The sequence below is a fragment of the Anopheles nili genome, chromosome 3, assembly GCF_943737925.1.
Source record: "Anopheles nili chromosome 3, idAnoNiliSN_F5_01, whole genome shotgun sequence".
NCBI classification, from domain to species: Eukaryota; Metazoa; Arthropoda; class Insecta; order Diptera; family Culicidae; genus Anopheles; species Anopheles nili.
Window position 1 is genome coordinate 11,531,395 of NC_071292.1, and position 72,089 is coordinate 11,603,483.

The following is a 72,089-nucleotide window of genomic DNA, read 5'->3' on the forward strand; positions in this document are numbered from 1 at the left end:
AGAAGGCGTTAATGATAATTGCCACGATTAAAAGATATTCTACTTTATAAACGCTTAAAGGGCTGGTGAAAAAGGGGTTGCCTGTGCCAAAGGAGAAAATGAGACGGTTTGTGTGTGAAGAAAGTGGTGTCGAAACCTCGGAACATTCTTTTTGCCCGTTGGCGTGGTCACCCGATGGAGGCGCCTGGTCGTTTTCGGTTGCGGTGACGGGAAGTTTGTTATTTAGTGTCCAGCTGTCCAAAAGGCCAACGCAGAGGCAGAGAACGCAATGAAGTGAACCCGACGAAACGTGGAGAGCGAAAAGAAAGGACAGATTTACGAATGGCACGGTGCCGTTGCTTTTCCGATGGGTTATCTGGTAACCGGTTGTCCACGCGGCTTCACTCTTGACCGTCATCGTCCTCGTCGTCGGTGTCGGTTCTGGTTCTGGTGTGTTGTCAACACCGCCGGACTTGAGTGAAGCTCAAACCGGCAACCTTCAGTCCGACATTTGCCACTCGCCATTAGCGACGATAGCGTCTTTATCAGACCGTCACCATCGTGGTGGGGCGATATCCTTGGGGCGCTCGTGCAGCCAAGCGCACGTACAACGTGGTGCACGTGGGCTAAAAGAGGAATGAGATATTAAAAACGTTCCTAAACAACGCTGTGTTATCGGGTGGGTATAAATCTTATCTCTTGCGGCTAGCGTAACACTGCCGGTAGCGCTTGTGTTGCCCGTGGCAGTCATCGTGCCGTGGCGAAGGACCAAATTACAGCGCAAACAAGCGACGACAGGGCAAAAGGTTTTGCATCACCACTACCACGAGTCGTTGGACAAGATTTCCATTCGTGTTTTGTGCAAGCCGGACTTTACGAAAGCAGATGGTCACGCGATTTGCGTCCACTTCCGGTGGGTTTCGGTGTAATAAGTACTGCGTAACGAATGGGACGAAAATTAAGCCATGGACAGTAAAATATTTTTAAATTTATTCCATCGCCGTTACGACCGCCGAAGATCATGAAATGTTATTGTGCAGGCCTTAGATGATGGCGTTTTGAGTATCATTTGAGGGTGGAAAATTGCCTAATTTAAATTTGACCGTTGATTTAGACGATTTTTTGTTCTCACAATCCTAAGCTTTATGCTCTGTTTCTACCAAGAAGAAGTTTGTGAATGTGCTCTTCTAAATCTAAGAAACCTGTTCGTGCTCATAAGAAGAAATAGTTCCACATATGCGAGCGAGGTTTATGAAGAGATGAGTAGAGAACGAACCAACCGTTTAAATCGTCACGTCTCGGGAGGTTTCGAATGATGCAACGGTGCGAAGTCAATGGAAACTCTCCAGGACGACTGCAACGACCTTCCTCGTTCAGTTGCCATTCGCCCCAAAGGGACCCGATCGAGGTCGCTTGAAACCACCGGAAAATCAATACGCATCGCCACATCGTTACCACCAATCCAGGAAGGATGGCCAGCCATGGGGTGGCAGCCTCGACACTGTTAATGCCTTCATTCCAATGTCTAGCCACCCACCATGCCCAGCTGCTGCAGTTGACGAGGTGCTCATAAACGAAACACCCCATTCACTCCCACGTTGGCCCTCGGGATTCCCTCAACAGTTACCTTCCGGTTGGCGTTTCCAGTTCCTGCAGTTGGCTTTGTTTTGGAGCGTGGCGAGTTTGCTAACCGGGGGTGTTGCCAAAGTTTATTTATGTTATTTATTCCGCTGCTGTAAGCGAATAATGGTCACATAAATTGGTGGAAAAGAGACCGAGAGACCGAGCGAGGGAGAGCGAAAGAAAACTCACTGAACAGCTCCCTTTGAGGAAATGGTTTGAGTTTGGGAAAAGGGCGATACCAAATGCAAAAATAAACAGCTTCCTGGTGTGGGTGGGAAGTGGCACAAATCTCCACTTCCGGTGTGTGCATGTGCAGTAGGATTAAACGCGCGAAACAACCAACGCGGAAGCACAAAACCATGGTTGCCATGAGGAAATGCTAGCCGTACCATCAGCACCACCCCACAAGAGGGCACCATGTCACCGAAATCCCGACTCCAAGTAGGGGAAAAACCGATACTCCAGCTAGTTCAAGTTCACTCGGTCACAAGTCGGTGGTGGCAAACGAAATCGCCCGCCGGGGGCATATTGGGTTCCCTAGGGCAAGTGAAAAATTGTTGACTGTGCTATGGGCGAATGAATTGCAGATGAATGCACCGCGGGCGCATGCGCACCGGAACTTCCGGAATGCGAGTATCCACGAATGGGGGAGTCCAACATCATCATTATCGTCAGCCGTGGGTTTTGTGGGAGGCTTTCGGTATCACCACCGCAATAGAACTAGGGCGGGAATGGACCGCATGCAGACGGAGCTGCTGTGACGGAATGATAATGCAATGTAACACCGGCTTTTGGTGCCGGTGTTGGTCACGTTAAGTCGCTCTTTCCCCGGGTGCAGTAAGACACGCGTGAAGAAACACCCATGGTTGTGACACCCGATGGAGGCGCCTGGTCGCTGGTGTGCGACACGCATTAAGCAATGCGTACGTGCGGTCATCGCGTCCCAGACCGATGTTGGGCATTGTTTCACAGCTTCACAAGACAACCGAACGGTGTATCCTTGCTGGTGAAAGCCCCGGCTAACGTGGTGTTGACGCAGGAAATAGTTCATCGCCGCACACGCGACCTAGCGCACTGTGAATAGTTGGAAATTCTTGGGCGTAACTTGTGAATAATTAAATTCCCCGAAAAGTTAGACCCGACCGGTTTTGGGTGGAGGCGAGAGAGACCGTAACCACTGCTTCGGGAAGGTGCCAACGGTGATGTTGTACCCGGGTCGGCGAAAAGGGAATATTTTCGAACCGCAACATGCAGCGAGTGTGATTGTTACCACCGTTTGTGGCTCCAGGCCACCGTTCGAGGCCGCGACATGTGAAGCTATTCCCAGGCACCGGTGGCCCTTGGTCGATGGTTTTGTGCAGCTTCCTTGGGCGGTTGGCCACGCTGTACCGGTCGTGTGTGGTTTATACGGCGAGTGCACCTTTTGCGGGTGAATCGAAACGTGGCGCACGCTACGAGCGTCGAAAGCCTGGAAAGGCACGGATTACACGCGGTTGTTTCCGACGTTGCTCACATTCGCGGGACTAGTTTGGGTGGACCCGTTTGGGTGGTACCGTTTTTGGTGGAATAAATTTATCAAGTCGCTGGTTTCGTTTTTTTTACCCCACCGTTCTAGTTTGCATGTGGAAGCGAATGTTTCGGAAAGGGTGCCACACTTCGCAGGTTACTGAGGGTTGACCCGACGGTGTGTTTGCGCCCGTACCGGCCACAGGTACTCGCGTGAATCCTTAAGAAGCACGCTTCGGTGAAGGTACGCGGGTTGTTACCGAGGGAGAGTCGAAATGCACGACCATATCGAGGACAAATCCTGTTTGTTCGTGCACTGGCCATGGTTGGTTTCTCTCCTTTTTCTTTCTCTCTCTCTCTCTCTCTCTCTCTCTCTCTCTCTCGCTCGTACACAAGGACGAAGTTTAACGGGTAGTGAAAGTCCGTAAAGGACACTGGTGGGTGAGTTAGGAAGCCACCGGCAGCCAAAGACATGCATTCCCATGACGCTAGCCACGGATCGGGTGCTTCGTATGGCGGCGGTTAGCATACCTAGCACTTTTTTTTCCTCGTCATATTCTTCTTCTTCTTCTTCTTTTTTGGTTAATGCCCGTTGGATAAAACTTTTCCGTTGCATTTGCAAGCGTTCATACACACAGGGGGGGGTGTGAGAATAGTACGCGAACTTTCGGCAGCGAGTTATGGCACGTGAATGCGGTTGGAACAGGCCCTAAAAAGAGGCATAAATTGCCGTTTTGGAACATGAACGCCCGCTTGCCGAAATTAATTGTTGCCAAGCGTTGCAGACATTGCACCAGGTTGGGTACCTGCGAAACGGCTAGACTACTTGGATCTCGAATTTTAATCCATTTTATTTAACATTTTCAAGGGTGAAAGTCCTTTAGCAAAATAATACCTACAAGAAACGATGGAACGTTCAATTGTGCGTCATTTGCAACGCGACAGAAAAGAAGAACCTACTGCAGGCCCCTTGGTATGTAAATCATGCCCGCTTTTTGTCCGATTCTAATCGGTGATTTACGGCACTTGTTCCGTCCAATTAACCCAGATTTCCCGCGCAAAAGTGCCGGTGTTGCAAAATTTCATCTCGCATGATGAATGTCGACCAGCGTACCGTTGACCGGCAGGATAGGGTGGTGGCGTTTCCCGAACCGTTGTCCAGATTAGTTCCCTAAATCATCTCGAAATTGAGTGATCCTCGTGCCATGGGGTTTTGGGTTGGCTTTGGCCATTTGTCCGTGCAGCCAGGCAGAACGCTACCACAGCGTCTTGAGCACCAGGGATCGTAAAATGTTGCATACTCCATAAAATCGGCCATATCCTGACCGGCCGGTCCCGGTGCAGCATCCTTCGTCCGGGATCGCCTTGGGAGATTGGCCAAGAAAGGCATCCTTTTTGTCTCTTTCTCTCTCTCTCTCGCATGTTCTGGTTAATTTCACACGGAAAGACCCCACTGAAGGGGCATAAATAAAGTTTCATAAATCAAAACACCGTCAGCATAGTTAATGAAACGGTAGTCAACGGTTTTTTGGGACGCAGGTCGGCAAAGATTGCAGCCGTTGTGTTTTTTTTCTTTTGACCGATTCTTAAGTTCAAAGCAGCAGCGCAGGACCCTCGAGAGATGGTGGACTAGTCATTTGTTTTCTCCGTTGAACTCGCCTTTTCAGCGTCGGAACACGGGTCGATGGTTCTTGGAAAGTGATACTAAATTTTATTAGACCCTTCCCTGTCGGCGACTCCTCGGCAAATGTCTCACCGTTCGAGCGGTTGGAAACTCCCGGTTCGTATCCCGTTGCAGATCGGGAAAACTTCCAAGGGGGTGGCGCTTTTGTTTAGTTGATGCTTGCTTTACGAACTAACTAACCTGTTTCCAGTAAGGGCAGGTTGAGGCGTCGTGTTATCGACTTGACCTGACCTAACCGGATCAAATAATTATGGCTTTAGCGTCTTTTGCATCACGAACATCGGGCCATTGACGTCGTTTACAACACGTTTCTGGGTTTTGTAAGGCAAGCGAATCTACGTAAAGGAGCTCGCTTTTTCCTCGTTCACCGCTGGAAGACCTATAAAGCATCTTCTGCAGGTCTCTGACTCGATATTGCGTCTTAAAGCGCGGATGGTTGGTTTTACGAGTGATTGAGCCTTTTTTTTGCAATGTAAATATTCTTTTCATCTCCACCATTCTCGATCGAGTCTTGATTTTTTCTTCTGGCATCCCGTTCAAGGCTGCCGTAGAAAACGTGCTGACCGGTGGTGTAACTTTACGATTTCGATTCATCCCGAAACCGTCCCAACCGATTCATCCGATCTTGCGATCGAAGCGCTCACGAGCGCAAACTTTGCGCTCTTTCATGTCCTTCGACCAGAAACACCCAAGCTGCATGAATAATTTTTCTGACCAACGACCCACCCACACCTCGAAGTTCAAACGGCTGTGTCAATGCCGTTGATTTAAGGGTCTGCGGATGCCGGCTCCAAACATCTCGGTGGTGTTTTTCTTAACACACCGCAACCGTTCGCCACCCATCCGGTGCAACAGGAAAGGATGAAAGGGCTCAAGGATAACCCGGTAAAAGTTGTTAAAGCGTTATAAATCGCTTTCGATAGCAAGCGCAACAAAGCAAAAGAAGCAAGCGCTTAAGTTTGTGTGGCATTCGCTGCGATTGCTTGGAGGATCTTTTTTTCTCTGTTTGGCTGAATGGCCAGCAAAAAGCCACGAGGCGAGCCAGCCGCGGTCCGGGAAACTGGTGGGCGTTGGTTGTATGGATTTTGTAAATTGAAATTGACTGTGGAACTGACCGAACCGACCGACCGACCGACCGACTGGTACGGCACCATCTGCCCACGAGGTTTTGCGCGTGACAGTTGCTCCAAAGTGGCTTGGCAAATCGTTCGTACCGTTCGGATGCGGTGGCACTGAATTGGAATTTCAGTTTGGTTTGCTTTTGGCGCAATGCCCGGACTTGTAAATGTGCTTTGTAGTTACTCATTTTCAAATCGACATTTAGAAAGTCGACTCATTCTTGGATGGGAGTAAATATTTAAAAAAATTGTCGGGTTCAATTTGAAACAGTAAACCACTGTAATGGATGTAATTGATGTGCTTGTTTGAAAATCATCCCCATTTTTGGGCAAACTTCGCTTGAATAAGCTCACCTTTCAGCTGTCACATTCTTCTACCGAAAGGTTATCATTCTGCGACTTGCATCACCATCACGATAAGATGAACGACTTTAATGCATGCATTCAAGGTGTTGCCTTTATTTTTCCACATCCGTGTGGCTTTCACCATATCGAGATGGTATCGAGAATCACGTGACACGAATGGGTCATATGCTTCCCTAGCCGGCAAATATGACCTTCTCCAGTAGGCACACTCAACAACCGACACCAGGTGTTGCGAAACCGCGCGCCTCAAAAAACCTGGGGGACAGTAAAAATTAAATTAAAATATCTAAACGGTACGTTGTTGCACGGTACCGGAGTAACTCCACCGTCACCGAGTGACCACGCGCCTACCGGATGTTGGAGGGAAGCAACATTTTAGGCATTTGTGGCCTCAAGCAGCGTGCCGATAATGTCGCCACGTAACGACCAACTTGCACGCGATTCCCACGTGGTCCGATAAGGCGCAAGTCCTGCCGCTTGCCCGAACGTTGACAGGCGGTCCTCCAGACGGCAGCACTCAACTTGTGGCGCGTGGAGGCACAAAAAGTTTCCCTAATCTTAGCACCGGCTTCAGGCCACGACCGCACGCGCGACAAGATTGGTAAAGAACGCAATCTTAATGGGCGCGTCACATGAGATTATTTACGGTCCGTTTTGTATGACGAGGTCACACGGGGCGACGACCAAGCAGGCTGTGGAACGTGTGCAAATGCGCGGTTCAGCATGCAATTAAATTACGGCGTCGCTTTGCGTTACGACGAAGCGGAAGCACATTGGTAGCGCATGCCACGGGACTTTACAAGACATTGCAAATCCCGACACACGGGCTTCGTAACGAGTTTTAATCCGCTGTAATTGCGTGCTGATGGCATCCGTTTTAATGGAATACCTAAATGCGCTCGAGTGTGGCTTCGAGTGGTGCGGTTCGGCTCATTTACATACCCCAGGTCGTGTAATAGAGACTTGGCAAACGCACGTAACGATATGTTTAATATACTCCCTCGTACCCGAGCGATTTGTGCAGCGTTCTGGTGAAATTTCCGTTGGCTTCGATATTGCCTAAAAAACCGTTAAAAACCGTTACAACCACGGGCAGGATAACGTGGCCAACGTCTAATCGACGGGTATGTTTACGCGCAGGGTAACTTTAACTAAACTTGGTGCATCAAATTATGCTGGACACGCTAAAACACGTTACACGATATTTGTTCTGGGATTGCACCCACTTTCACCATCGTTATCGGAGTTGTTGGTCGGGTCTGGGAATTTTAATGGGGCGTCAACGTTTGGAAGCGTCAATACTGGTCGGTTTGAGGTGTACCTATTACCACGAGGCGTTGTTCACTACCTGGTCAAGGTAGATGGGTGAGTCTCAACGTTCGATCGTACACTCGAGGTACAGTGACAGGTATGATCACGAGGATGGTATATAATGCCCTCCCGAAGATCGAAAGGACATCAGTTGAGATCGAAGCATCGTGAAGTGAAGTCATCTAGCGTTTGCAACAATATCGTGGGTCGCAATTTGGGGCGAATGTCGGACTAGTCGCTGTCGCAGAATATCTCAACTCACCTAGTGACTAGACCGAACACTCGCGTCCTAAATGAACGATCAAATCGCCGGTTGAGACCAAGAGTTTCTTTGTTTGTTGTGAAATTGTGTTATAACGTGCTTAGTGCCCTTGTCTCTCCGTACTCACGGCTAGCTACTTTGGTGTTCTTTCTTATGATTCCTATACAACGTCATAAAGCTAGACCATCACTGCAGATAGTGTGCAGCAGAACTCCTCCCGGATGTGTGCAGCTAAAACGTGACAGTGGCGATCGAAGGAACTCCCGGTGTGATATGTTGGTTATACCGTACCATATCACAGCGGTAGTTACCTGATATTGCTGCTGTTCCAACCAACGATCAACCTGTGAACGATCAAGTGTGAAGTGACTGCAGTGCAGTGTGAATGAAAGCTTATTCAAAAGCACTACGACTCACTGCAAGCACTGCAAGGGGGTCTACATTGAAGGAACTTCTGCTGTGATCTGAGTTATGGTCATATCACAGTAGTTGTACTTTAATGTCGGCCATTCCACAATCATCGAGTGGCAGATTATTATTGATTATTCAAGTGGTGACTTCCGATAACCGAGTGTGTGCCCCGATTGTGCGACCAACTCCGTCCAGTGGGTGTGTATTTAAAGAATCATCACTGGGCAAAGTTTGTCGCATAACAAAGCCGATTCATCTTGTGTGATATTGTTTTAGAGAATTTTATTTTGTTGACTATTAAGTATTTGTTTTGAACACCCATTAATTTATAGAAACATGTTTATCTACACTCAGTTTGTTTCTTTGGCAGATTGAACTTCATCGCCTCCTGAGGTGTGTAAAAGAAGCTGGGTGTGTAATTTATTTTAGCGGTACACAGGACGCACTTACTCAGCTTAAAGTGAGAATTTTCGGGTATTACGGGCACGTCTGCTGTTGATTGCTTTCTCCCAAGGCCATTTTCGGGGCGTGTACAAATATATAATTTACAGGTAAATTTTCACAAGCCGTTTGCCCTTGCGCCGCCCGGGAAAACCCTCACGGGTATGCGTTTCTCGCAGTATTACACTTTTATAGCTGCGTTTGTCAAACATTATTCCTCCACCATTAGCAGGTACTTTCTTCCGCAGGCAGACCAGACAACATCACCCACGTGGTTCGGCTTTCCCGCCAGACATTTATGATGCCCGTCAGACAAGGGTCGCGATGATGACGGGTTTTGACAGAAAATGTTGCCTGTCGCTAGGGGCAACGCATTAGCAACCGGGTGCACGATTGGTTGAGACGGTTTTATTGCCAACGCCAGTACGACTGCCTAAATGGTTCGTCGATCAGCGCCCGATGTGGCCATCGTTCGGGGTCCCTGTTCCGGACACGGTTGACGACGTTAGCGTGTTCAATCTTAAAATTGGAAAATGTGGCAGATCACATTTGCATGCGCTTTTTCGTCAAATCACGTGTGGAATGCTGCCTCAAACACAAAAAAGCTCAAGAGCCACTCTTTTTTTTTGTTTTTCTTTCCTGCGCCCGTTCGACAGAAAGCTAGCTTTCCCGTTCAGAACACAGCGATCACAGCGCACCGGTACGTGGATTCCGGTTATTGATTCTCACGTGACAGCCCGACGATGGTGATGACTTAGAGTTATTATCCTTCATCCTCGTCATCGGCAGGGCTGGATTGTGTGGTCTCAAACCTTTGACAGCAGGTTGAGCCGCGCTCAGCTCAGTTATGCTGGGGATGGGAAAACATTTTTTCAACCAGCCACCACCGCAACCAACCGACGGTGGCAACGGAGCACCAATGTGGGGTCATGTTGTGCAAACACCGTGCGGATCCGTTCCGTTCAGGCGGACATTTGTTCAGCAGCCTGGCTTTTTTTTGTTCGTTCTCGCGTGCTCGACGGAACGGCAGAAAGGAATGCGAAAACATAGGCAATCTATTCTGACCTACCCATCTCCCACACGTTGGTGGCTGCATATAGGAGAGGAAACATTTCACAATGTCATTCCAGTCGGATGCGATTCATCATTCGCTTGTCAGAGCGCGTGTACGGCAGCACCGGACCAACCGGGTAGGTTAGGCTTCCAAGTGACGAAACAACGATTGAATGACAGCTTTGTGTGCGTGCGTGTGGTTGGGGTCGCAAGTAAGGTATATTTTGTAGCCACAATAGGCTCCTGTCTAGCTGCCCCCGGTCAGGCGGCTCGTTTGGACGGCTGTGGATTGATTTTCCATTTTTCATTTGCATAGCACACCGGTCACGATGCGGTGGGCGAAAATCTCGGTATCTCGGCACACAATCTGACTTTGACGAGCTTTCGATGTTTGTGGACTTTTCACCGCAGTTGTTTCCATTCCTGGCAGCGAACGAAGAAAAGCGCGTTGTTGTTAAAGGACAAAAACCGATCACTGAATGCGGGTTGCAGAGCGCCTTCTATGGGTTGTTAGCTTAACGCACTTCGACTTCTCGAAAATTGGTTTGAGTCTATCGTTTATTAAGATATTTGCGTGCTAATGCTGAAAGTTTGTAACCGCCTTTGTGGTGCGATAATTACACCACGATAAAAGCCACCGTCTTATCCCCGTAAAGGACGGCGACCTGATGATGATGACCTGCTGCTTTTATTCGGCATTATCTTGGATAATTGACCAGTCCAACGAGCCTTTCCGCTTCATTTCGTTTTCCCCTTTCGGAGTTAATCCTTTTCCCTTTGATGGATCGGGTGATTGGACGTCCTTCCACGAATTTCATCACGATTATGATCGACGATGCGAGACGAATTTAAATCGCTTTTCCCCGAAGCCCGCTGCCTAACCAGCCGAGGAGCCTGTATAATGTAAAAGGGCGCTTATTTTGGTCGTGCAATCACATTTGATGGTGGTGGTTGTCCTTAGTTGAGAAAAAAGGCACGTGGCTCACGGACTTCGGTGTAGCCGCCTTGTAACGGCGTACAATTCGCTCGAAAACGCTCGAACCTCTGTAGCCGTTGGTCAGTTCCAGAGGTCACGATTCCCGGCACGAGAAACGTGTTTCTCGGAACTGCAGCTGAGCAAAGCGTCGTGGAATGCCGTGGAGCAGCTGTAGGAAATTGATTTCCATCGGATTATCATCGAGCTTCCGTGCTGGCTGCCAGTGTTAACTTAACCAATAACGAGTTTGTTTAAGTCCCAGCGCGTGGGTTGGCCGTTTGGCTATTGATTATAAGGTTCTTTTTTTTTGCTCGTTCTCCCCATTTCCAGGAAATGAGTTACGCTCGAGTGTCCTGCTCGAGAAGGACGATGTTCACCAAAAGCTGGCTGGCTTCGAATTTTTTTCTTCCAAGCACCAGAATAACCCCGGAGTTCTATAATGTATTGATGAAACGTGTTAATTATTGCCGATGGACGGGCAGCTGTTCCCGTGTGGCGTGTGATGTCCAACTGATCGAAATGGCCGGTGGCTTTGCAAAGCGCTAACAGGACGCCTGAATCGTTGTCGCTCGCATACTGATTACGTGTCTCAGGAGCTGTTGACAGTTGACAGCGTGTGGCGATGGCGTGTGGGTGGCGCTGGGATGGGGGAGGATTCAGGATAAAAATAGGAGCATTCTCTCCGGTGCGTGCAAATAGATTCCAATGATGATGTGCGGTTCAAAGGAACACTTGCTTTCGCTGCACGACTCGTGTCTGCTCGTTCGCGCCCCTCGAGCACGTCCTTAGAATGTGGGAGAAAGCAACGAAAAAAAAAGTAGAGCAAAAAAATGTAGTACAAAATTGCTATGCACACGAGCGTGTCACAAGGAGACAATAATGGCGCTCGCAGTAGGCGGGCTACGATTTGACCGTCTGTCGTTGAGTTGAAGTATCCTTTTGTCGTGTCACTCGAGCTGTTGTCCGTCGTCCCACACCCACGCCCCGATGTGAAGATGCACGTCAATTTGCAACTAAAGAATCGCTGCGCCGTGGACTCTTGAAGGGACATGCTTGCGATGTCCTTTCGTCTTCTGTTAGTGCCTGATAGGATGTGGGTAGCTTTTTTGCGATAATAACTCCATGGGCGTGCAGTGCGAAACATCGTAAACCTGGCTTTTGAACCATATCACGTAGCTTTGATGAGAGTTTGATAGTTTTGCGTTGTTCACTTTTTTAATTCTTTATATTCAATAAGCTTCGAATGAGCACACGTCTTTGTATGTTGAGGTTTTACGAAATAAATAAAAAAAAACAGCCGTTTAATGTCCGTTGCTCGACAATGTGAGAGCTTCATGGTATCAGTCGATATTTTAAACTAGTTTGATTCAAATCGCGATGTTCAGCATACAAACGTAGGAACTTTATAAGGTTTAGACAGCAGTTTTATCGGGTGAGAAAATCAAAAAGTGATGCCAGGATTGATTACTTTTCACACATAGGTACATCAACTATTTCCAGCCGGACGAACGTTGTCTATTTGCACAACCAGCCCACACGACATAAAATCACATCTAATGCACTTTGGAACGTATGTACACGGTACAAAATCAACGATCGCTCGGTGGTGAGAACCAAATCACGTTACCAAGCGGTTTTGATCCTGAATCTGCATTATCTCGGGGTGTACCCAAGTTCAGAACGATACGCGTCTGCCTACTTTCGTGCGTTCCCGGGTGTTTTTCCCTGGCAGTTACGCGACTCCCGCCATTGAAGCCCATCGCCGAGGTTAACGCAATTATGGTAAATGCTTTGCGATCGCGCTGGCAAAATGGCGAGCGGAATCAGCGCGCTATCGGCGTCAAATAGGGCGCTCGGGTTCTAATAGATGGAAATTTTATTTCATTACTGTACAAAGTGCCAGCACCCTCGACGGCGGCTTCGAGCGGTATCAAAGCCATGCTGCATGTGCGCGCTGCAACGGGCGCATAATTGCGATGATGCTCCGCTCATCAAAGCAGGCTCCGACGACCCGTCAAAAGGGTTGGGGGCGTACGCTTTTGAGGAATTGATTCTTGTCAATCGATCGGTTGCTGGAGCTGGAGCACTCGCGTGTAGTGGCGATAAGTGATGCATTAAGCTAGAGGCTCATGTTACACGTCCTTTGAAGTTTATGACGTTCGAGTTCTTGGCAGCATCCCGCTACAATCGGTGGCAGCTGTATTCAACATGCATAAGCTAGGAAAACACAGGTTGTGTAATGTGTGCACGATCGAAAGAAGCTCGCAAAGGGCAACCGTGTGCAACGCAAGCACTTCGGGGAAGAATGTTAATCAAATAGTTAAGCGTCTAAAATTGCACGACGTCTTCAGTACCGTAGATGGAAGGTCCTACAGTTCAACTACTCTCATACTTACGTGCATATCGAAATTCTGGCTGCAAAATTCCTACTTCGGATGCAGTATAATAAACAAGCGCGAGCTTTTTTTTATACAAATACCATCGTATAGTGGTAGGTGGTGGTGATGCTGATGGTGGTGTGTTTATTATTGTAAGTTTTTTTCTGTCGTTTTTTTGATTCGTTTTCGACACATGGCTCCACTCAAACGTACCGCGAGTGTTGAGTTGGAAGTAAGTTCTTCGTTAACTCGGTGTAAACTTTAAGGGACCCGGTTGCATGCCACATGCAACGGTTGGTGATCGGTTGGCAAGCAGTTCCAGCCCTTATGGTGCTCGACGTACAAAAACTAACCTAATTAGAGCAGCAAATAAATGAATCGGTTGCCCCTGACGCGGGTGCTCCTGTTTTGCAATTCGAGATGCTTTCGGTACGGTACAGACGGATGGAACCGTCCTTGCTGCGGTTGAAATTAATTTTAGCGAAACCTTATCATGCTTGTCGCCTCGACAATATGACGACTGGTTCCTGCTTTACGAACTTCCGGTACCTTGCTTTTGGCTTAGCACATAAGCATATTAGAGATTCACTACGAACGCAAAATGTTTGGCTTAAAATTTAAATGAGTCGAGCTAAAACCTAACTGCGGAGAACCAAAACCAAACCAAAACGCTCGTTAGTCGGTTGGTTCGAAAATGGTTCCCCCTTCTTACACGAAATCAAATACATGTGGAGCATCCTTGATAGTTTGCCTCGTTATAAGTGCTATCGAATCGTCTTGCTCGTGAACAGGATGTTTATACGCTTTATACACCGTAATGCCCCTCTTTACCTACGTTGTCTAGTACACGGTTTTTAAAAAGGACATGGGACCGTTGGGAGTTTGAAGGAGTTGGTGGAAATTGCGAGAAAATCTGAGACCCAAATCCTAACACGCATTATACACATCTGAATGGAGTTATGCACACGGCGCACACACTCTCACACACGCGCAACTTTTAATAAATCGTTTTTATATATATATATCATTTTCCACCGCCAACTGTGACTTATCTACCTACGATCGGAGCCTAGCTGCCTAGGCTGCCGCTGGGGTGTTGGTTGCTTAGATGTACTGCTTCCTGTTGGATGTATGTGTGTTTGTGTGCGTGGGTATGTTTTTCTCTGTATTTAACGGATTCATAAAACCATCTTAGCCGAACTGGGGGCCTTCGAGGGGCCTTTTTTCCGTGGGCCAGAAAAAAGGCTTGGTTCGTCGCAACGTTTTCGTTTTATTCTATTCCCATCCCTGTGCGTCCTTCCGTTCGTTTGCGCACCGTGCTTTTGCGCTTTGTTTGTTTGTTTGTTTTTAATTGGAAAATTTTACCCCCGCCATTCTGCGCCCGTTGCCGACCGGGGCAAAAGGGAAATTCCGTTTTTCCCGACATCAAAAAAGCTTCAAACGCAACAAAAATGTTCCGCTACGGAATCCGGTCTCGGTCTGCGCGCCGTCAGATAAAACTTTCCGGCCTGGGAAAAAGCTCTCGGCCAAATGTCAGCCGGGAATGTTTTCCGAACCGATGGAACTCTAAATCAGCAGGAAGAGGAAAAAGAAGAAGAAGAAGAAGTGCTATCGCTGTACTTGCATTTGGCGGCTCGTTAAGCAGCCCCATGTGATCGCGAGTTTTTGCCCCAAAAAAAGGAGCGACAAAGCTGAAGTGGATGATTTTTGATTAACCTTGCGAGAGGTTAAAGCCCTTTCTACACATCTCCCGGTGGGTGTGTGGTGGGTAGGAGTGGGGGGTGTAGAAGCGAACGTCACACAGCTTACGAATGCAGAACTTTCCATCGAGCTGGCTCGGCACGGTTGGTGGTTGGCAAAGTTTGTCAAAACATTCCGGCCACTCATGTGGCGTGGCACGCGGTGTCGCGTGAGGGTGAAATTCTTCCAGGCACAAGGATTCTTTCAACCCTCTCCCCCCCCTCCTTTCTGTTCCGTCCCTGCTCACCCGGTGGTGGCTTCATTAGACCTCCATTCCTCATACTCCTCGACCGGCCACGAAGAAAAGCCATCGCGGAACGGACTAGAAGTCGACCCCCGTGTGCCATGGCGGTAATGTTTATCATTAATTTACCCTCTCGTTTACACGTCGCAATCCTTTGCAGGAGCTCGGTGTGCCGCGTGGGTGGTCGATTTCATGGGTTGGTGAAAATAAAATGGGGGGAAAAAAAGAAATAAAACCACCCCAGCAAAACCCGGCTTCGCTAAACCCCAGTACATCGCGGAAAGCCGGCGTATATTTATCATGATAATTAATTATACTCGGCATTCGACGGTACCTCGGCATTCGGGCTAGGTATACTTTTTCTAATTTTTCTCCACCCATGATGAGAAATTGGTTGGCAGCTTTTTGCAAGCACCGGGCTAACCTTGGCGGGGCCATGGAACTTGAAACCTGCCGCCAAAAAAGCGACCCCGGGAGTGAATTAATATTTTGATAAATTTAATTCCTCAACCGTCCGGGAAGCGGCAACGCGAACGCATTCCTTGCGCACACACCACGCCACGTTCGGAATTCATTACCGGCAAACAACAAATCGGCGAATTTCTGGCCCCCCCGCGGGCGCTCTGGTGGGCCCCGAAACTTTTCCGAGTGGGTGTTCCGGGAAGTACGCCACTCTGCCACCTTCGCTTACACGCGGCTTTTATTGCCTTCTCTTCAGTAGCTCCACCTGTTGGGAATTTTGGGGTGGGTGGGTTCGTAGAAGAGCGAAGTACCACGGGAAGGAAGTTTAGCAGCGTCATTCCATTCGATAATCAGCAACGCAAATAAGCCCACCGGAGAAAAATGGCGGAACGGAACGGTGCTAAGCGGATGGGCGGAAGCTGCGCGTTGGGATACGTGGCGCAAGTACTTTCCCCGTTGGAGTGCTTCAGTTTAAGTGTTTTAATTTGAATATTTCCCAGCATTGGGAAAAAAAGTCCTTCCTCGAAAATCGATCGCACATGCTGCAGCGCGCTTCTTCGAGGAATTATGGCAAAAGCAATATTAAAGCCCGTTTGCAAGTCCCGATAATCGTGACGGACGTTTGAACGTGTGCACGAAAATCCCACCGATTCGGACCGTTATCTTCCGCTGGCAGCAAGTTGGTAGCAGCTTTAAGCACCGAAACTCCGACTCAACACGCTGTTTGTCGTTCCTTTCGATTTGCTCCTGTAGTGAACCGAGCTATCGACCAACGGGCCGAAACGGGACGAGCGCATCTTGGACTTGGATTCCCTCATTTAGCGTCAACGACGACACTAATGTTGCTTTATGAGAATGTTTTTCTCGATGGTTATTGCGGCCATAGAGTTGTGGTCCTGCTGCTAGGGTTTGTGGCGTTGGGCATCGAGGAGAAGATGGCTCCCTTTTGTGGCCACACTTCCGGTCGCCGTTTTATCGGGTTGGGGATACGGTCAATTGAATTAAATTCAATGCTTCCAGAAGGGTTTTAAAGCTTTAGCTTGTGAGTGGCTGTGTTTTCTTTGCTCCTTCGCCAAGTTCCTGCACCGCTCTGAACTTTCTACGGTTTATTAAATGTGCTACAACTTTCACCGAAGAATATCTATAGATACACCCAACTCGTTCGCCTCGAATGCCCCCTCCAGCATGTGCATAAACACGCAGTTTCGCGTAATAAAAAATCACTCCCGCCATCGGAAACAATCAACCGACATCGCCTCAATTTGCCGTAAACGCCGCGCACGGCATGACGCCTAATCGAAACGCATTTCCATGTTTTTACGATTACGGCCAGCTAACCAGCCGTAGGCCATGGCCACTCCACGTACGTCAAAAGTGTGGCTCGTCAACGAGGAGGAAGCTAGGCACCTGCGGGTGGGCAACCTGAATGTCCTGTTAGATCAATGATGCCGTGCCGTTGCGCCTTGATTTATGCAACACTCGCGACACATTTGCCACAGGATATTTGTTTGCACACCAGGCGTTCCGTCCTGTTTGCACAGACAAAAAAAAACAGGCTTATGGGCCGTATTTTCGCTCACTGCCGGCCTCCAATGGGGTAGCTGGAAACTGCGCCTAATCCTGAAATATCGGTGCTTGCTCGCGCGGAAAAGAATTTAATATCCCGATGACATTTACTCTAATGGGCATGAGTGAAAGCATGTTCCCTGTTTCCAAGCGTGCCCGCACACACACACACACGCGCGTGCTCCAGCGAATCGTGGTTTTTGTGGTTGGCGGAAGAGGAATAACAAATCTCTCCAACCAAACATGCTGTTCTTCCTTTTTTTTTGGGCGTTCGCTATGATTCACCACCATGGCAACGGAAAGCGTTTGCGGTTACTTTGTTGCTGTCGCTGCATCGAGTTTTCGCAGACATTCGCTCACCGTTCGCGTGGGTGGTGCAATTTCCCAGCGCAAGAAGGATCGTGGAGGAAAAACCGAGCTGGGTCATGTACCGGGGGCACATTTTTATACGCTTCTGTGTCATATATTTTATGAAGCCAAGCTGCCATGTTGTCAAAGGATAGCGTTCCGCCGCGTGTATTCAGTTTCATACAGCTTTATTGCCCTGCTCTAGTGCGTTTGATTGCGTTCCGATCGTTTCGATTACGATGTTGTCTTTTTGTTTTGGTTGGTTTTGTTTTTGTCCGCATGGTTGTGTATTTTTTTTTGGTCACCATTTCGTGCCACTGCCAGTGAAGGAAGTCCTGCCTTCAGTAAGCTTGACTGCGAGTGAGAGGTGGTCACAAATTTTCATTTTATGCCATAGCGCTAGCGAAAATCTGACAAAATATTCGAAAAAGATTACGGCTCTAGCAGCACCGCTTGATTTTGCGTGCGAATTCAAAGCCGCACAACCGAACCCGTTGCAGGATTTGTTCCGCAAGGTAAAATATATAAAAAATAAATAACACCTCGCGGGTATAATCCCGGCACAAAACCGAAACGTCGAACGTGAATGGCGGCAATTCATCCGGCGTCAAAGGCGGGTCCTGTTGCCGCTGCCGTGGCGTGTAAAATTATAAACCCATCACACGATTGTCACCGTGACGGGGATTACCCACAGCGGGTTTGCTGCCCACATGTCAGCATCTGTTGAGCTCGCCGTCCTCTCAACCGAAGCACCATCCTGGATGGCGTCATTCAGCCGCACATCATTAATCTCGCTCGTGTGCGCCTCCCGCGAGGGAACGACACTCGGAAGGACGCCAAGGGTTTATTGGCAGTGGAAAACCGCTTGGATTCGATTCGTGGGGTAAAATCTGCGCGGTCACGGCTCAGGATCACGGCGGTGTGGGAGCGTATTGTCAGCGACAGGCAACCATTTTAATGCCCCAGCACACCCACACGCACACATGCACACATACACCGCCCATGATTATAATTAATAACTAATAACACACTCGCACGCACTCGAACCCAACCCCCGTTGGGAAAGGGGTTACGCAGCATTAAAACACCTCCCACCGGGGGTTTTGCACCCCACCCACAGGAGGTGAGCTGCTTTGGGTGGGCGGTCCTTTTTTTAAAATTATCCTCTCAACCCCTGGTCCGGGTGGTGGCTATTTACACGGGATGCTGCTCTCGCACACACACAGACACACTTACAGCCCATCGGGCCGCTTCCGCAGGATGCTTTTCGGTGTGAAAGGCTTGACGGCCGGTTGCGCCGGGATGATGGCGTCGTCCGCCCGCGCTATGCTGCTGATGGTGACGGTGCGGGGTGCCGGCGGGTTACCGGCGGTGGGTCCGTCGGGTGGGGCGGGCAGCTCGATCAGGGCGACCGTTTCCGCGGCCGGTCCGGGACCTGTGGACGGGAGTAACCCATCCGCCCCGGCCCGGACCGCTGGCTCCGTTCGTTAATCGAACCGCTCGATACCGGCGGGCGCCATCTTGCCGGGTGGGGGTGGTGGGGGCGGGATGCACATCTCGTCGATCGTGCAGACACGCTCGTTGTACGGGAACTTGAAGTTGATCTCGCTGCCCGTCGTGATGATTGGCGTTTCCGCGTTCTTCTCGAGGATCGTATCTGTGAAGGAGAGCGTCGAAGGTGAACGATTATTTGTGAGCTTTTATGCAGCGTGGAGGGGGTGTTAAAGCTTGTGGCGGGAGCTTTCGGGAAAGAATTTGCTGAATTTAAAATACATGCGTCAAAAGGCTTTAATTAGTACAGTATTTTTTGAGAGACGTGGATTGAAATTCAGACAATCTACTTTTATAAAATACAGCATTGGAATAACCTTTCATAGGAAAGGTTTGTGTTTTTAGTGAATGTTATGATCAGTATTTCCAAAGCTTAAAGCGCTGCAAAATGGCTTCTTCCTTGCCAGCATTGTGCTCGTCTAGGATGCAAATTTTGAAATGACTGCTAAAACGCCACAAAAGCAATCGAGACGGCAGAATAAGGCCACTGTTACCTACCTCGTTTGTCCTCATGCGTGTAGTAGCGCGCCCGATGTCGCGATAGACAGAGCGCCGTGGACACGACGATGATGGCAAGCAGAACGAATATGATCAACCCACAGGCGGCCAGTATACTAACGCTGCCGGCTGTCAACGAAAAGGATGAGAGACGAGATGAACGGGCAGCAAAGCCCGGTTCCACAGATCAGCACGTGAAGCGTTAAATTGCCCGAACCCGCAACATGGCCACTTACCCTGCTCGAGGAAGTTGTGTGACGTGCTGGCAGCATCGTGGTCCTCATCCACGATCACCTCCATGCAGTCTTCGACGCCATCCTGGTCGAGCCCGTCGATGCGTACCTCGCGGAGTCGCTCGGGCAGGAAACACCGGGGAGCCTCCTGCCAGGGTAGACCGTCGGTAAGCTGGAATGGGAAATGAACATCCACCACAGGGGTTAGACTCACACACTCGAACCGAACGATCGGAAAGGGTGGAATTGGCCGCTTGTTGTACCTTTCTCGCTTGCATGATGAGCGGTCCCATGTGGCACCAGTCGCAAATCAAAGGGTTGTTCTCGAGCTTGACGTCCGCGATCCGGGCGAGCTGGGTCGCGTATCGTTCGGGGATGCCGTTCAGCTGGTTCCGGGACAGGTCAAGGAACTGTCGGGTGGAACAGAGATACAGAAATAAAGGGGTGACGTTGACACGGTTGGAGTTGATAATAAAAAAAAACCAGACAGACAGGCGGATGATCCGCTGGATCGAGAGATGCTGACAGCGAAAATGACAAGTCAATGAACAAACGAACGAGCTCAGGTTGTTCGCGGAAGACGAATCCCTTGCTTTGATGTTTGTCGGAAGGAATAAGAACACGAAAATACAAGCATCCCTGTCACAAGAGCGAAGTTTTTTCAACAAAGACAAAGGGAACAATGTGCTGTGTGCTTTTTTTTTATTTCTTCCTCAAGCGAGCGTTCTCGTAATGTTTTCTCGAGGTACACCAAACGAACGGTGCAGTTAACGTTGGTTTTAACGAGAAATCGAGCTGTCGGTTGCCACTCCTCCTGGTTTTTCCACACCCTGTATTGGCCTGCAGCGCGAAAATCAATTTTCTGTGAAACGGGTTTTCCCAACCCGATTCCGGGAAAATCACGCCATTTCTTGCGCCGGTCGTGCATGCGAAAGCATGATACACTGCCAAGCTGGCAAATGGCATTACGCTTTATACATTTTATTTTATTTTTCTTCTTACATCTCCCGCCGGCGGCATCCCATTGCCCTCCATCGTCCTCGGAACCGTGGCGTGTGGGTCATAAATCAAATATTCCATTTTACAGTGCACCAAAAGTTGGTTCGCTTCTGCTGTCGGCGCTCGAGGCGTGCGTTCTCTGCGCAAGCCGCAAGCTCTTTGGTTTATTTTCTGGTGTATTACTTGTTTTTACTCGCTCCTTTCACTCGGCCTATTTATCGGGCTTCGGAATTGGCTTTCGGCGCCTCCATTGTGTGGCGGTGAGGGTTTTCTAATTTTCCACATGTGAAACGAAAGCGAACACAAAACACACACACTTCACATACTTCCAATGTACTCCGATACCCGATACAGGTGCAGTGCCCAGCTTTTTCTTGTCCGCGGGACAGAAGCGCGAAAGAATAAATGCAATACGCCGAGCACGAGAGGTAAATCATATCCGCAACACAATGCACCGACTGATTGAGTACCGTTTCAGGCGAAGGGTGTTTGGGTTTGCAACGGAGAAAAGCAACTCGATGGAAGCGGTATAATACGTTTGAACATACACGTACCATTCGAATGCGGGGTTCGGATTTCTTGACGATGCAGTGCGAGCTTTCTTTTCTATCCGTTCCATTCCCACGCCGGGAAAACGTGCTCAAACCAGCGATAAGAGCGATGCATTCGGTTTACTCTGTACCTGAAGACCCGACACACGCTTCCAAGCGCTCGAGGAAAAACCACCCACAGTAGTGGGTGGCTTATTTCCCACCGGCTGCACTTCCGGTGGCGGTGGCGCATCGGGTTCACTTTCGCTGCGGAACAACGGACCATGTGGAACAAATCCCCGATGATTGTACCGTGCTCCGGTTTCGTGCGATACGATCGGGATAGGAAAATTTATCTTTCCTTCACCATCATCAAAGCCTAAGGAGCATGGATCCGTGCTGCGCGCGCGTATGTTGCCATTTATCATCGGGCGAAAGCGAACGAGCGCTAAATTATGCCACCCGCATAACAGCTACAATTGGGGATGGAAATTTCTTTGCTAAAAAAAAACCACTCCCATGGTCGATTTTTTTTACTGTGCACTGAAAAATGGACTCCTTGCGTGGCGATCTTCTCTTCTGTGGCGTATCGTTGCTTAGTGTGCGCATCGGCACTGTTGAAAGCTTACCTCCAAGTGGACCAGCGGGTCGATGATTTGTAGCGTGATGTTGTCGATATGGTTGCCGGACAGATTGAGCGCCCCCAGGCGGCGGAACGGCATGAACAGGTTCAGTGGGAGCGCTCCCATATCGGCCACCATCAGCCCGGAGATGTTCTTTATGGCCTGCGAGAGAGAGAGAGAGAGAGAACGAAATCAACGTTTATAATAAATGCGGACCAACTCGAATGATGAAGTGGTTCGATAGGTGCATATTTTTATTGCGCGAATTGAATGGGAGGCGTTGGGATCCTTCCCGGTTGGGGGGGTTCCACGTTCTCGTTGAACGTTCGGGTGAATCAATCATTTAAATGGATTCCTAACTAATGTGTGGTGTTGGCTTGCGAATGTGCTTCTCGAGAATCAGAAATTGATTCCCAGACCTACCAGTATCGTGTCTTCCATTTCGCTCAGATCCAGCTGCGTGTTTCCGCTGATGTTGAGCGTCTGGAGGTTACGAAGCGGTCGGAAGACAACCGGTGCGATTTGGGATAGCTTGTTGTACGACACGTCCAGGAACGTTAGGTTGGCGAGGTTCTCGAACGCCCGATCGGCAATCATTGCCAGCCGGTTTCGGGATATATCTGTGGATTATCAACGAGAGCAAACAACACGCTTAAGTTACACCGAAAAGAGGTGAGATCCTTTGCGGTTTATCTTACCCAAGAAGCTCATGCTTTTCTGGTGAATGAACAGATTGTCCACGATCGCGGAAAGCTGGTTGCCATCGAGCCGTAACGAGTGCAGGTGGCGAAGATCCATAAACTCCTCCCGGTCGAGAAATTTGATCTGCAAACGCAAACATCGACTGTATTATCAACCCTTCTGCACAACCAGATCACTCGTGAGAGTATTCCTACCTGATTTTGTCCCAAATCGAGCTCCGTCAGGTGCGACAGAATGTTGTAAATTTGTGGGTTGATGTTCGAAAGCTGACATCCCCTTACTTTAAGTACTTTCAAGTCCTGGAACCGCAAGAAAGGAGCTACGTTTAGCTGCTAGAAAGCAAACACGGGCCTTGTAGCCTACCTGTACATCCTTGAACACCTCCGGCGGAAGATCGTCGATCGAGTTGAAGCTAAGATCGAGATACTTCAGCTTGGCCAGATGCAGAAACATCCGTTCGGTCAGCATGTTGATAGAGTTGTCGATCAAATGCAGCGTTTTCAGTTCCTGTGTCGGGGAGAAAATGAAGGCTACTGTAAAAGAAATCTTTGACGAGTGCATCCTCAATATCTCACCTTCAGATGAAAGAACATGCCACTGCCGATATTGTCGAGCCTGTTTCGTGACAGATCCAGCTCGATCAAGTTGTCCTGTCCGCGGAAGCTATTCGGTGCCATCTGGGTGATGTTGTTGCGTGAGAGATCGATCGACTTTAGCAACACCAGCCCCCAGAAGGACTGATCACCGACCGATGGCACATTGGCGTCGTTCACGCGCAATGTCACGAGCTTTTTGAAGTACTGAAACACCGGCCCGACGTTCAGCGGGTGACGGGTGTTCGAAATTACGAGTTCTTCCACGTCGGGTTCGAATTCGCTTGCAGGGGGCACCACCCAGTCCACTGGTGAGCAGAGAGAAAGTCATTAGGTCGGTTGGGAAACGCACATCAAATGAATGAACTGGAAAGCACCTAGAGCACGATCGAGCCTAGACAGAGCTGTGTGAGAATGTTTTACGGCAACGACCGGCAGGCATTCAATTAGAAAGCCAGATAAGACGAGTGTGAGCTTTCAACCTTGTACGGTAATGGCAGACGAGAGTAGCAGAGAATTCCTGCTACCCAGTGGTGACACGCTTTGTTTGGTGCCTTCAACTGCAATCGAACTCATCGGCGCATTGTCGGAAGCGTTGGAACTGGGGACAACCGGCTCCAGCGTTGAGTGTTTTCATTTGATACTTTCTCATCCACGCACCCCGGGGGTGTGTCTTTCTCGGAATCGTCTCAGCGTGCTGTTCGAGTGGCTGTATGAGAGTGTGCTGATTCGATTAACCTACCTTTGCTGCAGACCACCCGGATCCGTTCTCGCACATCACATTGGCAATGCTTGGGACACCTCCGGGCGCCGGTTGGAATTGTGCCGGCGAGCACCGCCAGCAGGACGAGCAGCGTGGTAGATATGTCGAAATTCATTATGCCTGGAATGGACCGGAAGAGGTGTATTTTAATATGCAAGCTGCACCGGTGGCTATACGATATGGAGCATTAAATTAAAACGACTTGTCGCTGGGTCGGAATGAACATGTTGGTCCATTTGGAAAGTCTTTTGCCGTAGAAAACGATAGAGGGATATGCATTTATCGCACCGTGCCGTGGAAGGATAATGTTTTGTTATTCAAAACAAACTCGTTGAATGCTTTTTTCCATGAACAGTGTGATTGTTTCGCATGAAATCTCTTGTAGAAACAAAATCCTCTGTTTACCCGGGGCTCACTTTTTTTATTTCACTTTCCCACTCTCTAATCAATTATTACCGTGCAATTTTCACGCAGGAACTTTTACCAGGAATTTTGCTTCGCTTCTCGCCTCACTCGGCCGCGGCTCGATGTTACGTGAGAATTTCGCAGAAATTTAATATTCTCGTTACGAGCCAGCGAACCACGGGCACGTGGCGGTGTGAAAACAAAATAGCTTCGGCTCATCGGCGGAACGTGTAAATTAATTTATGCACTCTCATTGTGATAACATGGCGTGCGAAAGCGACGCCCGCGCGCCTAAACATGACAGCTGCAAACGAATAAAGTCGTTGCCAATTAATCACGCTTTCATGTGCGCGGAAGGTGTTTCTGAGGGTGATAAATTATTTCACCCCCGCGCTGCTTCCTGTGTGCTGCCACCCACCCGAGGGGGTGTTCGAAGTATCATCTCCCTCCGACCGTTCTTTGGTACGTTTTCATCATCTTTCAATTCACACGAGTACTATCGAGACAGAAGAAGACATTCCGTCCTCAGCTGATCGGGAAGTTAGAAAGAATTCGACTCGGTTTTTTATCTTCTCTTTCTCTCTCTCATCATATCCATTGTCTATCCATAAATCGAGCACAAGTTTATGAACCGACCCTCACTAAATCACCACCACTTTTCCCGTGCAGTGAAACGACATGCAATCGAAATGTAAATACGTGAGCGAACACACGCACGCACGGACGCACAGGGCACCATAAATCGATGACTATTAATGTCACGTTTTATTACTTGCAGGGCATTGTGTGCCTCTGTGGCGGGCTTTGTGTGGTGAGACACGCATCCTAACACCGGATCGAACGGATAGCACGATAAAAAGCGGCTTGATGGAGGCGCCTGGTGGCGTTTGTACCACGCTGTAGCCTGCCAGCAACTATTACCTTTTCCCGGACCCGCATCGGCTGGGCGGTTCGATCGGTACAGCTGTCGGATCGCATCGAACGCGACGAGGCAGAAACGGACGCTAAATAAGCTGGAAATAAAATCGAACGAATTGGATCTGTCATCCCGGGGGTATCGGTCGGGTGTTGGCGCACGTGGCGAGAAGGATTTATTTTGCGAATCGTACCACGCTACCAGGTTGGCCCGCGGTGGATGGAAAACTTTACAGCGTGGAAGAAGCGAAGAATGCGTGGCCTAATGCCGCTTTTTAAAGATTCACAAGCGAGAAAAGTCCTTTCGTTAAACCCATTTCGGCCATATTTCAATCGCGGTCAACCCCCTCGTAATCTGACCGATATCATAATATTGTGGCGTCGCGAATCGAATCGCTGTCCGAAATCGATGAAACGCAATTTTTATTCGCGTATAATCCCTCCACAAACCCACAAACAACCCCTGTCCAAGCACGCAGTCGCTCCGCAGTCAGGGTTTTTCATTCAGTTTCAAGGCCGGACCGGATTTTCCTCAGCTTGTGAAGCCGTTTCTAACCGGCTCAACAAGTCACACCCAGCGTCCTGCGGGGGAGGCTTTTTTTCTCTCTCCCTTTTGGCGAAGGAACACTGGTTTATTTTGTGATATAAAAATCGCTTACGCTGGCGCCGCAAAGCGCTGGCCGTTAGCGGAACCGTTCCGGCTCGGTTGGTTGGAAAACGAAGACAAACGCGGGCAGCTGTAACCATCGGAGCCAGATTTAACCGAAACGGCCCGGTTTCGAGCCGAAAACTTCGGGACCTTTTCTGGTGTGGCTTGATGATGATGCGTCGGACCATAAATTAGCCTAGTTCGAACCGGTGGGGTTTGATTTATTTGTTCGATTTTTATTCCAGCAAAAGCTTCGCTGCCCTGTTGGCAAGGAGCTTTTCTTTTTTCGCGGTTTGGGTAAGCATCGATTTTGGTATTTTTGTTGTTGTTGGAGTTTTTTTTCCGAGCCACAGCATAAGAGAAACCCTAGACCAGCGCGGTGAAATGCTATTTTTGTCCCAAGATGTTTGTTGCGCTGCACGTTACGGTGGGAAAAGTTTGGGTCGGATTTTCTCGCAGTGGATTTGTTCACCGTGATTGATTTATTTCCAGTTCAATGGTTCACCTGCTCGGAGGTGTCTTCATTCGATGCCATTTTCCGATCCGTTAAGGTTGGCTCGTTGCAGGAGGGTGTCCGAAGTATTTCCATACACCGATGGCCCAAAATGATTGATGATGCTCGAAGAATCACAATGTTGGGTAGATATTATATTTGGGAAATTTCAAGATATTGTCGCAATTTTCACATACAATTAATTGAATTATTTAATATGATCTATAATCTGTGATCCTTAGATTAATACTCTAACCTTTCCATTCGGAAAACAGGATCTTCAAAGGAATTCTTGTTTTGAAACCTCCATTGCGTTAGGTGAAATTGAATAAAATTGAGTTACTTTATGATACCGTCCGTAACCGGAGGGGTGCATGATTTGTTTCTTATTACTGCGAAAGCACGGATTCGCTTGTGGAATTGTTATGCCAACGATGAATGTAGATGGTTCACCGTATCGAGATGAAATTCGGCAGGACTTTGTATAGATATAAAAATATATCTCACTTTCGCTCTTTTTCTTCTTTTCCGAAGCTAAAAATATGCATTCTCAATATGATGGAAAAATTATTTGAAGCACTGTTTTGTGCTTCCAGATGACTTTGAATCAAGTCAAGCTACGAAAAAAGAGATATGGGTTCAACAGAAAAAGAAACAAGAATAACAAGAAGAAGTTATCAAGAGCTTTCATTGGATTTTTTATTTCAATGGAAGAAATGTATGAAACGTAACGAAAGATGCTTTCGAAATCCTTCGGTAGAAGTCCTTTTGATATGGCTCCCGATCCTGAGTCTATTACGGCCAATCTGTTGCAAACAATTCAAGCAATGGCTTCAGTTCGTTTGGAAAGCGAGAAAAAAAAATACAGCATCTAGTAGCTCAGTAGCCTAGGACGTCAAATGAGTCCACGGGTACCGAGCGCAAAGGAGCGTCATAATCCGCACCAGCATTGTACCGCGTCTTAGCAGGCCGTAAGCCGAGGGTGTAGACAGTTCTTCTTGTGCAAGGGAGTGAACAGACGTTGAAGGAATTTTGGTGAACAAACCTGCACATACACACACACACCAACCTAGACCAAGCAAGAAGACCACCCGGGGGGTGATATTCGAAACAGAATTAAGTCCGAAGCGAACCGCCGGCGAGCTTTATCAGATGAAAGCGCACTGGTGGAGCAAGAGTGAAGACAAACTTCTAGCTGCCGGCAATGGTCGGCCGAAACAGGGCACTACGGATATGTAAGGGACACTTGTGGCCACGAGAAGAGCGGAAGGGCGTAGGGTTTATGAGATCTGATTTCGTTTGGTTTAGGGTGCGAGTGCGATGCGGACAGACACTGCTGCTTGCGAACCGTAGGACGGACGTCGAAGAAATGGGTCCGATTATTTGCACAAACGCGCTCGGTTTGTCTAGGTGACAGCTGTTGCTGAAACCGAAACGATGCAACAGTTCAGCTGTAAGGACTGACTGTCACCAAACGGATTGAACGTATTTATTAAATACTTGTCGACTTCACGGCTTTGGGTGGGCAAAAAAAATGGCAAACACTCGGTCCGATCGATAGTCAACTCCGGTTACATACCTTCACTACGATGCAGATGGAAATGAAACCAAAACCAAACGATTAAATTGAATTATGAGTTCTAAATAGTGCACTTTTGTTCACACTTCACTACACTTTAAATTTCATTTAATCGTCCCCTATTGTTCGCTCACGCACGGGCCGGTATGAATCACATGTCCATTCGTTTTTTTCCTGTGTTTAACGCGTCGCTTAATTTCCTCACAAAAAACACCACCGTAGGGGCATCACCGTGATGCAATTTTGCCCGTTGCGTGGCCTACTGGGGCGCACACGCACGAACGAACCCGATAATTATGCACCGTACTCGGACGGGACGCGTGCTCGAACGGTTTCATTTGCGGTTTTCACACCGGGCGTCGTTTTTGCACCGACAAATCGCAGCAGGCTATGCGGATGTGGCTGTTGGGAGAGAAGATAAAAATAGAAAACATAATTGAAATAGTTTGTTTTTCTTTCATTTACATCGCTGCTAATTGGCAATAATTAAGGAATGTTGGAATGTTCTTCAATGCAATCCAGCCGTCTCGTTTTGGTATTAAATTCCACAGCATCTCTATACAATGTGCAGAGCTAAAGCTTCGCTCTTGAGCTGGCGATTAAACATAAAATTCCGCCCCATTGAAGGTGGATAGCGCTCTTTAACTTTTAACAGTTCCATCATCCGGCTGATGGGAAACACTCCACGGACGCAACATTTTATAGTGCAGCTGCAGCCGCATTCGATGATTAACTTCATCGAGGGACTGTCCCGGCAGGCAAAGTGCTACGGCTTTGGGACGTTCGCCAGCGGTGGGTGTAATATTTTTACGATTCGAATCGTAAATGAAACGCACCCCACGCGGGAAAAGAACGTAGCTCCGAAATGTTGATGAGAATAATTCCCATTCCCTCCGGTGATACGGCCATCCTATCCCGCTAGATCGTCATCAGTTTGATGAGGTTCATTTTCCAACTGCAACTTTGTCAGGAGGACGGTTCAAAAGGTATTAAAAATGTTGCAAGGTTTCTGGATGTCGGTTTTAGAGCGGTTTCACTATGGTTTGAGAGACAGCAAGCATGCATATTGCATACCGAAACGCATAAAATTGTAGCGCTGAACGTGAGTGAGAGCGATATTTGGCCTGTGCCCGTTCCAAGCATTTCAATTTCATTTTCAAGGATGCATTTATCTAATTACCTGTGGCATCAGTGCGGGGTGAACCAGCACTTGTGACGGTGGACGGTTGGAGTGAAATAACAGAAAATCAAACATTGTTTTTCTCTCCCGCATTCGATGCACCCCCGTACAAGGGGGAGGATTGCCATTTGGGGTGATAAAATTTGAAAGCCACTCTTCGCCGGAGCCAGAAGAGTCTGGAAAAAATGGCCACTCAGCAGTAATGGCCACATTTAGTGTCAGCATCAGCACACCATCAGGACATTCTTGGGGGCTTGCAATTTGACCTCTCGCTGCAACCCACTCAGGTTGTTGGTTCGAAAAAAAGGGCATCCTGCGATCGGACCTGGGACTCACGACGGTGGTGAAAGCATCGGTCACCAAAACCTGCTAATCCAACTCCGATGATTCATCGGTCGGAATGACCTCTGGGGGTGATGCACCGCGGTTTCTCTATTCTTCCCTGCGTTTGCAAACCCGCCAGCGCCGAATAGTTGGTTGGTGGAAATTTATAGACGTTTTATGATAATGCAAAGTGGTAGTAAAGCGATATTTATGTTCCGGCCTGCCGACAGGCCGCGGGGATGCGGTTTTCACCGACATTCATTGCAGTGGTTCCGCTGTTCGGGATGTTCTTGCTTGTGTGTGGAGGTGTGTATGTTTGTTCTAAGTAACGATTGGATTGCTTTTTTTTCCTTGAATAGCTGCAATTTTATTGTTCCACTGAAGTGGTGGGTACATTTTTTTTTTTGGGATGGAAGCACACAGAGGGAGCGCAATTTAATGCCCCCGGAAAGGGAGTAGAACCCTGGCAGCGGTCTTTTGATGCGGTTTGTTGGCTTCCGGTTTGGCGGTGGTGTGAATCACGTTTATGCGACCCTTAACTAGATTTTATTCGTACAGATGGCCAGATCGTTAACGAAAGTGCAAGCAATCGGACGTTTGAAAGAGCAGTGGGAATTATTTCAGTTCTTGGGTTCCGATTAACGCTTCTTGTACGTTTGGGTGGAACATTTTTCGGGCACATTCGTCACAAGCTGAAAATTGTGCGAACAAGTTTTCTTCGGCACGCTAATGTACTTCCACGCGGTTGATCACACGCGCGATAAATCTCGCGCCAAAAACACTGCCCGATAAATTATGCTCATAAACAACCGATTGATTTGCTGGCACGGTGGCCAATGGTGCCCAATTATTATTCCGCCAGCGTTGCACAAATTAGCCTGGCGTGCTTCTTTCGGCAGTGTGGCAGTGCCGGAATTTATGAAGTGCCGTTCAGCGCATGGTGTTTCGCAAGCGAATTAGCCACCGACCGGTCGGACGTGTTTCGAATTCCCGATCACTGATCGGTGACGGTGGGAACGCCGTTTGGAATGCATGGGAAGTGGGCCTCTTTTTCGGGCACGAGATCTCCGAAGGACTCATCGGTCGCTTACGGTCCGTTAGGCTCATAAATCAGAATAACAATCCATTATCGAGGGGCGATCGATGAGAGAGAAATGCGGGAGCGGGATGCATGATTCTCTCATCACGTTTGGCACGACGATGATTTGCGTGCAAACACGCGTGCAATCTGATTGGAACATTAGGTCCGGGTGACAGGGAGTGCGTTTGCAATAATTTAGCATTTTCCGAGTGAAAGACTCCTCCTCGTGCAATCGATTTGCTGTGAATTTAAATTGGCCGCATTGGTTTTTGGTATGAAAATTACCCACATCGTATCACGTGGACCTGTTCGGTTATATTAATTTCCACGAATACCTTCCCCGAGAGGGACACGCTTTAATAACACCGAGCTTTAAGGAGGTTTACGCGTACAAATTGCCGCAAAGTCCAATGTCCACCGCGACGCGGGACATATTGTTTTTGTTGTTCTGCCCCCGTAACAAACGGCTAAAATAGCCACAATCCGACCAGTACCGGGGATGATGATGGTGGCCATTTAATTATCCCACCCCCCCCCCCCCCCCCAACGCTCCTTTTCCACCCCCTTCTAGGGGGTGTTTTCAGGCGCGTGCCGTCGCTCCGTCGCTCCGGTGAAAAATGTAACCGAAACCCCCCGGTTCCGTCGGTGGCGTGGGTAATTAGGATGAATTTTCATTCCGATGGCACTCCCGCCCCCGGTTTTGCTAAAAGCTTACGCCTCTTCTCTCCCACCCCCCCCCACCCTTTTTTTGCACCCCCAACGAGCGCTTGTGGCCTTGTCGACGAGCTTTCCACGGGTGCCAGTAGATGTGGGTGGGCACGGGCTCATCGTGGGTTGGGCTTGTTTGTCGCGGTTTGGATTGCGGTGGAGACCAAAACACGAGTGACATGTTTTGACTAACAACGTAGCTATTATATTTTGCGTGTTTTTTTTGTTTTGTTTTTGCTTTTCGTTTCGTTTCGTCTCGTTTCATTTGTCTGCTTCATTTCGCATAAAGCTGCCTTTCGTGAAACGCGACCTCACACACACACTCACACTCCTGCTTTTGCGTAGGATCAGTACAGCAGTATTAGTATTAGAAGTATAAGTATAGCAATTAGATAAATGGTAATTAGTATTAGTGATAAGAGATAAGAATAAATAAAGAGTGCGGCGTGCCGACGGCCTCTTTCTTATTCAGACGGCGTCCAAGGCATGTGCTTGTTGTCTTCCACCCGAAACACCAGAAATAAAAAAGTAATACACCATATGACCAGTGACATGCAACCGTGACAAGACTAAAGTGAAAAAGTGCAAATTTACGCAAGATATTTGATAGAAACCCGGTACGTCGCGCTCTTTATTTATGCTTTTCTCCTATCTAATTGCTATACTAATAATTCTAATACCAATACTGCTATACTACTATCCTACTAATACTAGCAATACTAATAATGCTACACCGTGTTGATTCGGGATTTGGTCCGGATAACGCCCGCGTACATAATTCGTCAATTAGTTGCGGGGGCGGACGCTGGGACGAGGCGGGCGTGGGTGCACAGGCATCAGCAGATGTTCATAAATTATGCTAACATCGGAGCGTGATGTGTACCGACCGGCCAACGATGGGGGCGGGATCTCCGGCATCGAACATTGCATCAATTAATGTCATTTATTTTGTTTTTTTTTTTTGCATGTATGGGGGGAATGTTTTGAAAACAAAAACTAGATATATATTCTCTTTTTTTTTGCCTGCCAGCGATAAGATACACGAACCTGCTGATGGTTCGTTTTTTTTCTTTGCGCGCGACACGCGCGAATGATATACCAATCGAATTAGTTACGCGAGACGGATGGTAAAGCCTGCGTGTGAAGGTTTAATTGAGCCTATCATAATTAATTAATTAATTGCATGATTGTAGCTGTCCGGTTTGATTATTCGTACGCGTGAAAGCGTGGGAATTTTTTGTTCTCCTTCGCTCCCTTTTTTGCAAAAATCTCTTTCCCTGGAATTTTTATCCTTTTTCCCTTCCATTTGATAATCGAAGCGTGTGAGTAATAACTGCAAATATACAAATATGTTTTCCGGCTCGTTTCATCGCTGGAATAAATCGTTGAAATCAAATAATGCAACATTAATACCGCTTGCTCGAGCGCTTGTAATCGCAATAAATCGCGGACAAGGTTTCGGAGTATTTCAGTTTGTTTATCGTGACAGCGAGACCACAACGGTGGTTAAAGTGAGCGCTACGTGACCGATTCGTTAGCGATTTTCCATGGCAATTTCAATAAATCCCCATCACATGGCCACATTCAACCAAACGGCGCCTTCTATTGATGACGATCGGTGTACGGCACGAGGGGACACTTGCTGTGACTTCCACCTGTGGCAGGATCTTTTTACGAAACCTCAACCCGCTAACGGCCGGGCCACAGTCACGGAAAATAGTTAGATCATCTGTCAGCATAATCACTAATTAAACGGTTACCGGTCTGGAACCGGTGCCGGTCTTAACCCCACGCATAGCCGTATCCTGTTACACGGTAACGGCGGCGAATACGTGCACCGGTTCCTTTGGTTCCCGGTCGCTGCCAAGTGGCAATAAGTTCCCTTTTTCCGGGGCGCCATTTGAGGACAAAAACCCCGGCAGCTTCGGATGAACCTTTTCTTTTCAGTGGGAGTGCTTGGAGAGTGCCGACGTTCTGATGGGTTTCGTTCACCACGTTTCCAGGCGTCCGGGAGCACGATCTATTGTGGCCGGAGCAGCGAATCTTCTAGTGAAGTGTACTCCTGAACGCCAACCGATAGGGCCCAGTTGATTGTTCGGCCAGATTTCGCAACCCGACGATGAGCTTTCGGGGAATTTGTGCCATTCTTTCCCACGCGCGTTTCCGTGGGGAAGAAATTAGTTGAAGTGGCCGCACGTGTTCGAAACGTGTGGTCTGTGGCAATCATTATAGATGTAATTTGAGCGTATAGCTACCGTTGCTATTTCTGGGCAAATTTGATTAAGCTAGCTAGCTGTACGCGTATAGCATAGAATGAAATATGACACCGTGGCAGCAGAGACACGTGAGAGCATTTAAGAAAAACATTTCAATATTAGGGTCGCTTAATTTATAATTAAACTATGATTGCGATTTGAAGGAATAAACATCCTAACGCGTTTGGGTTGGAAATGTTTAACAAACTTTACTAAATATCGTTTTTTCAAATAACTGTCAACGTGGCTATTCTGTGCACAATGAAACATTATAAACCCTTTCATAACCCTTCATAAGTCAAAAACAAAATGCACGACAAAAGCAACATGACATTCGCCAATGCCTTGTCTGAAATCGAGCTGAAAGGATTGCCAAAACGTGCCTTCGTCCCTTCCAATTCACAATATGTTGCGAAAGAAGCGCAAAGTCTGTACCTGTGATTCGGAAGCGTGTAAAACTTTATTGCACCCCTCGCTCGCATATATACGCCGCGAAAATGAAATTGTAATTTTCTTCCCGCGGCACCGGTAGGATTAGCGTTTCATAATGCAGCTCCCGGGCAATCCGGGTGCGGGCTTTCACCGAATCCCGAGAGATTGTATAGGGGAATTAAAATTTCATCCCGCATCGCAATGGTGCTTTCTTTTCGCTCGAGTTCGGCAAACCGTGTGTCGGTCCGGGTTTTGGTATCGTCAAAATTGGGCAGCATCGGCCTTTGGAACGGGTTCACGTACGTAGCATCGCCTGCAGGAGGACGGATATGGACGTAATGATCGCGGTAAGGGCAGCCGGATGGTAGGTGGCAGTATATTAAGCGAAATGGTTCCCGCTCGGTCGTTAGGCGGACCATTTTCATTAGGATTTCAATTAAAACCGATCAGCGGGCCGAGCGCTGGGATGGAATGGTAAACCAGAGAGGCCATTGCCACAGGGGTTTGTAGTTCGGCGGGAGTTGATCAATGCACGGAAGGAAGCAAGAGCCCTAGGCATCCTTTTCCCACCCTTCGGAGAAGGGGAGGGACATGCGGTCTTGTGATAACTGTAGTGTGGAGGGCGCAAATTGATAACGAAACAAACCCACCGATGGGTAAACCCATTACCAAAACCGATCCTCGGCTAAGCTAATGATGGGATGGGTTAGATGGGCTAACTTATTTTAAAAACAACACCACGTACAACAGCAACACAAAAAAAAACGCATTATCAATGCGTCCGTGCTTGCTGTGTGCGTGGGAGTGTTCGGTTTGGTAAATGGGTGGTTCAACCATAAACCATAAGCACACCCCTTGGTGATGGGAGTTATCGAACGCTCGGCGGGTTTTCGTGAAGCCGTGTAATGGAACTGCCGTCTAATTTGCATACTTCGTCCCGACGAAATATTAAATGATGCTCTAATGCATGGCATTTTTGCGTCCATTCCATTAGCATTGGTTTTCCTTTTCCCAGCCTACTCGGTTCTGTCTTTTCTTTGCTGTCGTTAGATGTTTAGGTTTTTGTCCCCTAAATTCAAGAGACAATTGTACCACGAGCCCGATCGTCTTATTTATGGCGGTCACTTAAACCGATTACTGTTTCGCAATCGCACCCAGATTTCGAGCCTTTCAAGGATTTGCAGCTAGGGGGAAAAGTCCTTCCCGCAAGAGCTCAGCAGTATGAATGTGAATCAAGCCACCGAAATAATATGAATTATACGCGAGCGAAACGTGCCTGCCTTTTCCCGGAAAGGATGCGGATGCGGGCTAAATGACGTTCCCGAAAGGAATGGAAATGGCCGCTTTTCTCATCACACACAACGCGCGCATCGAATCACCACCGATGCGCTTCGTTAGCATTTTCATTCCGGTGGTTTTTTCTTGCGAAAGAATTTCCATTTTTGAAACCCAATGAGATGGGCTGATAAATCGCCAAATCCCCGACGTTCGCGTCGTTCCGCGATGGTGGTGCATTTTAATTAACATTCAGGTTTTTTTTGTCCTTTCTTTTGTCCTTGGTGGGTTGCAAGCGAGCTTCATCCGTGCACAAGGATTCAAAGGCTCTCGGTGCAGTCGATTGTGTTAATTTCGCCTGATAATGCTAATGCAATGGCAACGGAGAAGTGGAATTTTAGCTCGAGGTGTACTCTGAGCGCCCGGATTCTGAGCGTGTGCGATTCCTAACGCAATAACTTTTTACGAGGCGCGTTGTAATTGCATTAATGGAGTGCTTAAATGCGGTGGTGACATGCCTTCACGGGGATTGTTATGACTTGGCTAGGTGTTGGAGTTGACGTGACGTAGTTGCAGTTACTGCACTAAAATGAGTGTGCTATCATCCAACGAGCTTAAGCATGATCCCGGCAAACCTATACTCCCCCAGCAACTAGAGCCCGTAATTATCGCGACCTTTTTGCGGTCTATTTCATAATTTATCATCGATGCTGACTGACGATATCAGCAGCTGAGCTTTTTTGCTTCCCTTTAGTATTCTCGCGAGATGAAGGAGAATGCTACCTGAATCTTGATTGTTTTTTTTTTCGCCCTTCAATGAAAAGAAAAACGCACTGAACGTCTCCGTGGTGCTTCCTTCGGGAACCATGCCCGGTGGGTGTGATTGCACAGGAAATGGTGAGAACATGACGAACGCGAAACATTATGACCCGATGGGAAAAAATGTCCATAACTCTGACAGCGGTGTTCGCGGCCTGGAATACGCGAACGACGCCGCCGCCAGTCTTATGCCTGCGATCGTGCAGTCACATTTCAATATTTTATAGGAAACTTTTTTAATTAAATAACATCTTCTCATTTCCGGTGCCGCGTCTTTGGTTCCATTTCATTAGTACCGCCCGGCTAATGGAGAAAGATGGGTACCTTTCTTATTAGCTTCGCAATCTTAAAAAGGGGCTCCAAAAAAGAAGCGACTTGTTAATGGAGTTAATTTAAAAAAAAATGGAGTACATTAAACGTTTTCCATACTTATGAAAAATGTAGTTGCTATGCTTAAAGATTGTGAATTACGATAGGACACAATCCAATAACGTGCGACAGTGTGTCGTGTCGCAGTCAGCATGTGCATGCGGGATAATCAACTGCATTATTATAGTTTTTCGTTCGCCGATCCTGATTTTCCATTGATTGACTTTCATTGCAACCGTGCCTCGTTCGTTTCGTTCGATCCAAATTCCCCGTGTGCTCGGCAACGACAATTTCGAAGTTTCATATCTCATTTTTATTCCCACTGCCCCCGCATTCCGTAAGCATTCCAACCGGATATCCGGCGCTGAGGGGATGTAGTCGTTTTTTTGTGTGCGCTTTTGTTATGCTGTTTTTTTTCTTGGTTTCATCGGCAAGTTGTCGACTGCGCCATCCTTTACAGCGATGTTACAACCGAGCCTAGACGTGGTGAAACAGAAGCACGGAGGCCACCATTGCGCGACAAGACAATCAGATTTAAAATTTGCCATTCGGTGGCTTCCCGTAAAGGAAGTAAAAACCACGCCACTAGGAGTGGAAACTGCCGCATGCCGGGGCTGGCGGATATGGAAATCGATAAAATATAATAAAATATAAATTTAGATTGCTTAGCAGAAAACCCGTCTCACGGAAGCGATGACGATGGCAGCTGTGGCACGGGTTCGATGGGGGAAAAAAAGGAAGAGAATCAAACACGAATGCGGGAAAGGAGCGATTTATTGGTCTTCGACATGGAAAGTGTGTCTGTGTGTGTATGTGGGACCGAAGCCACCGCCATCGGCTTTCGAGGATGGCACGGTTGTACGCTATCTGCGATGAACTTTTGCGCCTTCGACGGTGAGATGAGTTATCGGGTGGCTGGCAGTGCTACGGGGCAACCGGATCAAGCGTCCCATTTCCGGTTGGTTGGAGGATTCGCGCTTTTGCCCCGCGGACCAAACCGAGCAGCTCGATCGAACGGATTTAATTTATTTGCCGTGCTCGGGTTTGCTTTACTTATGCGCGAGTTGAATGTCGAGACCGTTTAATTGGCTCGCGTAATCAGCCGCGTACTATCTTTGTCGGTATGGGAGCTTTTTTCTTGGGAAATTTTTTCCTCGCACGGAATTTTGGCATTATTTTAGTTTGTGCAAGGCATGAACTACACAAACAAACATCAAAGGAGCCGATGCTTGACGGTGAATTTCGCTTTGTTTGTGCCCTTTAAGAAGTGATTTAATATGATCGAGGGCTGATTCGTGAGAAACAGACGACTGTAGTTGCTGGGAATCGTTCAAGCAGTTGTTATCCAACATTCACTACCCTCTAAGAATGATAATCGTTTCAACAAGAGGCAAGGTAACAAGGTTGCTCCGAATTACAAGCCCAGCTTTTTTCAGCCATTTCTCAATAGCTTGCCAACTAAAGCCGCCTCTGGAGCGTGCGGCCAAGGTTATGCCCACGGCTTCGTGTAGTCCTTGCTCGAACGCAACGCTGTAAGCAGACATGCCACAACCACTGCATCCTTGAGAGCGATGACACGGAATGCTGCAGGATTTCCGTAAAGTGGCTCTTAATGGTACTTTATGATTTCCGTCTCGAGAACGAGATCCGCCGCGAGCGCCCCCGCAAGTGACTGCCGGAGTCATCGTGGGTGGATCGGTATGGAGTGAAATTGGCGTAAATTCACCCGGTGCGTCCTTCGAGTGGTAGCATTCGAACTGCAGCCGTTAGCCGGTAGCAACGGAACTGTCGCGCTGAACAAGCATGCTGAAGGACATGTCGATTGTGATGATAGCTATTAAGATCATTTCGATTACTGTGAGTGCTGATGATTCGAGGTTTATTAATGGCCAAACGTGTCGGAATTGAAGTGTGTAGATGGAGGTTTAGTTTAACTTTTGCTCCAAATTGGCGCTGTGCCACTATATGGAATCTCTTGTGGAACACATTGGACACATTTTTAACGAAAGCTGGAGATTTGCCTTCAATAGTGAATTTCATAGACGGGTGGCGAGCCAACTGTACGTTTAAAGCTTATGAAGAAGCGTGCATTGCAGTGCAAGAGCGCTGTGCCTTTTATTCCATACGCTATTATGGTGCTGGTTTAAAATATTCTCATCTGGAGGGGTTTGTTTTTCTTCCATCGTATGTGCGGGCCGGAAATCCGGTGACCAACCACGTAAAAGCACTAGAGGGAAATGCAAAACACACCCGCTCATCAGAAGATAAACTTTGCCGGGCAACTACCGAGGATCCTCCCACGCTACTGCTGTTGCGTGGGGCGTTTGGAGAGTTAAAAAATCAACATGTAATGATAATAATAACTGCGCACAGCTCAGCACCTCCGGGATGGTGTGCCTCTCTCGGGAGGCCGATGGCGATGGCGGTTCGGTGGAAATGGGAAGCGTTTCATGGCGTTCACTCGGTACCGTTCCCGGCATCGGGTGTTTCGCCGAACGTTTGATGTTTGTTGTTAATTTTGAATTTGAATTTTAATTGAAGTTTATTCGCGCTTTTTTTTCTCGCTTTCGTTTTTATTATTTTTACGCAACGATAAGCCAACGCGTTGGGTGCGGCTCGCTGTAATAGTCGGTTCATATTTTTTGGTTTTTTTTTTCAACCGTTTAGTTCGAAAACAGTCGAAGAAGTGTAAAGAGAAAAGATAAAAAAAAAATACTTGCTAAATACAGTCAGAAAAACGAACCGTGTGATCTGTGGGTTTGTTATCGTGGAGAAAACGATGTGGGTTTGTTTTTTTGAAAGCATAAAGCCATAACGAACGCGACCAGATGGACTTCAATATTCAAAAAGTTTGTTTTTTTTTTCAACAAGGCATGGGAAAATTTAGCTTAGCCTGCATCAGAACCTTGCACTGTGTGATTGAAAAAAAAGGGTATGGTACTCATTCGTTTGTTTGGATAAGCAGCATGATTTCCGAATGCTTAACTTCTCTGCACTCCTTTTACATTGCTCCAATTTTTTTTTCTGTATCGCAAAAAGGTAGCTGCATTGCGTTTAAATTATGCATGCGTTATGGAAAATCCGCAACAGTGATCATAAAAACACACAACTGCAAAAGCTGCAGCTTCGTCTCGTCGGTAGCAAATATTCAATTAAAATCCCATTTGTCTCGCCCTCGTTTCGGAGAGGTTTACCACAACACCCGGTGAGATAAGAAACTGTGCAGCAAAAATTCCCACCCCGGGTAATTGTTGTTTCATCCTTGTTCGCTACGGCACGAGCGTAGTTTCTTTGGCGAAGTTGATAACGGACGGCAAGGGTGAACTGAACTGAGACGAAGAAAAAGCGACTTTCGCTCGTGTGTGGTACACAAAGTTAAGCAACCCTTCAGGAGCTGCTCGTGCGAGCGATGACTGGCTTCTGCGGGATGCTGTACGCCTTTAAGTATGCAACAAGACGAGCATGGATGCTTATTTTTGTTTACATATCCCAGCTTTGACGTCCTGTTTTTCCTACATGTGTTCGTCGACACGAAAAAACAGGATACTACTACAAGAGTTCCCTCTTCATGCTGTTCATGTCGACTTTGCCGTGAATACTACCCTCGGATCTACTTCACCTGCTCGCAGCTGTGCATAATGTGGGCTCTCGTAGCAGCAGAAAGAAAAAAAGGGAGCAGTACAGAAAAAAAAGGATACAGGATATACCTGTTTTGCTGGAAGGGTGGTGCCCAGTCACTTGCCTTTGGTGTGACTTTTTGCTCGCATAGAAAGCTCCCTTCTTGAGCGCGTCAACATGCCTGAAGTGGAAGTAATTTATGCACCAACTCCTAATCTCAGCCCACAGCTGTAAGCCGTGTGTCTCCTGCGCTTAATCCGGGAGATTTTTCTCCTCCAGCAACTGCCCGAACCGAGCCATACAGGTGAAAGTTTTTTGCCGGTAGCAAGCTCCGCTTGGATGCCGCTGAGTGGGCGAGAATAGATGAGGTGGGAAATCAATAATCCCCTTTCGGGCCGGAAGGGCAGATGCAAGAGATATCGTATGCCGAAGGGAGGTATTGTCGATGCGGAGCGAGATAGAAAAAAGAGACAGCCGAGCCGAGAAGTGTGGGATGCTTTCATGCAGATCAAGCGAACGGTTTTCGCTTGACGAGGCGCACGTTTTCTTGAGTGGAAAAGAAAAGCCTTCTGCTTTCTCGGCGTCTGTGTCGGCCGGAACCATCGGGGCGTCATTTATCGTTGCCGAGGAATTTAAGTGATCGTTTTTTCGATGGACAGGAAAATGAAGCTCAGGGAGTAATCCTTGGATGCCGTCGATGGGGGTGATTTTGCGTGCGTGCGTGCACGGAGCCCGCTTTCTGTCGGTATGGCTTTGATGATGGGCGAAGGGATTCAATTGCAACAAAGGAAGGATTCCGGACGGTTTCCAGCCACCTGGCTGGCAATAAAACTCTCGGTAAATGGGTCAAACCTACTCTGGTGATGGTTATTCGGTTTGACGTTATTCATGATTTACCGTTGCAAGGACTTTTGCAAGGATAAAAGAAGCCACATGGGCAATTTCCGGGAAAATTGTCGATACGCTTTTATGCAACATATTATTCAATTTAATGGAAGTGGTAGAGAGTTTTCTTTTTCACAAAGTCAATTCACAGTTAATGTGAATACATTTTGAATTGAATAATTTGCAAGTGAAAATTTTATTTGTTTGGATTGAAATTCAAATGTTTCTTAAAACTCATATACCAAGCTCGGTTGTGTGTTCGCAAGCATCGCTGATCCGTAATGTGAGATAAAGATTAATATTGACACTACCGGAACAAGTTTCAATTCGGAAATTCGGTATTCATGATACGATACCGTGTTTCAATGATATCTGTTTGATGTTTATACAGCGTTACCCCACGGAAGGAAGAAACACAAATAATGAGTCCTTGCGTGTGTGTGTGTGTGTGATGAGAAAAGAAGCATGACGAAAAATTTGCCAGAACCGCGTGGCGTACGTTAACGCTGGATGTTGGGAAAATCTGCAAACAAGAGCCTTTGGTACTCGTTATGGTGATGATTATCACACCGCCACCATTAAGCGCAACTTGAAATTGAAGGGCTTCGGAAATATGCGCTTGACATGTTCGATGAATGTCGGCGATGGAGAACAACCCGAGAAGCACGAGGTTTTCGGTGGCACTCGGCACGGTTCGAAGGAAAATCGACAAACGAAGGAAGTGCGCGCGATTGATAACATACGCGATTATGTCACCACGTTGCTACGGTCGCAGCAGAAGCCGAGGTAAGAATGCCTTAGGTGTGGAACAGAGCAGAATGCCGTACGGCATCGCAGACAAACGCGCCGCAAAATCTGCTTCACAATTCCGCGACTCATAAAAAAGTCAATGAGCCGCGGACCGGTTCCGCTCGGCTGTATGGTTTTGGGGTACATTGGAGCCATGGGTGAAAGGGATCGAGCAAAAAAAAAAAAGGCCTTCCAATACCCTTCAAGATCGTCAGCGAACGAACGGCGGCGCAAAAGAGGGGCGCGTTGATGCGCGAAAAAGTTGACGAGCAGCCGCTTCGGTGGCGCTTCGAAAATAGCAACGATGAACCGCGATAAATCGGCGGCTGGGTCGCATGAGCGAACGAGATGTGTCGAACCGGTTCCGGCACCGCCTTTTGCTGGCAATGAATGAACGTGGGCTTGTGCTTTTTTTTTCTCCGCTGGTTGACTGTTAAAGGTCTCGCGTGCGTCAATATTGCGCGGTGGGCTTTGTTTTTCGGTGCTCGAATGCGCGATGTGCTGCTGATGTTGTTTTCTCCGGTCGCTTTCATGCAGATTATTGTCTCGCTGAAAGGGCTCGGCTTACCGTCTTGTCGGGGCCGGTTTATGTGATCGGGAAAGCGATATGAGTGCGCTTATCCGGTATGAGCATCTTTTCTTCGATGCTTGAAATACGATCCTCGAACGGTATGCTTTTTCTGTTGTTTTTTTTCTAACGTTTCGACGTTTCTTTAGCAGGTCGCATGCTTCCGATGGTGGTGTTCTTGATGAAAGCGTACGTTTTCCGCTCACATGTTCGCGAAATAATAAGATGAAAGGGCGCATCGAAAGTAGGGCTATTTTTTTCCTCGGAAAATTCTTAGTTTTTCACATTGCATACATTCAGGCGACGTTAACGATCGAGTCACAATAAACGAGCAGAAGAAAAAAGGGAGTGCATTATTTCTTCAAACGATGTCTTTAAGATGGTCTGAACAAGCAGAAGATCTTTCCTCTTAATTTTCCGTCGTTTTAACGTTCTCATCTCTGTTACGTGTATTTTTTTGTCTTGTCATCTTTTGGTAGTTTTTTGTGCCTTTACGGTTTACACGCTTTAACAAGCGCCCATCAATGGGTCCCCGGGCAGGATCTTGATTTATTGCGCTCGAACAGGTTTGCTTTCGAAAGATGCCGTTCGTTCCTTCGATGCTTCAAAGCGCGGGACATAATGAAACTCTCGAACCGCTGGATGGGTTAAAGTTGTTAGCATGACCGAAAGAATGAGTTTTTTTCAAAGTATCGATTGGATTCTTCGGTTTCGTTATTCAAACGGTTGCAAAAAAAAACACCCAGTTGCTTTAAAATCATCCAACCGGTGCGTTTCGTACAGCTGGGGTAGCTTTGGCACAAATAGAACACACAATGGACGAAAAGGAGAGTAAAATCCGCGTTTGAGAACAGGAAACGAAATGGAACCGATTGAACGAAGCAACGCCAAAAAAAAATACACACGAACGAATCGAGCAGCAGTGCGCGAACGAACAACAGCAGCAGTTAGAACCGGAGATCAAGATTGATGAACAGCTGAGGGCCTTGGCGGAATTGTTGCCGTGTTGCCGGTGGCGGCCGTATTTTGCCATCCGCGAAACACCGATCGATCGATAAATCGTTGCATCCGAGCGCGGAAAGGAAGCCAATTTTTTGCTTGTTCAAGCTTCGATGAATAAAGCAACGAAACAATTCGAAAAAAAGGGACTCGAATAAAAAATAACACCGTGCAAGCTGTTTGAAAATCGAACAGCCCTTCGCGAAACGGATGGCGACCGTCGAAACTAATAGGAATGGATGATCGCGGTAAGGGATCGCGAGTGCCAGCGTACGAGCGTTGGAGAAAAGGTGCTGGTTTGGTTCGAATGAAAATTAATGATTGCGGTGTTGAATTGGGAGAGCGGCTTCAATAGCGATTGGTGCTTTTCTCAGCACGAATGCAACATTGTGCAGGATTGGAACGAACTGCAAACAAGCCGTTGTTTAGTGGCATGAAATAGATCTATTGTTCGCTCCTAGACCAACAGATCGACAAAGAGGGGCGCGTTGTTTCACTCACAACAGCTCCACCGCTTAATCCATCTCACCGTAAACAAAGCGTATTATCGAAATAATAAACGAGTAATGAATTTTCTCCGCATCGCGCTCCGTGCGTGTGAGAGTAAATCCGGTGCAACCGACGAATGTCACCGTGCCGCGGGCAAGATTATCACTATTAATATGCTGCATTTGGGCACCTCTTACCGAACGGTCTTCGAGCGAGTCGGACACATCGCGTGCGTCATATCAGTGCGATCAGATGCACGGCTGAGTGCCTTAAACCGGCCCGTGGAGCATACATTAAGCGCTGTGCAAGCTTCAGAATTATGAGGCAAGCAAACACACCGGCCTCGGCTCCGAAAAGGGATGCGAAACAAAATGGGATTCTCACGCCACCGTCGTCTTTCGTCCACACTTGCGAAGCGGTGCGCGTGCAAATCTCCCAAGCCCTGTGGTAATCGGTTAAACTGGTGCGCCGAGCCCACGGTGAACCACGGTGAGGGTTGGGCTGAAAATTAATTAACGTTCTCGAGCCCGGATGTATGGTGCATCCTCGGGCTATACAAGCGGCAGGATGCTGTCCGAGTGCGGCACCCGAAGGTCCGACAAAACCGGTCGGGTGTACGGGCAAGCGTGGCCAGAATTAATCACCTCCCGAAGCCGTGCCAACGTAGACCGGAAAATCCAGCCCGCAGCGAGTGCCACCGTGGATCGCGAGGAGGATGTAATTATTTCTGGTTGCACCGGTCAGCCAGACCGGCCAGGTGTACGCACGCGGACGATGGGTGCATTCCCACGGTTGTGTGGTGTGCCACGCGACTGGCTGCTACCGGGAACTCCCGGTTTGTGTGTCCCTTTTCGGGTCGTCCATAAATCAAACAGATCACCGCTCAGTCTCGCCGCTCGACCAGAGTAGACGCATTCGAAAACTTTACTTTAAAATCAATAGCCTTTCTGCGAGCGCAAAGAGGAAGTTAAGCGTTCAGACAGGATGCTCCACTTTGGAAAGCATTCGCTCGTAATCGGTGAACCCCTTGGCCAGTCGTTACCAACGGCAGGATTAAGGGCGCCGAGGAAAGCGCTACCATCAAAGTATGTCATTTGCACTCGCTCCCGGGTGTATGCAACACGCTCAACACGCGTATGTACACAAGGGCCGAAAATTAATCACGTGGTTCCGAGTGGATAACGTTCATTTGTCGAAAGACGTACGCTAGACGTGTGCCTTTTCATCGTCCTCGCGAGACTGGTGGTACGCTGATGTGTCAAAAAGCAAACGGAGCGTTTGTACCTCTCTGTCTCTGACCGCTAAATGGACGAGTATTGGTCGACTGCCTGTGATGGGGTGCCTCATTTCGACGGCTTGAAACTCCCGGCCAGCTTCTTCTCATTTACATCTCCACCGTGGCGTGGGTGTTCCATCTGAACGCCTTGTGTGGTCCATCGTACGAGGCTCTCTACCAGTCCGCTGGTGGAGTAATTAATATTTTGCGACGTTGCCCCACAGAGCTGACGGGCGCTCTGCAGATGAGTGATCGCTCGCGTGGCAGAAAAGGCTCCCGGCGGCAGTGAGAAAGAAGGTAGTACGAACACTTGAGCACTGGAGCGTGCCATTTGTAATTCAAAAGCGTGTCGATTATCGTTTACTATGCCGAAACCCGAGGGTGGTATGAAGGATCTCGTAATACTACGCGCAAGGTGCGCGCCCGACTTGGACAGCACCGTGCTCGGTTCGTTTGGAAAATGAGGCATCCAGCAAGCGTTTCGAATAATAAACCCATTGTCTCATTGCGCCATGGCCCTTTTTCGACGGAAATCTAATCACGTTTCAAACAAATTCTGCTATTCCAAACCCGTTGTGATGGCTTCCATCAGGCGAGAGTAAACAGACAGCTCTGGTTCGGGCGATGAGCCACACGACAAGGCCGGAACAATCCGGTACCGGCCGGTTACGAAGCCATTTCGTTTTCCAAACATTCAAACATTTGCGCAAAAGGTACGTTATTTTTCTCCTCCGGCGCTCCAGGCGTCCTTGCGCAGGCCAAATGGAGCCGTTTGCACACACAGTTTGGTGGAAATCATGCGAAGGACCTCCTCCTCCTTCTTACGGTCGTATGCGTACCTATCGGCACATCTGGTAGTGTGGACGGGGGAGTGAAGTAAAAATAAATACGACGCCAAATAAAGTCACCCCTTTTTAAATAAATAAAGAACTCGCTCGGGTGCTCGCACGTTGGGAGACCGCTCGTGGGGACGATTATCGAAGAGCGTGGTGGAAGAGGGAAGCTTTTCTTGTGGCATATTTGAACAATTTTCATCCAATTTCCATTTGCAACTGCTGCCGGTGTAGCAGTGTGAGAAGGAGGAAATGTCCTTCGCAATGTTTGCTTTCTCGTATGTGAGTGCGTGTTTGGGTAGGTGTGTGTGTGTGTCTACAGACGGCTTCACTTAAGACAAGAATTGAAAAAAAGGATCCGGAGTGTTGGTCGAGGAAAAGTCAAGGTGAGTCTGCCCTACCCACGGTTGACCCCATGATTAAGTGTATCACCTAGGAAGCAGAACCCACCCACGGTACACACATCGACACGCACCTCGGGTACCACGCGCAAAGGAAATATGGAACGAAAAATGGCTCAATAAACTAAAGGCGATCGTAAGTGAAGACAGTTGAATGAGGCGAAACCGAACCCATGCCCTCGGGGGGCGACGATGGAAATATTTTGCACCATGGCAACGGACGGTACGAAATCCTTAGTGAGCCGTTTTTTTTTCTCCCGCTACAGAACCCCACAAGGATCTGCCATTTGGGATGCGCCTGTTTGTGTGCTTGTGGGGATTGTTGTTTTTCTGTCCCCTGTATTATGTACGAGCGAGAACCACCAGAAACAGTAGCAAATAGTGTGGCCAAGCGACCTTCCAGTGTCCCTGCAAGGACGCATTTACAAATGCGCCCGAACCTTTTCAGCCAACCATTGTGTCGCTGTTTTATTGTGTCCGAAATCCTTTCCATCATGACGACACCGATGAAAGCGTCACCCACGTGGGTGGGATAATTTTATTTGGGTTCGAAGGATTTCCCCCAAGTCGAGACGTCCTTAACATCCTTCGGGTACTTTCCCCAAACGCACGTTAAAGTGAGCTGCTTACCACGGCTGTGACCAAAATATCAAACCCAATCGGCCACACGCACCCTCTTGACTTATGAGCTTCGGGCAATTTTGCACACATTTTCTCAACCGGTGCGGCCACTTCCGTGGTTAGTGTCCGGTTTCCGGCGCTGGCTCTCGCCTTCCCAAATGGAAAGCAAACAAAAACAATGCATTTGCGCAAAACTGTTTGCCCTTGTGGCCATTCTCCCTCCCGGGGTTGCTTTCTATGGGTTGGATTTTCGGGTGTGAAAATGTAATTATCGGAATTGAATTGTGTCCGTGTGTATTTGCGGGTCGAGTGCCGGTAGTGCTTCTCACTCGAAGCAGAAGTGGCGGTTAACGTCCGTGTCTCTCTCCGTAAGTGCGTCTTGGCTAAGTGGCACTTTCAGCTATTCTTAGCAGGGGTCCTTCCTGAGATGTCAACCGTTCAGCTCGAAGGTTTCCCATCCCATCTGGCAACGGTTCAACGCCACAGGGTTGCTTATGTTGGTTGTTTGGGAGAATCTGGTACGCACTACTCCGGTGAAATGTTTCATTTTCAATGAGCTGTACACCATGTCTCGGCCACACACTGTTTACTTCGCTTGAACGTTGCCTTTTGGGGAAAGAGCTGATTGTAAATAAAAACTATCCCGTTCTGTTTCACTCGCCTCCTTGCACTAGAACAATGTACTCTTCCTCGATGGTTCATGCTATAAACATTCCACTTAGCCTTACAGGCTCCATTGTACACGGTCGGGACGCATCGAGAACAATTAGAATCATGACACTTGAGTCATGTTGTGTGTCCTTTTTTTTATGTTGGCTTTTTTTCCCCGTGCTTCATGGTGTGGCGTTTGCCCGTTACCAAACACTTACGTTTGATGGTTTTACAAGACCCCGTCGGGCTTGGCTCGAGCTCTTGGCTCGACCGGAAGATGCATGAACAATTTACCACATCAATTCACCCATTATCTTCGTGCGCTATAAATTATCAAAGTTGTGCCGTTCGCCGGCGTGCTGCAGAAACCACAACCGGCAGGACAAACCGCACACGCCCGTACCCTGACAAACTGCCTTCCTGTTTTAGCGCTTTTGAACGGGGCCAGCCAAAAACCCACCAGAAGCTGATGGTGGCTCCTCCACGGAGGCGCTCCATGACGCTCGATGGTCGTGTTGCCAGCCCCATATGGGCATTGTGGTGCGATTCGCCAACACCGTACACGCACTTGCATGTGTACCGCCAAAAGCACGGGGTTTTGGGGCGAAAGTTTTCTTATAAATAATACCCCCGATTCGGCCCCGGGGCGACGTACAACGACCGATTGGGGAGCCATGTACCCGGTGCGAAAGCAGGACATGTTTTCATGGAACAAGGAGCAAAACGGACCAGTAACAAAACGCAAAGAAAAAAAGGGAAAATTGCAACCAAAATCCCACCAACACGAGGATGGAGCTTGCCTGCGGGGCGAAGATTATGAAGGCCGGAAATATCCGGCAAGCACTTCGCCCCAAAAAAAACCGGAACGATGAGCGCGCGTTAGTGCCGGAAATGGGTGGAAAATGAGCAGAAAACATTGCCGTACAAAAATAAGCCGAATCAGACCGTGGATGAAAAAAAAAAGCCAAATGAAGGCAAACAGGGAGCGAAAGATGTAACAAACATCCCCAAAACGATCGGTCGCTCACACTATGGGCTGTGGGTTGCTGGGTTTGGTCAGACTAGCTTATCTTTCCTATTGCATTTGTTTGACCACACCACAAATAAAGCCAAATTATGTTCAAGAATGGTGAAAGAGAGGTTGCTCTAGTTGTGTTGTAACATTTCCACGCTGGTGCCCTAATGCCGAAATGGGCTTGCCAGCAGACCGTTAAGTCCTGACAGGTGAGAAGTGGCGGTTCCCATCGTCGATCATAATCCGCCATATCCGTACGATAAGAATAGCTTTCTGCAGCACTTCTGGCCCTTCCGGTCGGCAAAAAGGACGCGTAACGCACGCTGGAGGTTGACTTTAACCCACGGAGCCCATGACACGCACACTTTCTCCGGAAACGGCCAACGGAAGTGTTTTGTCTTTATCGGATCGGCCCGGATCGGTTGGTGGAGCGAAAACACAAACAAGGAAAACACCCCCCCTGAAAAGAAGTAACGATTGGTTTAGTGTGATTGACGCATTTGTTGCGTGACATGTCACCGCTTGGTCAGTTTTAGGGGTTCAGCTCGTTCATTCGGTCACATTTTCCAGCTCCTTTTCCCGCCGGGCTGGCCTGTCCGTGGCGGGTTGTTGGAGGTCTCATTTTTGAGGCGACCATCTTTCCAATGCTAGAGCCTCACGGGTGTTCTTTCGCCGAACGAGCCGGTCTTAAATACCGGATACGATGTTCCGGTGGGCTACGAACGAGTTTGTTTCGAGAGCAGGATGTCGAGCCAATTCGCGGCGAGTGTGATACAAATTACAGGACGGAACATCACCCCGCGGAATGATGATTGACAATAGCGGCACGAACCAGTTTCGGTGCGTCGTGAAGTGTTGGTCGCTGGTCGCGGCTCTCTAAAGTAACTTCCCACCGGAAGGATTCACCCTCGTCATGTGTTGGCCTTCACACGAAGGTGGTGCCTGGTTTGGTGGCTTTGGAACCTCTTTCTAATGGAGGTAGCCTTGGAGCTAGCTTGAAGCAAAACCCGTGGCTGATGGGCTTGGGACATGCGAGTGGCATATGCATGCATGATGGATCCGTTCATGTCGTAGGTGGGAGTTGATGGGTGGGTGGCCCTTGGCCGTAATGGATTCATTTTGCGGATAGACGCAACGACACCTGATTGAGCACGAAGGTGAGTTTTGAGGTTGAACGTGCATGCAACTATCTAGCTTCCGAGTGCGACGAGAAGTCGAATGGGTGGGTTGTGTTTTTTTCTGTTCACTCCGAATCTGCAATAAAGCAACCTGTCGATGCTGGTGCCCTACCGGGTTAGGTGGTTCGGTTTTGTTACGCTAGTCAAACAAATCGATCACATGCGCTGCCTATTTCACCGAGTGTGGGTAATTGGGAACGGCGCGTTCTAGGCAATTCAGACAAATTTTATGGCAACCAATTTCCGGATTCAGCACACTTTGGAAGATTTATATTGCGTTTGCAGGCGAATTCACAGGCGAATAGCGCCGCAGATTAGCCGCTCGAGGATGAGCGATAGCGACGGGTATCGTAATCGTTTCCCACATCGGGCGTACGGGAGATTGATCACGCTGAAGGCAAATCGCATCCTTTAAGGATGCCGCCAGCACCACGCAATCGGGAGAACTAGAAGCTGCCCCACAATTAATGGTGGCACGTTTTATACCACGCTTTCCGGCGGTGCATGATTGATTAACTCGTGATCTTGTGCGGGCGAGCTGGTTCGGATTGCTTTTACGAGATGCCTTCAGCCGCCTGTTGGTTGCTCGCTGGCGCGCTCCAGTAGTCCCCCGTAGAATGGGCGATAAAAAAGGATAAGCCTTTGGCGGTGCGATGGCGACTGTAAAAACAAAACCCACCAACCGAGCAGGTCCCGGCAGGACTGGTTTTAAAGTTTGATAGCTGTTCGGTTTTTATCGTTCCAAACGCCCGGATCGTTCTCGTGCATACGGTCGGGGCGAGTAATTTCAATCAGTTCTTGCAGCTCCCTTATCCGCACAAGGCGCAGGCGAAACTGTCAATTTTATTGCGCGCGTAATGAAGTTCCTTTGGCGGGATTGCGTCGCTTTTATCTAGAACTCGTTTCGACACCTTCTCGTGCGAGTTCCCATCGGTGGGGCGTTTGTATATCTGTCAAGATGGCAAGGGTTCGCACAATCTGCATCCACTATTGGCCTTCGAAAGGGTAAACAAGTGGTCGTCCCGAAGCCCGAAGCACAACAATTATATCGCTACCGATTACTGGATCAACATAAATAGCCATTACTGAGCGAAATCCACGATGGGGTGAGACGAGAGAGAGAGCCAGTTCCATCTCGGCAACTGATTAAGATATTTTCCAGCTCATAAGCGCGGCGACAAAGGAGGGTGAATATAAAGTACGAAGATACACACACACACACACACTGGGAAGGGGCCCGACAGCATAAATCGTAGCATAAAGCGTCAAATTAGCTCCCCCGACTGGTTGGGGTCGGTGGTTTCGCGCCGTCGGAGCGAGAGACCGGCACAAAATGAATAGTTTGCAGCATCAGCAAGCTCCCCCATCGGTTTGGTCATTTTCTTTCTGTTTTATCAGCCTTTATGACGTCGTTATTCGGTATTTCTTTATCGCTGGCTGACGACATTTGACGGGGGCGGGAGTGAAGCGATATAAAAAGGAATTAAAAACATCGCCAATGTTGTGTTGAGTTTTGAAGTGACAGCCTGGCGAGAAGAAAAAAAACACCCAGAAATGACAGTCCTGCCCCGGTCCGGTTATGTCGCCTTTGTCGATCCTTAGCAGGCTTTGTTTATGGGGAGGTGTTTATTTATTGCTTTTTTTTGTCAAACGCGCGTACAGCAACCGAATACGCCGATTGTCGAATCAGCGCGTAACGTTGCTACCGTGATTGAGTTGTATTTCGCGAGAAATACACGAAAAAAAAGTACCGTCTCAAAATTAAATTGTACACGCGAGACGGAAGCTGAGCGTGGGCAGAATGAAAGATAACATAAAAAAAAACGATCGAAATTCGCGAGACTGCTGAATAAACTTCTTCATCCGTCTCCGGGGATGATTAGCAGCAGCTGAATAGCAACTGCGCTGCTGGGTTGCTGTCGTTTTTTTTTTTTTTATTTGTTCCCTGGACGCAACGCCACATACCGAAACTCTTTCGGCGCCTTCGGCATGGTCGCGACGGTGAACAGATTTTGTGTAGCGTTTTATTTCTCCCTTTTTCATTCATTCAACCCCGCGCTGACAGGGGGCCTGCGTTTTCAATCAAAAAACAATCATGCTTTTCGTAACTCAATTAGACCGTGGGAATCGGCGGCGAGTTTTCTCGGGATATTTCCGTGCTTTTTGCTTCTCCTTTGCGCCGCCACTTCCGTTCTTTCTTCCCGTGCATGGCAGTTGTCTCTCGCGAGAGCCGCGCACCCGCGAGTGTCGGAATGGGACGATACATTTATCTTCCTTCGACACTCCGCCATGTCCTGCTCGGTACACCCTTTCGGAGGACCATTAGAGGAGAGTGAAAAGAGCACACACAAAAAAAACCACACACACACACTGTTTCCTTTTTACGCTTTTGTGCCTGTTTCCAGCTTCCACGGTGTTCTTGGGGGTTTGTTCTTAGACCACACAATTCTAACCCGCCGGTCGTCTGGCTTAAATTTATGTCCGCGTTTGCGTCTGTCCGCCCTCTCGTCAGCACACATAAACCCTTTCCGGTGGTGCCGGGACCCGGTTGGGTGCTAAAAAATTACGCCCCTAGCAATTTCCTTATCCGAAAACAGTACAGCGATAGAAAATTTGGAGGGAGAGTAAAAAAAAAACACGCAAGGGAAGAGAAAAAATAATAACATCGCCCGAAACACGCTGATGGCGCCAAATTGAACGTTTATTGAAAACGTTGTGTCGCGCAGGAACACTGAACACACAACAAAATACGAAAAAAAAAATCGAAAAAGGTACAAAGAGAAAGGGGTTTTCATTTCCATTTCACAATGCCGTTCCATTCTCTGTGTGGTTTTGGGGGGTGTTTTTTTGTTCGTTCCCGCGGGCAGTCGAAGATGTTTATTTATTATTGAAAATGTCACACTCCAGTGCAGGGTCGAACGAGGGGAAAAAACTCCCGAGCGGGGGAGTTTATCATTTCCCTTTTTTTTGTTTTTTGTTCAAGCACACTTTTACAGGCCTTTCGCTGCGGTTCCTTGCCGTCCTTCCAAAGGCCGGGCCGCGGGAAAAAAAAGGGGTTGGGAAATTGGTAACATAAATATTGTCCCATTTCGTCCCTGCGAGCTATTTTGTGTGCGGTGACACTTTTGTTGAATGTAAACAAATCTATTCCAGTGCCGCGGCCGGCTGTCGAATCGGCCGAATGATTTGGTGCGGTTTTTTTTTCCGGTGCCTCTGCACGGTCGTTGTAACCGGCGTCCTTTTTGTTGCAGAATTTAATTTGATTTTAATCCCTCTTACCTCACTCGCTCACGTCGTTCTCTTTGCAATTGCGTTTTCAATTTGTTTGAAGAGTGGTTTATTCCGCCACCGAATCTAGGACACTGCTGCTCCTGCGGCAATGGGGAAAAGCTTTTTTGTTTGGTTCAAGCTTTTCGGAACGATGGTTTCGTGCACGAAAATGTCAACCATGGTCGGACGGGTGGCCAGGGGTGGTTCAGGCCACGTTGCCGCACTGCTTTCCGCAACCATAAATGAGCCTGTCAATCATTAACCTCGAAGCCGCACAGCCGGTGGGCCTAGAGAGAAATTATCCCCAAGTGCGACCTTTCCACCTTCTTGTGGGGACGCATGTTTTTTTCTGTCTTCCCAAAAGGCCTTCGTTTGCTCCTTAACGCCTCGAGGAAAAGGCAAAAGTCACGGGGCGAGCCTTTCACACATGCAAGGAGCGTTCGGTGAAATATACGTTTCACGACACGGCAATATTTCTCTCGAGCATACTGTATTCAGGCTTTTTTTTTTCGCCCACATACCTTCCGAAGGGGCGTGTTCGTTTGTGAGAATCATGAAAAAAAAACCCTCCACAGGCGCTCATTGGAATGCAAAGTAAAAAGAAAAAAAGCGAACGCTCCTTCTTCAAGTGCGCTTGTTGCTGTTCCGGTGAAGGAGCAAAAAAATCCCATCGATATAAAAAATTCCCTCTCGTGATGAAAATCAAACAAAGCATCGAACGGGAGCCCTGAACACCTGATTGGGTGTTCGTCTGCGTTCGGAAATAGGAATCATGAGCAAGACAAAAAAGAAATTCACCCCCATCGACTCGAACAAATTGCTCGTCCGCAGGATCCGTACTCACCGCCACTGGAGCGCAGCTGGATGCTCACCTGGAAAAGAGAAAACCGAAAGAGAGGGCTTTAAAATGAGCTCGAAAAGAAAACTCGAAGGTGCTTTAAAATGAAGTATACAGCGCACTGGTGGGTCGAAGCCACTTCGGCACCGACTGGCCATCGGATGTAGCCATTAACGATAAGCAGTAATAAAACACAATATGGCCGCGCGCAGAACCGGCTTCAAGGATCCGGTCGTTTTGGAGTAATCGCACCAGCAGCAGAAGCAGAAGCAGCAAAAGCACCCGGTAGCAGCCACCTCCAGACGGTTACAATTTAAGATAACAACAGGCGCTCGGGCTGCGTGCACCTCGTCGAAAGCTACCACACGAATACGGCCACATTGCTCCGCATTGGCATTGTGATAATGGTCCGTAGGCGGAACGCCGACGAAAAGGATATTGGCCTTCGCAAGAAATCACACAGTCGAAGAGAAAACGACGCAAGAAAGAACCTTCCGCCGACCAAAACACAGCGCACTTCGTTAGTCAAATTTCATCCCCGACCGTCATATTCACCCGCCAGGCGCGCTTTTCCAACCGGCTGCAGCAGCCATTAGTGCTAACGTAATTTTCACGCACGCGGAACGCGCGAGAAAAAGCGAGTGTGCGTGAAGAAACGGCGGTGGGATAAAATATTGAATTATTTTATATGCCGTGGCAAAAGAGGCCAAAAAGGAAGCATATCCGAACGAGCCCCAAAAGTGAAATGTAAAACAAAACGCTTCTCCACGTGCCGTGGGAAATGGAGATGTTTCGTAGGCGGGAAATCAGCACGCTGGGAAAAGCCGGTGCTTGTGCACTCGGCGTGACATTAACATACGCCACAAGCCTTTCGCGTAAGGATGTTTGCGCGTTTTGAGTGGGGAGCGATGTTTGTACTCTCTTCTTCGCTTTTGGAAGGAAACAAAAAAGGCTAGAAAAATTTACTTAGGAATCACGGGGCACAAGCCCAAGCTGCAGTGATAACGGGCATTACGGAACGCCATCCATCATCGGCGCCCGTGCCTGAGTGTCTTCTGTCTTTAAGCTCGGCTAGACACCGAGACAGTAAGCGCGTAGAAACTGCTCGCTGTCGCCTGAGGAGCTAGCTTTATGCGGCGAGAGATATTACTTTGATGATTGATATTTGCACTGGTGAATTCGCGGAACATAACTCCGATGGAGGCGTTGATGTTTGTGGAGAGTGTGTAATCAGCCGCCGGCGTGGAACATGTTTGCTTTTGAGTGAGATGCTTCTTTTTTCTCGCTATCATAATGTTTAAAAAGCCCACGAGAGACCGGTTTGTGTATGATTTAATTGAAATGTTTGCAATTTCGGCATCTCTTTCCGAGTGAATTCAATCCGGAACGTGGATTAATTCATCCCTTGGCCACGTATCATCGCTTACTTCAACCCATTTATTATTTTTGCATCCCAGACTGCTGCACGTATGGGGCTTTTCCACCCAAAAGGCGAAAGGAAAATCCCACCCATTCCAAAATCCAACCATTTACCCTGTGGCGTAATGGTGAGATCAATCGCGTCGCAGCCGGAAATTATACTTCGGAGACTGAAGCCATTAAACTGAGGCGTAATGCCGAGGCGGCTTCCGGTGACCAGCCCAGGTTGATTATCCGTAGACCCTTCCAGAATGGTCGCTATCTGTGTAGCTTCCGGCGACCGGATTTCTTAGCCCTTTACGACCGATGACACCGCCTCTTGAAGCTTTGATTTTCGGGTGACACCGAAAGTGTCCGACTCCCTGCAGGAGAGAGATAAATCCCACAGGCTGACCGACAGAGCAGTAATCGATTAGATTGTACGGGATGTTTGTTAAACCCTCGACAGGTGATTTCCTACACGGGAGATTAGCCGGTATCGTGTGACGCGAGGAAACGTATTAATTATCGTATAGAAATCGCTTTTAAAATCGCACACACTCCACCGACGGCAATTACTTCGCATCGCATCGTTTCGCAATCGCGCGCAAACAAGCAGACTCGTCCATTCCGACACAACATCGCGATCCAATAAATGTCCATCAATCGTACCTGTTTATTTGCACCGACTCGAATCACACGTATCGATGGAGCTTCATCGCAAAACCCCGGGAAGCTCTGGCAAATCCACATGACATCAGCGACATGACCATCTCTCTAATCCTCGCGCACGAGTACCTCGCCGAGGAAACGCCACAAAAACACAACCCAACTCGTCCGGTCACTCTGCAATCGGTTTGTAAGTGGATTTTAACAAGCCATGGGCTTTTAAGATCCCCATCAGGTGCGCAGAAATGATTGATGGTGTGCCGAGCATGGTCCTGCCAGGCAGGACGTCCCCGACGGAAGGCACACCAAGTCCACCAGCTCGTCGGGGGCAATTTGTTTGCAAAAATCTCGTATCATGCCTGACGGACCCGGTGGCCGTTTGCAATCATCGCTCCGGTTCCGACGTTCATAAAGTGCATGTACGCAGCGCGGCGTAATAATGCCGGTCGCGTAATTAGACGAAATGAAACATCATTCCAATCATCGGCATACCGGGAATGAGTAGGGCAAAAGTACCCGCGTTTGGGAAAGCCAGCATCGTTGAACGGGCTTGCTTTTAGTCGGCATCTGACGACCTTTTTGGCGTGTGAATTTCCACCACAAACGAACGCTCGAACAATAATTTATGTTTCGAAGCCATGGTTTTCGGGGTGTTTTTTTTTTCGCTCCTTCTCCGCGTAAAAATACCGTCACCGTAAAGTGCCCATTATGCGTCCTGTGGCTCGATGAGCGCGGGCAAAAAAGAAGAACCCCGACAGAGAATAAAAGAAGCGGCAAAACACCACCGTACAACCGTACCCGTCCGTCAGCACGGGCATGCTCTGTTTATTGTTTTAGGAGCATAAACACGCAGCATACATGAGGCGTGTATTGCTTCCCTCGGGAACCACGCCATCCGCGTGGATGACGTTTATGCGTTGCACATGTGGCGTGCCATAATTGGGCGATGGCCTCGAGGCTAGGCTCTCTCTGGAACTCTGGACCCCTAAATTACACGGGACAACTCCAGCGGCACTTGAGGCGTCATTGGTATACGCCTTCCAGGCTTACCGATCACTGAGATTACCGATCGGTGGTGAACGATCGTCAAACAGAGCAACAGCCGTGCGCATCAGCGTTCCCAAACCAATCGACGGGTAATTAGCCGTTCACCTCACCGGCTCAAAATGTCCCTATGTCGCCTGGGAAAAGCGTTTCGTTTTCCGTTGCATGATTCAACACCACATTCCGAATGGCATGATGAATGGCAGCAAATCAGCGTCCAGCTGCGACCAGCCGGGTGGGTTTCTCTCTCTCTCTCTCTCTCTCACTCCGAAATGGATCCATTTCCGGCCGGTCATTCTTGAGATCGGCCAGACCGGTGCTTAAGTGTGCCTCACGCTTTTTGGGATTCTACGGTACGAAAGCGGATCGATGGACGCCTCGGATATTAAACCCGCTTTTCCATATCGCTCACATCAGGCACCGGATGGATGGGCATTAGTAACAAAAATTCGGACCAAAAAAAAAAAGCACACACACAAGCCAACCGATGGATGGGTTCGCTGATGGATTGGGCAACCGCCGGAGCCTGGAAAACTCGTTTCCGGTGCACATTGTTTATTTACGGCATGTTTACGCGCGAGCCCGTCGCAAGGGTTGCAAACGCAAAACCCGTGTCCGAATGGGGTAGGGTAAAAATAATCGAACCCATCGAACGGCCGGTTACTGAGCGCCAGGAACGAAACGTATCAATTAGGGCCAAAGGGTTGCCATCGCGTGTATGATTGAGTGCGGGTAATGTTTATCGTACGAGGGCTGAAATAATTTATGCATCTTTTTAAAGTGCATTTTACAAGCTAGACGCTGTTGCTCGAAAATGGGAATGGATTATTTTTTTTTGAGGCATTCTGCAGCAAAAGAAAGACAGAAAAGAGACATTCGAGATACTTTCGTGATAGACCTGCTACGGGATAGTGTATTCGATCTTTCCAATTAAATGGAAACGGCTTATGGGGGCTTTTCTGCTGAAGAATTTGTTATGTGCGAGAGTATCTTCTCAGTATGATGGTGGATAATTCCAGCACGAACATGATCTGTGCGACATTTTCTTAAAATTGCATAATGAAGCCTTCTTCCCTTGTCGTAAAACATGTCGGTGGTGTTTGGATTCACCTTACGGTACCGGAAAATCCTCTACGCAACGTTACGGTGTGGAAAACTACCCACACGCACTCGCCGGCAGCAAGCTGTTTCTCTGATAACGCCACACCGGAATCCAGCAGCTATATCCGGCTGATCTCTCGTACCAAAGGCTGCACACACTCCGGTGAGTCGACGAACGCACGGGAGCATGAAATGATTTCGCATATTACACGCCAGCAAACACTGGACACGCAGCATGTACCCTCACATCGTTACATCGACATCGAGGCCTATCCGTGTTTCCTCCGGTTATAGGAAATAGGTTTTTGATCGGAAATTAAATACCCTCCCCGGCTGGTGTGGCGCCCGAGCGTTTCGTCCTCGTCGCGCAAAAGGTCCTCCCGAGCTAGTGGTGGCTTTTACGACGACAACGCTATCGGATGAGTGTGTGGCAGTAAAAATGTCAAAGAAATTATTTTCCTTAGACGTGTATCCATCAGCGCACGTTTTCCAAGCCCTGCTTTGTGGTTGACACGATGCGATGCGGTTAAGCAATGCCGATTAAACCACCCCTTTCGCCATTATCGCTCGTCGAAAGGACGCCCTCGTCGTTGGGAAACCGCACTAACCGAAATTGTTTCGATTTCGCTCCCATCGGTGACTAACTATCCACCGGGATCCTGAGCACGTTCGCTGAGCAGAATTCGCATTCCTTTCGGTCCTGTGCTACGACATGCGCTCATCTAGCGTCGGTTGAAGAGCGTGCGGTTTTTGAAATGTGATTCCTTCGAGTGTACCCGTGTGGAACGGAGCTAGCATGCCACCACTGGATCCCCCAATTAGCATCACTGAACCGGAAACATTCACTCGAACCTCGAAACCTCCAGATGTGACGTTGGAAATGATGTCGTTTGGACAGGTAAAATCCAAACAGTCTTCAACGCGCCTGGTTAACGGCTGACGGTTAGGCAATCGAGGCCGGCGAGGTAGCGACCGATGATTGGGTGTTTATGTTATTTAGGGGATTAATTCGAGCTGCTTTTCCGTCCCGACCTGCACCGTCCCATCGGCGGGGTATTTCGTCATTTTGAGGCGGCTGTCAACGGCGGCTGACAAGCGCAAGATGGTTATCATTTTGGGCTTTCGAGTGGATTAATGAATTTTAAACGCTCGAAACAAACTATCACCGGTTGGCGCCAGGGATGGAAAACTGGACGGGACGAAAAACTTTGCTGCTGGCGTCGTTGCCTGGGCGTAATCGTGCCTCGATAATCAATCGCGGTGCGGCGGACGATGAAACCCGATCTCGGCTAATCGGTTCAAAGCCTCCGGAGGGGGTGGCTTGCCAGAGCTGGTTAGAATCAAAAAAAAAGTTGCTTAAAGCTGCCCGAAGCTCGCCGATGCTCAAAGTTCACTTTCCAAACAGCGTTCGATTGTTCGGAAAACCCTGGGAGCAGTTTCTTTGTCCGGTACCGAGGGAACCAACACGGTTGGTATTTTAGGGGGAATGTTTTTCACTCGATAAGATTAATTATTATCAATCTGTGCCCGCCATCCACCAGCCGTGCGCAGGTAAACACAAGCCAAAGCCCCGAAAGGATCGATGGCAGAAATGGCCGAAAATGTTCCTCGCCCGCGGATGACTGATGAGTGGAGCCAGGGAAATGTTATTAAACCTCGATCCTGTCGGTCGGCTTTTCCTTCAGGCAATGTGAAAAGCTGTGCCTTTCGGGGGGGATGTAATTCTTCTTGTTGCTCGAAGTGATTTTCCTTCCACCATTGTAATAAGGATCTAGTGTCGAGGAAAATGGAGAGAAAAAGAAAAACATTCCGCTCACGACAAGAGCAAAAGATCGGACGATGAAACTTTCCCAAGCTCCGTGTGGTGTTGTTTTCCTTCCAGCTCGCGAGTTATTTTTTTCTCTCCTTTCTCTAACGCCGCATCAGACCAGCGGCCGGTCGAGCTGTTGATTGATGGCAAACAAAATGTTACTTGCGTTTCGTGCGAATGCAAGATGATGATGAAACCTTGCGCCCCGAGACGAGAAGAAAGCCTTTCAGCGGCCGCTTTGTAGCGCGCTGTCGATATAAACACTCACCCCCAAAAGGGAAGAAAAGCAGACGAGCGAAATGAAAACGAGCTGCGAGCCGGAGCCCGAATGAATGAGCGAAAAAATCCTTTGCAGCCGGGCCCGGGTCCGGGTGGTCGTTGAGAAAAATCAAACTTTTCCGCACACTCGGGCCTCGGGTGTCGTCCTCCGCACGGGGGGTTTTGTTTTTTCCGTTATTGCGCCGGGCGCAGCGGAAGCAACAATAGAAGGAAAAAAAAATTCATACACTTTTGAGAAATTTTAGCGGAGTTTTGCAGCAATACAAAACACGACCAACGGAAGGACTATGGAATGTGGATGGAGTGAACGAACAACGGAGAGCGAAAGAAAGAGAGGAAAAATGGATGGGTGAAGACTAAAAAAAAAACAACCCCCACCCGGGAAAACAGCTGGGAGGCGATTCATCTTTTGTTCCCGCTTGTTGATGTGAAAAATTTTGCCCCAGTAGGCTGTGATCGAACAAGTTTTGGGTGCATATTTTTTTTTTCTCGTGCTTTTCGCCCCCCCACGTGAGACCGAGCATGGATGATTGATGCTAAGCGAAAGCGGGGCGCGTGATCAGATTGGACCCAGTGCTAGGGCCTTTCGTGACAGAACCCGAACCTCGCCACCTTGATGGGTGATGACGTGCCCAGCCGGGAACTGGATACTCTGTTCGCTCAAAGTGCGCTGCGTTAATTAGGCGCCCAATAAATGTACGACCCCTGGGGGCGATTGAGACACGAGCAAAGACACATGTCGTTCCGGCGTTCGGACCACCAGAAGGGTCCTTTATCTACGCGCGTTCGGCAAAACCGGCTGGAGACCGTCTTTGATGCTGCGCCGGCGTGATTGCCGGCGTCTTGATTTGTAACTAGCGCACCGCGACTCCCGGCACATCGAATAATCGATGCCATCAAAATTTAATCGCCATTTAAACGGCCACTCCCAAAAGGGTTGTGTCGCTGTCTCTGTTTCTCTCTCTCTCTTATTCAGCCTCTTTGTCGCTTTGCCTAGCCCGCCGACGGATTAATCACTCGGAAGGCTTTAATCGGCCGCGGGGCAAGCATCCGGGAGGCACGCGCGACGTAGCGAATGATTATTTAATGAAGTCCGCCTCCTGCCGAGGCTTGCGCCGTTGCCGCGGCTCGATGAATTAATTATTAATGATGTAGCATTCGTTTTTAATCAACCCTCCTCATCCGGGCGGGCGACGCGTGATATTAATCGTGATTCGATCTTGTTCGAGTTGGCCCCCGGAAGTGGAGGAAGTATCCACCGGCCGGAAGCCGGAAATGGGTTTTGGGTGCTTTTTTTGTTTCGTTGTTGTTTTCTTCGCCGGACGCTCACCGTACGACGCGAGCGAAACGACGGATGGATGGTAATGAAATTTTAAGCCCCATTGGGGGTGACGAATCTCGATTAAAGCCCGTTTAATGTTTGGATAAACCACGCCACGGGAAACGCCACCCCAATCGGGAAGTCGATTCTGTGGCGTGCAGGGAAAATGCCATGGAAAAAACGAGCAATAAAATGCAATAATTGAATGAAACGTGACACGTGAAGCGTCCCTCGCTGGGAGCAATTGCTGATCCGGTGGGATAAAGGATTGGCTCGCCGTGTTTCGATCCATTTCGACCACGCCAATTACATCGCGTTTGAAACCCAAAACCCACCAGACGATCCATTTCAAATCCCCGGTTCGAATTTGCCTTCGCTTTTTTCGCCCCTGTGCTGTGGTCATCTCATCGATCAATAAAGACGGTACCGGGTGGTAGAAAAATCATCCAGCTTCACGTGTCGCGAGCGCGTCAGCCTAACGAGATCAATCAATCGAAGACGCTCGGTTCAGGAAACCCTTGCAACCTGGCGCCAGCCAAACGTGACTCCGAGTCGAGCCCCAATTTAACGCACCACCCGCGCCAAAAAGGGTTGCGTCAGACAGAAGGGAAAAAGCAGACGAGCCTACGAGAAGGAGATTGAAGAAAAACAACGAAGCCAATCTGCGCCACAAACGAATGGTGGTAAATTTTCCACCTTTCGAGTTTCGGCCCAAAAATCAAAATGATTCGAGGCGAATTTTGCAATCGTTCCGAAAACACGCGCCCGGGCATCGGGAGCCACACGTCGTGGTGGAAATATTGAATAAAATTTTCCACTTTCCGTTCCATTTTTATTCTTCTTCTCTTTTTTTTGTGTTTGCCAGTGTGACACGAAATCGTAGGCCTCGGCTGCTGCTATCCCTTTAGACAGCGTGTAGCCACGTTTCGTCGATGCGTGACGAGATTTAGAAGCCGTTTCGTTACGTTGTGTGTGTTTTTGGTCTGCCCTTGCGCTGGGGAATAAATAAATTCCAATCCTTTGGTGAACGCGATGCGAAACGCACGAAAAAAAAAATGAAAGCTTCCGCGTGAGCTCGGCGAATCCTGTTCACGCACGCGAAGCCGTCGAGTTGGGAAAATGCCAATCGGAGATTGGAAAATGTGGTCCTAACGATGTGACTTTTGCGTCGTCCCAAAAACGCACGAGATTTTTTCGGCGGTGGTAGTTAACGGACTCGTTAGTTGCTGGATTCTGCTCTTTTTTAATCCATACACATATCGACAACGATGCGTGTTTGTATTTACACTTAGTTTGGTGGAGCTTTTTTCCTGCCAGCGATCGCGCTTTATTCTAACCCCTTCCAACAGGCTTACGAAACCGTCGGCGAGTCATGTCGCCTGCTGCCGAATGTTTGAAGATTATTTTCGAAACGCTTCGTTAACTTTCACCCTCGCGTGCCACCGCGCGGAACGTGTGAACGTGGAATGCCGGCGGCGCAAATTAACGTACCACTTGTGGGCGGTGCGAAGGTGGAAGGCGTAAGATGAAAGCAAAAGGATTGCGGCAAACAGGCAGTCAGGCAGGCAGGCTGGCAGGCAGGCATGCATAATAATCGTTCGCCGTGTGTAATTAGGAAATCATCCTCTTGGGCACAAACTTGCGCTGTATTAGCTCGTCATTAGCAAATTAAGAGAGCGGCGAGCGAGATTGGGGGTGGGGAAAACGCCCACCCCTGAATAATGATGATGAGTTGCCGTTAAATAGCGCGAACATTAGGCGGTCTCGCGGTTCGGTTACGCGTAAGAATGTTTTGTTTGTCTTGCGCCAAGTAAAAGAGGGGTGCAATGTGTTGTAATTTCGGGCGGAAATTACAAACCCCCTCTTTGCGGAGCGTTTCCGGTCGGTAGAGTTCAAAAACCACCCCCGAAGCCGATCGGTTACCACACAATTTGTTGACACTTTTCGGCAGCTCGATCGATCACAAATCGAACCACTGAGCGAGTGCAATTTGCATTCACATCCTTCGTTCACTAGCCTCCCCCACGTTTCCGATGAGGTTACAAATGATCGTAAGGATGTATGCCACACCCACCCACCCTATTTGGGGGTGGTTTGATGGGGGTTGAGTTCGGTTACAGTAAATCATACACCGAGCGGGGCGAGAGCCCAACTTTCGACGCTCGTATCGCACTCGGCACCATAAATCATGTGCGCAGGCGAACCGCAAGTGCTTTTGCGTCCCCATTGCGCTACCACTTGCGCTTCGGTGTGGCCATTTTTGATCATTTCGGGAACGGGAACTGGTGGTCCATCAGCACACCATCCAAGTCCGCGTGAGTTGGGCATGCTCGAAGCTTTAAATCATCACCGGAACCGATGGTGACCGGTTAGCAGCTAGCTTGCAAATATGTATATCCTCGGGATGCAATTCGTCAGCACAAAAGTGAGTTCCCATCGGTTCGGATCCCTTCACGGACGGGACGAAGGACGACGTGCATATAAGCGTCCAGCAGGAGTAATCTATTACCGCCCGAGCTCGGCCGGGTGTTGGAGAAAATGAGATAGAAGCAAAAAAAAAACAAAAAGTATGCGAAGCTGTGCGCTCTCGGGGGTGATTTAAATTTTTCATTGTTATCCCTTCGCGTGCCACCCCCACACTGTGGTGGTCGGTGTGGTGAAATAAAACACGACACTAACTGAACATGCAGCGAACGACGATTGCAAACCACCATCAGAGGCGAGTCCCATCGGCACCGAGCTACATATCTCGTGACTGATGAGAGAGGCAGCGTGTGCCTTTGCAACCCCTCCCGCCGTTAAAAAACCCTTACACCCTTTGCGGTCTGCGTGGGAGTTGGGAAGCGAACGGAACGGGATGATGAATTATAACCATGCGCTTTTCTGGGTGGAGGTGAGCTGAACGAAAGAAGTAAAAAAAAAACGCTCACTGGACCACGATCGGTAGCTTCATTTTCCAACACTGTGGTCACTTGCGGGGGTGTGTGTAACGAATGCACCCAACACCGGGAAGGATAAGAGTTTGCATCGAACGAACACCGATGGATTACAGCGTGCGTGTTTCACCCTTCACGAGTTTACACCACCCCATACGACACCGCTAGAAAAGCCGGTCGACTTGTAGGTGGCATTATAAATTCGGCAACATCTACAGTTTCGACCACACGATGATCCTTAGCTCACAACCACCACGAGCTGCTGACGTTGCATTAAGCGTTCGAACGGGAGAAAAAGGGCCAACAGCAACAAGAGCAGCGAAAAAAAAAACAGAGCAACCGAATCGAGAATCGCCCGCAGTTGATGATGGTTCTCGTTCCGGTGGGATAAGGGGATCCGTTTCTTCAATCGATCATGAAATATGGACGCCCCCTGGATATGGTGGAGAAACACACCGAACCCTCTCGAGAGGATTCCGGATCCCGGACCAAATTACGGTGCCATGTTACACCCGGCCCGAGTCGGTCGTATCATTCGTCCTTGGGAGGTTGTTGCGCTCAGGTCGTGTATTTAATTTCACGTATCGGTTGGGTGAATTTGCCACTCCGGAGGTTGTGCCGATGAGCCTGTATAAGTGGCGTGTGGTGTCAGCGGGGACATTTGTTGGTATTTTCGGCAGCGATGCGTGAAAGCCTTCACCGAAATGGAGCTCCAACGGCGTTGCTATGTACGCGTTCGCTCGCTAAACTTAACCTCAACGATGGGGGAATTTGTGCTGAATCATAATGTTTTTTTTTTCGCTTTTTTTTTAAATCCCTTAATTAATTCTAGAAATTCCTTTTTCCATCACTTCCACTGCTCCGTTAATTATAACGATACTCATCCAGCTAATGTTGCTACCACCATTTATCGAAGTCACATCCGAGTAGGCGCATGATCTGATTACGCTCGAAAGGATTGCGCTCATCCTGTCGAGCGTGTGTGAGGTTTTTTTTCCTTCACCATAGTTGCATCGTAATGACACATAAAAGCTCGCACAAAATGAGCAGCTGGTAGGCGGCAGAAGGTGCATTTTATGCCGGATAATATCCCAGCAGCTTCGCTGGGTAACGAAATAGAGTGAAGGAGAAAAAAAATAGGGGAACGCTGTGACCACCAGACCGTAAATTGTATCATAAAGCACGTGTTTCGCGTCGACAGCTTCCGGCAACTGCGTGCGTGTGGGTGTGTGTGTATCTCGGTACAGGCCAGCGCTTTTCCGACGAGAGAAAAAAAATAGGAAAACACACGAACTAAGACGACAGGTGTGCTAGATCCGTACCGTACCCGTGCGTTACAAAGCCGGTGCGCCATTCGGGACGCATTAGCTGCGATTGTTGTGGCAACCTTCCTCCTAATTAAGTCCTTCTATTTGTGACCGTACGTCCCTCCATTCCTGTGTCCCGTCCATTTGCGGTTCGTAGTTCCACCGCCGCCGCGGAGGTTTTACGCGACCTCGATCGATCTGTTGTGCTATGGTTCTTTCTTTTTTCTTCTGCTTCTTTTACATCCCACCCTCGCACGTGGAGCGTGTACCTATCAGCACTCGCAGCACGTCCGCGAAGCCAGCGTCTGCGATCGTCGACAGCTTGTGGAAGGTGCACCAGGGACCCCTTGAGCCATGGGACCATTGACGGCGAGCGCCTCGAAGGGCCACTCGTGCGGCAATATGAACCTAGGAGCAATATGGGGCCCACGTTGAGTTCGTTTGGTGATATTCAGGCGTATGGACTCGTTTTTTTTTTTGGTTCTTCTGCTTCACCACCAACCGAATCCGGCTGCTCACCGAACCGTACCGCGATTCTGTGTGCGTGCGCGTGTGTGTGTGTGTTTGGAGAACTTTTCAGTGGAAAGTTTACCACGAAAACGGCAACCGAAACGGCTGGACCACGCACGGAAGCCGGACCTTTTCGGTTTTCCATTAGCATCGTTCGCGGTCCGAGTTCGGGTCCCTGGGGGCGGTAAGATCAGCCGCAATGCTTCGTTAATTTTTTAGGGGGTGCATGAAGAGGAAAAAAAAAAGAAGCAAGCGAAGGAAGAAATCGCCAGCCCGTTGTCGGTTTGTCTGAGCGCCGAAGGTCTCTATCTCTTGCGCTCTTTTTATATATATATATATTTTTCCTCAATTTTCCTTAGCCCCATCCTTTCCCGGTACGGCGAGTGGAGTATCTAATTTAACGCTCCAATCTTCCGCAACCCCTGGATTGTAGGGGTTGATTCTTCTGAGACTTCATACAAATGTGGCCACACACACACTCGGGCGGCTTTCTATTCCAGCTGAGCGAATAATGACTATTTATGCCACAGAAGTAGAAAGTACGCGCACGAGAACGAGCTCGCTCGGAGTGTCCGGTCGGTTGAGCGGGAGGTGAAATTTTCCGTTGGATGGTGTGGAGGGGGGAGGAACCCTTTCACCTTCTCTCCACCTTCCATCCCACCGGGGTTTCAATCGGCGCCAGACGGTTTGAAATGGTAATGAGACAGTCATAAAGCGTTCGAAATTTTTGTTTGAAATGCGCCCGCGGAAGGTGCCATAAAATACGTGAAGAAAGAGTCGTTACTCTCGGCGCATGGAGCGGGAAAAAAATTGAACTTGAGGGGTCACAAGCGGGCTTTACGGCCAGCACCACCGCCGAGGCTAATGATGACGAATAATTAATAATTTACCGACGGTTTGTGGCATTTCCTGGCCTCCGAGGTGGGCCGTATCATTTCACGAGTGATTAAGGGCGTTGCTTGAGCCCTTGTTCCGAACGAATCGGCTTTTCTGGGGCTTCCTTTTGTGATTTAGTGAGTGATATTCTTTTAATTAGGATTAGGAAGGAATCGAAAATGCGCAATCCACCACCGTAGCGCTCCGTTGGCTACTCATTATAGTAATGGATTGGGCAAAATGCTAAGCAAACACACCGTACCTTTTCCACTCGAGGGCGCTGGCGCTGGCCACAGAGGTCACTGAAGTCACTGAAAATCGAAAATAAAAAAAAATAGCATTATAGTGAAGCCAATGTTTGGGAGCTTTTCGGCAAAAAATTAACAGAAGCAGTGGTAATCGTTTGCCGAAATTTTCTCGCACTCATTGCGGGTATGAAACGGATATTCATCATCAAAGTCCCGGCCGGCTTTCGAATTTCTCTTCGCCATTAATCATGGGATAAGCATCGTTCTCGGAATCAGCGACCATCGTATTCGGTGAATTCGAAACGTACTCGAGAAGCTCAACTCGCAAACCGTCAGCACATCCGATCGTATTGCGAAACCATCCACCGGGAAAATGGTGCATCATGTGTGCTGCCGGAATGTGGCCGTTTCTCGAGGTCCTTCCCGGTACTAATTGCTGAGACGGTGCTTTTTCGCGCACGAGTGCATCACGGCCGCCGTACGTGTTCCGGATCCGAACGGATCGTGTTTAGCTTCCCGGTTCCGGGAAAATGCTCCACGCAGCATCCGGTCTCCATGCAATTGATCCGGGTCTCTCGATCTGGGGGGTGTTAGCCGTTCAATTTATTCACGCTTCACCTGTCAATCTTTAATCGCATTAACCTACACCACGTGTGTGTGGGTGGGTGGGATGTCCGCTGGTTGCCATTGTTTTCGTGATTGGGGATAAGGAAAGAAGCCCTCCATCAATCGGACGGCAATTAATTAGTCGCATTAAGTTTATTGTCGCGTGTCGTCAAGTGCAATCACGCGTACGCCCGGTTGGTCTAGTGCGACCCAAACTAGAGCGAGAGAGATAGCAGATTCGACCCCAGTCGAGGACACATTCTGCTCCATTAAGGCGTCTACGCATTCGACTCACGGCTCAAGGACGAAACCGCACGAATCAATCATCGTGACAAACGGGCCACCAGCCGGCCGGTCGTATCACTTTCGGGTCACGACGCTTCGAGAAGCCCAGGTTGGTCGTCAGCATCCTTAGGAGCCGCACCTTATCGCCGGGGAGCATCCTTCGATGGGTAATCCTCCCGAGATGGTCTCAATTTCTCGACCCAGGGGTGAACCGGGAGGCCGAAAATTGGTTCATTAATTTTGGTCCCAGCGGCCTCGCTTCATTCGGGTGTCCTTCCCAAGGCCCAAGGATGGCTCGTCAACGCGAAAGGAAGGTAGCTCCTTATCACCAAAACACCGGTGCTTGTGGGCGTGAAGCATTCTGCCAACGGCGCACCTGTCATCGGGAATTTCACTCCGGTCCTATGACCTTCCACTGATCAGCCACCCCACGGGCTCTCGAAGTTCCTCTCGTGGGGGTTGGAAAAAGCGAGGCAAAGTTAATAAAACATGTGCTCGAATAATAATCACATCCTCGCGCGAGACGTCAGAAGCGGACACATTTTTGACGTGCTTTTAAATTCCCCCGAATGCGTTGTCTCGTCGTCCTTTTTGCACCCGTTTTCCGTTCCACGGTGGTCCTCGTGGTCCGGGAGCTTTAATATTTTGCCCAATTTGTCCCCAGTGCTACTCTGTTGCTTGGTTCGCGTGGTGTTGTGATTCGAAAATGATGCTCATCCTGTCCGTGGGTTCGCAGAAGCAAGCAGTTCGCATTCGTTGGACAACGGCTGGGCGGATCTCGGTTTAATTTCGCCTGACAGTTTGTTGGTGCATGAACTGTCAGAAAACTTTACCGAGCGATGTGAACGACCGTGGCCGGATGCTGCCAGCGTTTAGACTTTCGCGTGGTTGCTGCTCCGGTCGGCTTGAGGTGGCTCAGGTTGCGCTTTCGCATCGGTTGCCGGAACAGCACGACAGTTTCAACGCAACCGTGCATGAGCAATGACAGCAACGGTGCAATTGGAGACCCTTGTCTTGCTGTTGGCAGTAGTCGCTTACCGGATTTTAAGTGAAAAATGCGAATTTCAGAGAAAACATTCGCACTCTAGCTGATCCGACCGTTATTAGGTTACGTTTTCAAAGCAATTTTGTTGAGAAAATTGAAAATTTTGCTTATTTTCTGGTTACTACTTTATGTATTTACTAGCCCGTCCCTTGAAAGGATATTCTTATGTTTGTCTTGTTGCATACATTAAGGAGCTCGAAGCTCCGAAGATCAAAATCAAACAATACCAGATGACTAGATTGATGGAATGTTCCCAAATGGCGGACAAAACATTCATTTGAACTGTTCAAGCATTTTTTTTTCTCTACTACACACCGCTACCTAATCGTAATTTTGTTTCAATTTGTCCCCAGAAACGTTCACGCCACTGAGCGTTTTCCACTCAAAAACCGCTTCACGGCCGCAACAATGGTGACCCGGTCACGACAAAAAGGACCACACATATAAATAACCATTTGCGTCACCAAATCGGCTCCTAACTCCGACCGACCTTTCCTAGGATGTAGGATAGTTTTTGTGCACTCGTTTTTTTTTCTCTCCCCATCGCCAAAGTCTGCCATTCTCCGTACGGTGGCGAAAGGCTAGGGAAAAAGAAATTGCCGCATCTTTTTGAAAAGAATCGGCTGGAAGCGGAAAATCTGAGCGCCCGGAACGCCAGGGAAGGCAACCCACGCGGGCTCGAGTTATAAGCGTTTTGGTGACATTATAAAACTTTCCCTGCCCGCGCAAAAGCGACCCGGCTGGCAGGGAAAGGGAAAACCACGCACTCCAAACGGGCTCGTCGCATAAACTTTTATCCTCGGTTTTGTTGGCTCAACTTTATAATCGGTGTATCGTTCCTTTCGCCGGGTGAGCTTTTCGGGACGGAAGAGGAGGACCTTTTGATAGCATTTCACGCGCAAACCAGCGGGAGTCGCTTAGCTGCGCGCTGCGGGGCGAGTCTGGTAAGCAATTTCGTTTCCGTTCCGTGCGCGATATTATTTACTAACATTTTACGCTCATGTTTGTGTCTATGTGTGTATGTTTGTTGCTCTAGCTCGTCGCACCGGAAGAAGCCACCAAAAGACGTACGATAAACTTCGAGTGCCGGCTCCGGTCGGTGGGTCGGAAAAACGATCGGCAAACTGCAAAGCGATCAACTTTAAGCAAGGTGATTTATAAAGAACCACGTTCGGTTTGCCTGCCGTCCTTTCTGAAGCCACCATCTGGATGCCGTGCACCGGGCCGAGGTTTCCTCGAAGATGCCCCAAAGAGAAGACACAATGTGATAGCGAGCAAGAAAAACAATCCGTGAACCATCCGTCCGCTCGTGCGAGCTTTTGCCTCAATTCAATTAAAGAGCACCCCCGCGTGAAGAAGGAGAAAAGTTTTCTTTAAGCACTCGGATGGGAGAGAAAAATAAGCGGAAAAAAGACGTCCACCCGAACGAGGAGATCACTTGTCTTCCCGCGTAGACAAAACAAGCTCAAACAAATGTGAACCATCCCGAGAAATGGCATCCCGTGATTCGCTTTGTTTCCGTTTGCTTTCGCGTACGAATGTTTCCGCGAATGAAAAAAAAAACGTACGCAAATGATGCCACCGTTTGTGAGCGAGATTTGGGTTTTTTTTTTGGGACTGGTTAGCGGAATTAGTGAACGGCATTATTTTTCTCTTTATCCTTTTTGTTGCCTTTATTTGCTCTTCTTCCTGGTTCGGTTCGCTCGCTCCATTTCCGGCGTGACCGTGGTTCTTAGTTAACATATATATCCCGGACGAGGCTTCCGTTCGTCTGGGGCTTCCTCTCCAGTGCGGCTTTAAAGGACACGAAAGGATGTGCCACGAATGGCTTCTCTCGATCCCGTGGCCACGTTTCCTCCTCCTGTATTGAGTGTCCCATCCAAACCCCCCTTGTACCGGATCGGATTCATTGGCTGCAATGTTTCCGGATTCTCACGTCGTCGAGAGCTGAAGGAAAGAAGCCGACCGACCACATCAGCCACCCTCTGGGATCGCCCGGAAGTTGATGTACATGTTTTGGGCATAATGAACGGAGGCGGAAGATGCCGGCACATCACGGTGATGAAACGTCACCGGTCTCGGTGCGGTGATCCTTCGGGGAGTTTCGGGGCACGCTCCCGGGGGCGATGAATTCGTTCCGTAACTCGATTAGAGCGCCTCAAAGCTTAGCCATCTTCATTTCGCCCGCCATCCCGACGGAACCGGTGGGGATGAGATTTTCGGCGAACCGTCAGAACCGTTGTCAGACCGGTGGATCGTCCGGGGTTTGAGGGCTGGTTTCGCTTTCAACACGTGCCAACAATTTCCAACTAGTTTATAATGGTGCTTTGGAGCTTTTTTGGCGTAGCCGTTTTTCTTGAATGAAGCCATCCAAGCGCTGGCAGCGTTGGCACGATTGTTTCGGGCAATGCTTGCTTGCCGCACTTATCATCGCTCAATGTCGCGCTCTGTGGGTTTGATTTCAGTGAGGTTTTGTGGGACATTCCCTTCGAGAAGTAATGGCACAATGTCACAAGAGAACGCATTAATTCCATCCGTAAAAGTGACTAGTAAAGCTCTTGGAATCGCGATTTTCGCGAGCACATTCCGTGTGTGCCATTTTGTGGGTCCCGTTTACACGTAGCAAAGCTGGTAAATGGCAAAATCTCGACAATAAGCCTACCACCACTTTCATCGAGTGCACTCGCTATGCACTTGCTCGCACGTTGCGTTATTAACGAGAGGCCCCTTTCCACTTCATACCGTTCATAGCGAGGGCTCGGTAATTTGATGCGACTCA

The 72,089-nt window shown here is 48.7% G+C and overlaps 1 protein-coding gene across 1 annotated transcript; it reads right to left on the minus strand.

The window, feature by feature from the left end:
- Positions 1-18,955: 18,955 nt before the first annotated feature.
- LOC128726293 (insulin-like growth factor-binding protein complex acid labile subunit) lies at positions 18,956-24,075 on the minus strand. The gene is made up of 11 exons (XM_053820095.1): positions 23,940-24,075; positions 23,180-23,505; positions 22,968-23,111; positions 22,799-22,903; positions 22,601-22,727; positions 22,326-22,522; positions 21,909-22,064; positions 20,014-20,160; positions 19,754-19,922; positions 19,518-19,646; positions 18,956-19,125 (listed from the first exon to the last, which is right to left on the minus strand). Exons 1-11 carry the CDS (start codon positions 24,073-24,075, stop codon positions 18,956-18,958), a joined length of 1,806 nt encoding a protein of 601 aa, XP_053676070.1.
- Between the last annotated feature and the right edge of the window lie 48,014 nt (positions 24,076-72,089).

Coding starts and splice junctions, on each gene's coding strand:
- LOC128726293 (XM_053820095.1), bottom strand. CDS start 24,075: ATGAATTTCGACATATCTACCACGCTGCTCGTCCTGCTGGCGGTGCTC. Junction 22,065..22,325: donor AAATGGAAGACACGATACTG/GTAGGTCTGGGA, acceptor TCTCTCTCGCAG/GCCATAAAGAACATCTCCGG. Junction 19,923..20,013: donor TCATCATGCAAGCGAGAAAG/GTACAACAAGCG, acceptor TTCCCATTCCAG/CTTACCGACGGTCTACCCTG.